Source organism: Helianthus annuus, chromosome 14 (genome assembly GCF_002127325.2).
Source record: "Helianthus annuus cultivar XRQ/B chromosome 14, HanXRQr2.0-SUNRISE, whole genome shotgun sequence".
Lineage (NCBI taxonomy): Eukaryota > Viridiplantae > Streptophyta > Magnoliopsida > Asterales > Asteraceae > Helianthus > Helianthus annuus.
Window position 1 is genome coordinate 99,269,013 of NC_035446.2, and position 72,089 is coordinate 99,341,101.

Here is a 72,089-nt window from a genome sequence, read left to right on the forward strand (position 1 = left end):
AGGGCAAATCCAAGCATGATTCTTCCAAGGAAAAACCAAGGATTCAAACCCAAGGACATAACAAAGCAATAGGAAGAAGAACCAAGTGATTTGGTTAAGAAATAAGCAAGTTACACTCACTTTAGTGAAGTTACATGAATCTGTCCAAAAACTCAGATTTACTGCAGATTGAGAGTGATCTTGTGAAGATTAGGGAGTTGTGAAAGTGTAAGAAGGGTTGGAGAAGGTGGGTATTTATAATGAATGAGTTAGAAGGTGATTGGAGGTGATTAGAGGTGGATTAAAGGTGATTGGGTGGGTTAGATTAATGGGATTTCGTGCATGCAGCTCAAAGAAACACAAGTCTGCCGAAACAGGGGCGTCGCGTGACGCCTAGCCCCCTCGCGTCGCGCGGCGGGTAGGTTTGTGTGACTTTCGTTTTATTACACTTAGGCCCCTGAAGTTTATATTTGGTTCCTTTAGGTGCAAAGTTGAGAGTTTAGGGACTTGTTTTGATACAAAAGCATAGTGTAAGGTGTAGTTAAGCATGATGATCATAACCAAAGTGTGTTTAAGCGTATAAATGTCATAACCAAGTATCGTTCTTGTTCAAAAGACGTTCAATGCATAAGTTTAGATTAATTACAAGTTTCGCACATAGTTTCCAAGAATAACGATTAGACATTGATTGATTCACGAAGTCGAACATACGAGCATACATAGAGTGTGTATAACATAAATGTAACAAAATACAAGCTTCATTAATGACCCAAGTCTCGGTTTGATAATGATTACAATGAAAGGAGCGATTACAAGAATACAAGGTTTCCAAAAATAGAAATACGAACAAAACTTTCTATAAATGGAAAGTACAAAAGAGCCGGGCGTTACAACTCTAAGGTCGAAGCACGCAAGCCCATCTCGTTCAACTTCAAGCACTTTTCATCGTGCAATCCAAAGCCATTCACTGGCAATGATGGGGTGACCGCCATGCTTGAGTGGTTTGACAGCATAGAGGTCACATTCATCAATAGCGAGTGCCCCGATGAGCTCAAGACGCGCAGCGCGACTGGGGTATTCCAAGCCCGAGCTCTCGAGTGGTGGACGAATGAAAGAAACATACGTTCGAACGAGCTGGCTTATGCTTTGACATGGGAAGAGACTAAGGCCCTAATGATGGATGAGTTTTGTCCTCCGCATGAGCAACGAAAGTTGGAGGAAGAATTTTGGGTATTAAAGCAGATTGGTGATGACAACCTAGCCTACACCACCCGTTTCAAACAACTCTGTTTCATTGTCCCTCACCTTGTTTCGACCCCTGATCGCAAGAAAAGCAAGTATATCAATGGTTTACCCCCTAGTATGCGTGACACAATCGAGGCAGCCAAACTCGATAGCATCGAAGACATTTACCGTTTGGCCGCGTCTTTGAACAACAACCGTGTTCGCGATAAGCAAGCCGCAAACCCCGTTCCTTCGAAGCCAGCCAATCAAATCACCCAACAATCGAATAACAATAGGGGAAAGAAGCGAAAGCAATCCAACCCCGTTTGTAACACGATTGTGCCACCTGTTAACCCAAACCCTGTTGCTCCTGATAACGCCCAAAGGTCGTACACTGGGATTCACCCCAAGTGTGCCACTTGTAACTATCATCATCCCGTCAATGCTAGGTGTCGCCGTTGTGGCATTTGTAACCGTTATGGACACGACACCGCCTTTTGTCGATACCAACAACAACAAGCACCACAAGCTCAGCAAGCACCACAAGCTCAGCAAGCGCCACAAGCTCCACCTGCCCCTCAGAACGCAAGACCACCTAGGGCATGCTTCAAATGTGGGGATGTTAATCATCTTCGTCCCCAATGCCCTCAATGGATCCAAGAGCAGTAGCAACCTCCTCGTGGACGCGCCTTCAACCTAAATGCGAATCAAGCACGCAACGACAATGATGTCGTTAATGGTACGTTTCTTGTTAACCATCTTTATGCTTCGATACTATTTGATACTGGTGCGGACAAAAGCTTTGTGTCCCTAGAATTCGAATCATTGTTAAATTGCACACGCTCTAAGCTACCTAAGTCGTTTTCCGTTGAAGTCGCCAATGGCAAGTCCATCTTAGTCGATTCCATTCTCCTCGATTGTCGTCTTACTCTTAACGAGCATGCTTTCTCTATTGATCTCATACCCATGCAATTGGGTAGTTTCGACGTCATCATAGGCATGGATTGGCTTCAAAAGAATCATGCTGAAATCGCTTGTCACGAGAAATTCGTTCGCTTACCTCTTCCATCCGGAGACGTTTTGCATGTTTATGGAGACCGACCTTCAAAGGGACTAAAGTTGATGTCCTGCACACAAGCGAACAAGTACTTACGCAAACAGTACTTTGCCTTTTTAGCCCACGTTGTGGAAGAAAAGGGCAAGGGAAAAAGTTTAAGTGATGTTCCAGTGGTGCGCGATTTCCCTGACGTCTTTCCTGAAGATCTACCCGGTCCTCCTCCTCCTCGATCTGTTGATTTTCGTATTGACCTCGTACCTGGTGCGACTCCTGTTGCCAAGGCTCCTTATCGTCTTGCACCTTCCGAGATGCAAGAATTGTCTTCTCAGCTTCAAGAACTCCTCGATAAGGGTTTCATTCGTCCAAGTACCTCTCCTTGGGGTGCTCCTGTGCTCTTCGTTAAAAAGAAAGATGGTTCTTTCCGCATGTGTATCGACTATCATGAGCTCAACAAACTCACCGTTAAGAATCGCTATCCTCTCCCGCGTATCGACGACCTCTTTGATCAACTTCAAGGCGCTACCTGTTTCTCCAAAATCGATCTTCGTTCTGGTTATCACCAACTTCGAGTCCTCGAAGAGGACGTTCCCAAAACCGCTTTTCGCACTCGCTATGGACATTACGAGTTCGTGGTTATGCCCTTTGGCTTAACCAACACACCCGCTGTGTTCATGGATCTCATGAATCGTATTTGTAAACCATACTTGGATCGCTTTGTGATCGTCTTCATTGATGATATTCTCATTTATTCTAAATCTCGAGCCGATCACGAGCGTCATCTTCGTCTTATACTTGAACTTTTGCGTGTTGAACGTTTATATGCTAAGTTTTCTAAATGCGAGTTTTGGATCAAAGAAGTTCAATTCCTTGGGCACGTTGTTAGTGAAAAAGGAATCCATGTCGACCCTTCAAAAATCGAAGCCGTGAAGAACTGGACCGCGCCTAAATCTCCTTCTGAAATCCGTTCTTTCTTAGGATTGGCGGGTTATTACCGTCGATTCATCTCGAATTTTTCAAAAATCGCCGTTCCTCTCACTTCGTTGACTCAAAAAGAGAAACCTTTTGCTTGGGGTCCTGAGCAAGAGGAATCCTTTCAAACTCTCAAGGACTTGCTTTGCAACGCTCCTATTCTCGCTCTTCCTGATGGGAATGACGATTTCGTGGTGTATTGCGATGCCTCAAATCGTGGTCTTGGTTGTGTGCTCATGCAACGAGACAAAGTCATCGCTTACGCCTCTCGTCAACTCAAAATACATGAGAAGAATTATACTACCCACGACCTCGAGCTTGGCGCAGTTGTTTTTGCGTTAAAGATTTGGCGACACTACCTATATGGTACTAAGTGTGTGGTTTTCACTGACCATAAGAGCCTACAACACATCTTTGACCAAAAAGAACTCAACATGCGACAGCGACGTTGGGTGGAATTACTCAACGACTACGACTACGAGATTCGCTACCATCCTGGTAAGGCGAATGTCGTGGCCGATGCACTTAGTCGTAAGGCTCATGTAGATGTCATTCGTTGTTTTCATATCTCGAGCGATCTTCACAATCGCATTCGTGAAGCGCAGTACTCCTCTATCAATGAAGGTTCCATGGCTGTAGAAATACGTGGAGCATCTGAAAGTCAACTCGTTTCAAAACCTGATGGTCTCCTCTATTGTTGCGATCGCGTTTGGATACCAGATCGTGACAATCTTCGTGACCTTATCATGAACGAAGCACACAAATCTAGGTACTCAATTCACCCTGGCGCTGACAAGATGTACCATAATCTACGTGCATCCTATTGGTGGCCTGGTATGAAGAGAGGCATTGCTGTGTACGTTTCCAAGTGTCTTACCTGTTCGAAAGTCAAAGCCGAGCATCAACGACCTTCTGGCCTACTCGAACAACCCGAAATTCCCGTTTGGAAATGGGATAGCATTGCGATGGACTTCATAACTAAACTCCCACGTACGCCTTCTGGTTACGATAGCATTTGGGTAGTCATTGATCGTTTGACTAAGTCCACACAATTCATTCCCATTCGCGAGGATTTCAAGGTTGAACGACTTGCTCGTGTCTATACCAATGAAGTCATACGCCATCATGGTGTTCCTCTCGACATCATTTCTGATCGTGATGGTCGATTCACTTCGCGTCTCTGGCAAACTTTTCAGTCCGCTATGGGTACTCATTTGAATCTTAGTACGGCCTTTCATCCCCAAACGGATGGACAGACTGAACGTACTATCCAAACCCTAGAGGACATGCTCCGTTCTTGTGTCATCGACTTTGGTGGTAGTTGGGATGTGCATTTACCTTTGATCGAGTTCTCGTATAACAATAGCTACCACTCCAGTATTCAAATGGCTCCTTTCGAGGCATTGTATGGTCGCAAATGCCGATCTCCTTTAAGCTGGCACGAGATTGGTGACAAACATTTTACTGGCCCTGAGATCATACAAGAAGCAACGGATAAGATTCTCCAAATCCGTGACAATCTACTCAAGGCTCGAAATCGTCAAAAGAGCTACGCAGACAAGGGACGCAAACCTATGGAATTCAACGTTGGGGACCATGTCCTACTCAAGGTGTCTCCTTGGAAAGGAGTAGTTCGTTTTGGTAAAAAGGGAAAACTTGCCCCTCGCTATGTTGGTCCTTTCAAGATACTCGAAAGGATTGGTAAGGTGGCTTATCGACTCGATTTACCTCAAGAGCTCAGCAAAGTTCATCCAACGTTCCACGTCTCGAACCTAAAGAAATGTCTCGCTGATGAAGGACTTCAAGTTCCTCTCGAAGATCTTCAAATCAACGAAACTATGCATTTCGTGGAAAAACCTGTGGAAATCGTGGATCAACAAGTCATGTTACTAAGGCGCAGTAAAATTCCTATCGTTAAGGTTAGATGGGAAGGAAAACGTGGCACTGAATTTACTTGGGAACTCAAAAAGGATATGAAGTCGAAGTATCCTCATCTTTTCCCTACGTCTTCCTAAATTTCGGGACGAAATTTCCTAAAGGAGGGGAGACTGTAACGCTCCGCATTTTCGAACCTTTCTTATTTTAGCAAGTCGTGTTGTACCTTCCATATTTAGACTCTTGTACTCTCTTTGTAATCTACTTTCGTTTCGTTTGTAATTCGAGATTATTGATCATAATGAGAACGAAACTATTTTGTGTAATCATCTTATGTGTAATTGATAAACAATTCTTGTTTGAACGAAATAATATTCAAGGATTCTCGATTCTATATTTATCGACACTTGACACTCATTAAACTAATTGAAATTATTAACATGACGAGATTCGGATCCTAAATCTCGAAACACGAAAGCTTTATGAAACGAATAATCGTTTAAAGATTTTTTTTATATATAAATATGGTTATTTATCGCTCCTATTTTAATTAGTTAATTAAGTTAATTAATATTAGTATATAAAAAAATTATTTTATAATATCTAGTTAGTCCCGTTAAAAAATTAAATTTAGTAAACTAACTTAGTTAGTTTAAAACTATAAAGGTAGTCTTCTTTCTTTTTATAATATAACATTGTTATTTAAAGTCAAGGGTGGTTTGTGCAATTACTAAAAGTGTAAGGTTATGTTTAAATAAAAAAAAAAGGAAACAAAATGCTGAAGACCCCAGGATTCGAACCTGGGTCTCCAGCCAAACCAACACACAAACTAACCGCTGGGCTGCAGCCTTCTGATGGTTGTAAATCCGGCCCAAATATGATTTAAACACTCCTTAAAAGGCCTGATCAGCGCGACCAGGCCCTTTAGCTCGCTGTTTGAGCGGGATTTTGGGTTTGTTTTGAGTTTTAAACATGTTATAACATTAAATACTCAACCACAACCTAACCTAAACCCTCTCCTATAAATACACATCCCTTCCAAGCTCAAAACACTTTACAAACACTCTTTAATCTCTCCAAAATCACTCTCAAAACTCTTGCAAATCAGAAATTCGGGCAGATTCATACCTCTTTACAAAAGTAGGCATAACTTGCTCAAAACTCAACCAAATTACTTGATTCTTCTTCCTATTTGCTTGGTTAATCATGGAGTTTGATTCCTTAACTTCTCCTTGGAGAAATCAGACCTGGAATTGCCCCGGAATTGACCAAAAACTTTCTGTTTTGTTACAAACTTATGCAAACTTCATCCAACTTGTGTTTAACACATCTCATACCAATGTCCTAATGCTTACAACCTCTCTTATGGTTGGTTAAGCTTAAAAATATGGTTGAGACACTTAAATCAGAGGTTAAAACCTCACAAACTTTCTGTTTTAATTAGGGTTTTACCCACAAGTAGTGTTCAAGTGTGAAACTTGATGTATGTGTGATGGTTGGTTTAGCCTAGGCTATCCTTCATAAGAATCCACTCATTACTTGATGTTTTTCTATAGATTAGTTGTTGTTATTACCTTAATACTTGTATGTTCATGACCCTCCTTGTTGTTTATAACAACAAGTGTAGTGGTGAACAATAGAGGTGCCTAAATGGAAGCTTGTTCTTCCTACCTCATGTATGAACTCTATGTCACAAAGAGGTACCTAAATGGAGACATTAATCTCCTACCTCATGCTTGAATCTTAAGACTTGTAATCTATACTATCTAAGTTAACCTATATGTATATACCTAAGTAACTAAACTTGATGATAACTTAATAGTTACTTGTTAAGAATATGTTACATCATCTATGACCATGCCCTTGTTACGACTCTAATGGATCCTTGAATCCATGAAATCATACCAACTCTTTTGAGTTTAATAGTGTTAAGAACAAGAGTTATGTGTACAAGATGATTATTTTCACTTATGTTATTTTTATACATTTTAAACTTCGAATCTATAATCTTCCGATTTCCCCAAACTCACACACCTTTGCTTTCCCGTGTAGAAGGACAAGGTGCTCCAAACTAATCCATCCACCAACTTGCTCTCGGAACTTCAAGTCACGACTTGTAAACCGTGAGTATACTCGATCCCTTTTTCCCCTTTACACTTTGGGATGCAACATGTATACCTATTCAAAACAACTTTTATGCTTAAACAAAACATACTCTATCTATGAACGTGACATGAAACTATTATGAATATTTGCTATGCTTGTATGCTCTATGAACGATTTGGAACGTTATATGCTCATTAACTTTGCTAGCCCACCTTAAAAATTATAGCGCTATAGGATTAACGCCCCGCCCGCTATTCTAATTGGGTATTGTTAAGTTAAACATTACCACCCCGCTGAACGATTGGGATTAGGCTATTTTTATGCGTTGTATTCATGGGTTTGATCATATTGTACGCCAAAAATTGCATTGCTAGTAAATTTATTCACTTAGTAACATGTTGGATATGAGTTTTATTCTATTATGCTATGTAGTCAAACTTGTATACTCGCCTTTGCTTTTGCATTGAACTCTATTTTAATACATGTTGCAGGTTAATTATTGAGACGATACTCAAGACGAAACAAGATTTAGGGTGGACTAGATACACACCTAGATTAATCTATCTTTGTTGTTATGTTACAATTTGAAACTATGTTGTTATTTCTATTTGAATCTTGTATGACAATTTAGTATTGAAATGAAATTTGAATTTAATTAAATATTGTCACATAGTGTTATGACGTCTCTAGCAATCTATACACACTTCGTCTCATCCCGATGTTTCCGCCATCGGTTGGGGTGTGACAAAGCAGGTCATCGACTTTGTTTGGGAGAACATTATTTGCCATTATGGATTGCCGGGAGTACTTGTCACTGACAATGGAAAGCAATTTGCTGAGAAGCCTTTCAGCGTTTGGTGCAAAGAATACAGGATCAACCAGGTCTTCAGCTCAGTGGCTTACCCGCAATCAAACGGTTAGGTTGAAAGGACGAATCAAAGCATAGTGGAAGGTATCAAAACAAGATGGGGAAGGTATGAAAGCAACTGGCTCGAAGAATTGCCAAGTGTTTTATGGGCAATCCGGACAACCGAAAAAACAAGCCATAAAAGAACACCTTATAGCCTAGTATTTGGGTCTGAGGCTGTAATTCCTGCTGAAATAGGAGTTGTAACACAACGAACCGTCAACATAGATCCCGAAACAAACCAAAAAGAGACTATGTTAAACTTACAACTCCTAGAGGAAGCACGGGACCAAGCTGCAATTCAAGAAGCCAAATACAAGCAACAAATGGAAGCCTACTACAACAAGAGAGTTAAGAACGAACACTTCAAGCCAGGAGATCTGGTACTTAGAAACAACGAAGCTAGCAAAAAAGAGAATCTAGGAAAACTTGGCCCAAAATGGGAAGGCCCGTATACCATCCTTGAAGCACATAAGGGTGGATCTTACAAGCTACCAGACTCAGAAGGTAAAAGGCTTCCAAGGCATTGGAATGGAAAGACCTTGAAAAGGTTCCATGTCTAAACAGTAAAGATTGGCTTGTATTGCACAAGTTGTATTTCGAGAATGACACTACGAAAACCTTTTGTAAGAACAAGTATCTATTGAATGAATGAAGTTGTTTTATCAAACTTGTCTTTCTATACTAAAATCAGGTTGAGAACCTAGCAAAAAACTCCATGGCAAGGGCCATGTAAGGGGATGAGCTCCCAGGCCATATCGCTCAATAGGTTCAAGGGTTGAATTAACCTATATAAGGGGTGAGTTCCTAAATCAATACAACTCCATGAGACTTATTATCAAAAGCAAAATTGTCTCATAGACGGGTTTGAACAGCCTACACTAAATGTTCCTTAAGCCTTAGAAGAATAATCAACGAACAGGCTTACGAAATCAAATGAAAACAAGAAAATAAATAGGATAGGTGCTATGTCTTCTTGTTAAAACCACCAAGGCTAAGTGACTGCAGCACTGAACCCTTTAAGGTATAAAAAACATAAAGGCAACACAAACTCGACAAAGGCAAAGTTACAAGAAAAAGATATAACTCGAAGAGTAGTAAAACAACTTGAACAAAGAGTTATAAAAACTTAAAATACAAACCAAGTCAAGTTACAAAACTAAGAAGCCTTCGAGGCTTCAAGCCACATATATGACAACTCGAAACCTTAAAGGCTTCAACCTACCTACAGATAGCCAAAAAGCTTAAAAGCTTAAAACCAACCAAGCTGCCTTAACAAAATAGGCACAAGTATAAAAACACAACACAAAGAAAATAGCTAAACATAATGTCATAACAAAGAAAGCCCCGAAAGACTTTCAACCCTTCAAACACAAGTTAAAACAAGTCCTAGTGACTTGCAAGCTTAGACATTGTTCAAACGGCCATACAGGCCTAAAAGCACAACCACATAACAGGAACCTTAAGGGTTCCTGCAAACCTAATATTGTTCAAAGTTAAGATTACAAACCACAAATTGTTTTAAAGCGCTAAGAAAGTTACGAATATCATGCATCAGTAGAAGGCTTAGATGCACCAGAACTGTTACCTTTGGCCTTCTTAGTCTTCTTAGCCTTCGAGCCTTCACCACCAACAGCCGAACCATCCAGGCTTGCATCCTTGGGAGCATCAAGTTTTCCAGAAAAGGTATCTTCACTATCCCCCGAATAGGAACATTTCCTTGAAAGGGAGTTGAGTACTTCAACACACACCTTTTCATTGAGACCATCAGGCTTTAATCCCTTCAAGACAGAAAGGGGCTTACCATAGCAAGAAGCAACCTGGCTTACATATGGGTATGTTAGCCTTTCCATCTGCTCTACGGAACCCTTGAAGACATCAGAAGCCTCGGGACGGTACAAAAGAGATTTTTCCAAAGGATGGCCAGATTCATGAAGCTTATAACCTGCAATAAGACCCTGATGTTTACCCAAATTGAGCAGCTTAGTGTAAACCTCACCTAGAGCAGAATTGAACTCTTTGGAGTGAAGAAGATAGGTCACAACTTGGTGAAAGCCTTGCTCAATAAGCCACTGATTGTCTCCAGTAGCTTGGGCAACCAAAGCCTTGCTCATCAAAGGCCTTTTGTTGAACAACTAAGGCCTCCCTGTCAGATTTCAGTCGGCTTCAAAACTCTTTCTCAGATCACTCATCTCAGTTTCATGTCTTCTTATCAGCTCACCCACCTTCTTAACCCAAGCAAGCTCTTTTTCAGAAAAGCTATCAATCTCCTTCTTCATGGTAGCTATCGAAGCTTTCATCCTTTCCTTCTTCTTGGAGGCTTCCTCATATTCCTGCATACCTTTGGCAAAACGAGTAACACCTTCAGCCAACAGGGCTGAAAGGTTGTAGGAACTCAACATCATCCTAGAAATAAGATGATCAGCCTCCATCTCAGATATGGCGCTTCGAACACCGGGAGGAGCAAAATGAGCTAAGGCCTCAGCACAAACAACCGGGTCTTTGAAAGTATCACCAACCTTAACCCCCCAGTTAGGAATATAAACCTCTTCACCCTCCGAACCTTCGAAGCTCTCAACACTCTTGACCGATGAACCTTGAATAACAGGAGTATTACCTTTCTTAATTAACTTTTTCTTCTTTCTTGAAACAATTAACTCTTTCTCCTTACCCTTGCTGACATCCATAGCTTGATCTGCTGATACTTCAATATCATCACTAACATCAATACGCTCCAAACCAGAGGGCTGATCAACACCCTTCAGATGGCGTTGTGAACGACGAGTGGAACCCTTGGAAGCAATGCCATCTCTCATGAGCACCGGTCTTTTGCATATCTTTTGGTCAAGTTCATCCGCTTGGAATGGCTAGGGTTTTGCATTTTGAAATTTTGTGTCGGGCTTCCATGTATGATCCGACTCTGTTGTCGTTTCGTCGTTTCTTCCGGCTTGCCAAGAATGGTGATTGGTTTACTTTCGAGACCACTCAAGTTGATACCTGTTTGATTTCGTCCATGGTTTCTACACTTGGGGTCTGGAAAGACCGGTTTTTCTGGGTGTCTGAGGAGATTGTTCCCTTCAAACTTGTTTGGAGACCGGTTTTTATACTTGTGCCTATTTTGTTAAGGCAGCTTGGTTGGTTTTAAGCTTTTAAGCTTTTTGGCTATCTGTAGGTAGGTTGAAGCCTTTAAGGTTTCGAGTTGTCATATATGTGGCTTGAAGCCTCGAAGGCTTCTTAGTTTTGTAACCTGACTTGGTTTGTATTTTAAGTTTTTATAACTCTTTGTTCAAGTTGTTTTACTACTCTTCGAGTTATATCTTTTTCTTGTAACTTTGCCTTTGTCGAGTTTGTGTTGCCTTTATGCTTTTTATACCTTAAAGGGTTCAGTGCTGCAGTCACTTAGCCTTGGTGTTTTTAACAAGAAGACATAGCACCTATCCTATTTATTTTCTTGTTTTCATTTGATTTCGTAAGCCTGTTCGTTGATTATTCTTCTAAGGCTTAAGGAACATTTAGTGTAGGTTGTTCAAACCCGTCTATGAGACAATTTTGCTTTTGATAATAAGTCTCATGGAGTTGTATTGATTTAGGAACTCACCCCTTATATAGGTTAATTCAACCCTTGAACCTATTGAGCGATATGGCCTGAGAGCTCATCCCCTTACATGGCCCTTGCCATGGAGTTTTTTGCTAGGTTCTCAACCTGATTTTAGGATAGAAAGACAAGTTTGATAAAGCAACTTCATTCATTCAATATATACTTGTTCTTACAAAAGGTTTTCATAGTGTCATTCTCGAAATACAACTTGTGCAATACAAACCAATCTTTCCTGTTTAGACATGGAACCTTTTCAAGGTCTTTCCATTCCAATGCCTTGGAAGCCTTTTACCAACTGAGTCTGCTAGCTTGTAAGATCCACCCTTATGTGCTTCAAGGATGGTATACGGGCCTTCCCATTTTGGGCCAAGTTTTCCTAGATTCTCTTTTTTGCTAGCTTCGTTGTTTCTAAGGACCAGATCTCCTGGCTTGAAGTGTTCGTTCTTAACTCTCTTGTTGTAGTAGGCTTCCATTTGTTGCTTGTATTTGGCTTCTTGAATTGCAGCTTAGTCTCATGCTTCCTCTAGGAGTTGTAAGTTCAACATAGTCTCTTTTTGGTTTGTTTCGGGATCTATGTTGACGGTTCATTGTGTTACAACTCCTATTTCAGCAGGAATTACAGCCTCAGACCCAAATACTAGGCTATAAGGTGTTCTTTTATGGCTTGTTTTTTCGGTTGTCCGGATTGCCCATAAAACACTTGGCAATTCTTCGAGCCATTTGCTTTCATACCTTCCCAATCTTGTTTTGATACCTTCCACTATGCTTTGATTCGTCCTTTCAACCTGACCGTTTGATTGCAGGTAAGCCACTGAGCTGAAGACCTGGTTGATCCTGTATTCTTTGCACCAAACGCTGAAAGGCTTCTCAGCAAATTGCTTTCCATTGTCAGTGACAAGTACTCCCAGCAATCCATAACGACAAATAATGTTCTCCCAAACAAAGTCGATGACCTGCTTGCTCGTGATCTTTGCAAGTGGTTTAACCTTCGGCCACTTGGTGAAATAATCTATGGCCACCAGTAAGAATTTTACTCCGCCTTTGCTTAGAGGAAATGGACCAACAATGTCCATCCCCCATTTATAGAATGGCCATGCTGAGGTTATTGGGACGAGGTCATGCTTGGGAATTTTTGGGATTGGTGCATGAATCTGGCAGGCGTAACATTTTTTCAACTGCTCACTGGTATCCCGATGTATCGAGGGCCAAAAATATCCAAGGTTCATGAGTTTTGCAACCACCGGCCTGGCACCAAAATGGGCTCCGCATATACCTTCATGAATTTCTTTGATCAAATACTGACTTTGCTCAGGACCAACACATCTTAGCAGAGGTGCAAGATAACCCTTTTTGTAAAGGGTTTCTCCTTGTAGCACATATTGCCTTGCTTTGATCTTGACCCTTTCGGCTTCTATTTGATCTCTTGGCAATTCACCATTTTTAAGGAATTTCTTGATTGGAGTCATCCAATTTGGTTCTTCCTCGGTGACTACGTCTTAAACTTCCAATTCATCGATTGACAGGGCCCTTAGCACTTCTACCAACACCTTCTTGGTAAGGTGGGCAAAGGTGAGAGATGCAAGCTTACTCAAGGCATCCGCCTTTTTGTTTTGAGACCTGGGAATTTGCTTGATGTTGCATTCTTGGAAGGTTTTCATCAGCTCTTTGGATTTCTCCCTGTATTTTTTCATGTTAGGCTCTTTTGCAACATAGCTATCGTTTACTTGGCTTGAGACCAGCAATGAATCTGTTAACACTTCAAGCTTTTGGACCTTCATTTCTTTGGCTAGTCTTAAGCCGGCGATCAGTGCCTCGTATTCAGCTTCATTTCTTTGGCTAGTCTTAAGCATACGTGAATTCCATCCCTTCTGGGTTGATCAAAATGAGCCCAGCCCCTGACCCTTCAACGCTTGAAGCCCCATCGGTGAAAAGCTTCCAGGCTTCAAGGTTTGAAGGTTCAGTGGCAGCGGTGTTCACTTCAGTGATTGTTGGCTTTTGGACTTCTACAATGAAATCGGCCAAGACTTGGGCTTTTATAGCTTTTCTTGGGACGTAGGTGATGTTATGTTCACCTATTTCCACTGCCCATTTGGCTAGTCGTCCCGAGTTTTCTGTTTTTTCAAGCACACTCCTAATGCTTGGAAATACCTCCGAAGCCTTCTAGCTGTTTGAACTAGGGCTAGGGCAAGTTTTTCAAGGGGAGGATATTTGGTTTCAGCCAATTTTAGAGTTTTGATGAAGAAATAAACGGGTACCTGAACCTTGTCTCGCTCAATGGTGAGGACCGCGCTTATGGCCTCTTCAGCAACTGAAAGGTATACCGAGATTAACTCTCCCCTTTCGGGGGCTGCAATATCTGGCAAGGAAGCCAGATGTCGTTTCATCTGGTTGATGGCTTCTTCAGCCTCCTCAGTCCATTTGAAGTCCTTCTTATCAGAGCAGCCCTTGAGCGTTTTGAAAAAGGGTAAAGACCTTTCAGCCAACTTGGAGGTAAAACGCTTCAAGGCTGCAAGCTTCCCATTTAAGCTTTCAACCTCTTTCTTGCTTCTTGGTGGTTTGGTTTCTAGAACAGCTTTCACCTTGCTCGGATTGGCTTTAATGCTTCGTTTCCCCACAATGTGCCCGAGGAATTTACCTTCCTCAAACCCAAATGAACATTTTTCAGGGTTGAGCTTCATGTTGACCTTTCGGAGGTTTTTGAAAGTTTCTTGAATGTCATCGAGCATCTGATACTCCGTCTTGCTTTTGATCACTAAGTCATCGGCATATGCCTCCATGTTTTTACCAATTTGACTTGAAAAGGCTTTGTCAACTAGTCGTTGGTAGGTTGCTCCAGCGTTTTTGAGGCCAAAAGGCATCTTCCGATAACAAAAGATCCCTTTATCAGTGTGGAACGCTGTCTTTTCCTCATCTTCTTCTTTCATGAGTATTTGATGGTACCCTTTGTAAGCATCAAGAAAACACTTGAAAGGGTAACCGGTGAGGGAGTCAACTTTGAGATCGATTTCTGGTAATGGGTAGCAATCTTTTGGACAAGCCTTGTTAAGATCCTTGAAGTCTATGCACATCCTCCAGGAGTTGTCTGGCTTTCAGACCATAACTGGGTTTGCAACCCATGATTGGTACTTGAGTTCTCGGAGAATGCCGGCTGACACAAGCTTTTCAACCTCTTGGCAAGCAGCCAGGCTTCTCTCAGGCGCTAGACTTCTTTTCTTTTGGACCACAGGCTTAATGTTTGGTGGTATCCTTAACTCATGTTCAGCAATGTTCCGAGGGATCCCTGTCATATCTTCTGGGCACCAAGCGAAGACATCGCTATAGTGTGTTAGCAACTTTTCAAGATACGAGAGGGTTTCTTGTGAAAGACTTGGGTTGACCCTTATTCTTTGTTCAGGGTACTTGGGATTTATGATTAGCCTTTGCTTATCTTCTTCACTTTTGGAACTTTCACCTTCAACCAGGTAGGCCTCCTGAGAAGGTTGAAGGGTTGCTATCCCCCTCTCGGTGGGAAATTTGACTGTGCCATGGCCAACAGACACGACCATATAGAATGCACACTGACCTGGCCTTCCAATGATCACATCATAGTTTGAAGGTATGTTGATAACCACAAAGGTGAGTGGTTGGATTCTTTCCTTCTGACCATCGCTGAAACGAACATCAAGTGTCAGTTGCCCTAAAGGCTTAAGGGGTATATCGGCAATACCTTTTATGGAGGTTCCAGAGGGTTGAAGCCTTGAACGTTCTTCATTGCTTAACTGGTCGAAGAACTTCTCAAACATGATTTCGGTGGCAACACCAGTGTCTATGTAAGCTTTACTTGTTTGCAATGTTCCTACAGTAGCTTCAACCATAAGAGGACTTGAGAGGGGGTCTTTCTCTGTTGGAGGAAAGCAAACACATTGAAGCTCCCAAGCCTCCAACCGTTGCCTCTTGTGCGGAACCCTCTCATCAAAATCCACCATATTGACTTCCTTTCCCTTTCCTTCAGCCATTTTTTCCTTTACCCCTTTCACCAAATGAGCAAGTTCTCCGGACTTAACGGCTTCCTCAATTCTTTTCTTGAGCTGGAAGCAATCATTGGTGTGGTGACCCTTTTCTTCATGAAATTCACAATATTGTGTGGAGTTCTCATTTTTTCTGCTTTTGGGGAGAGGCCTAGGAGGCCGAAAGTTCTGCTTGACTTCTTTCGTTGCAAGGATTTCTTGAGGAGTCTTTGTGAGGGGTGTGAAACTTATGCCTTTCTCCCTGGTGGAAGGGTTTCGACCTTCAGGCCTTCGATGGTCTGAACCCTTTTGACGTCTGTCATAGGAGTTGAAGTTCCCTCTTTTCCTAGCTGGGCTGTTGCTTCGCTAACTGGAACCTCTTTTCCTTTGCTCTTTAATATCTACTGCCGCCTCTCCCCGAATATGGGCTTCTGCTCTTTCGAGAGCTTCTTCCAAGGTCTTGGGTATGAATTTGTTGAAATCTCTTGTGAGATACTTTGAGGTGATAGCATTCATAAAACCAGCTACCCTCATTTTCTCGTCTGCCCCTACATATGTGAGACCTTCCTTCTTGTATCATTCGATAAACTCTCTAAGACTTTCATCATCACGTTGTTTTATCTGAAATATCACCGTTGCATCTTTGACATATCGCCTTTGTTGGGAGAAGTTGGCCAGAAAACCCTTGCTGGGGTCGTCGAAGCTTCAAACGCTTCGAGCAGGGAAATCATTGAACCAAATCCTGGTTGATCCAACAAGAGTTTGCATGAACATTAGACAGCATTCAGCGTTTGACCATTTCTCAATCCTTGCTGCACAGGTGAAGATCTGAAGATGGTCCTCAGGATCTTCGGTTCCATCATATGTCTTGATGTGGGACGGCATCTTGATCTTTGTTTGAAAATCATAATCAGCTATTTGCTGTGAAAAGCATGAAAGGTTACTTGGCTTGTAAGGTTTGGCCAAATCTTCTTCAGCCCTTGCACCCATGTTGTTGTTGTTTCCTTGGGTGGCCAGCACCTGATTGATGAAGTGCTGCCACGGGAAACTGGCCATCATCAGGGTCATCATCTGGGGCATAAAGTTGAAGCCTTGAAGGCTTCCGGGTGCAACAGAGCAGTTAACTCCCAAGGGGGTGCTCATAACGGCACTTCGTGCCAAGGGGAGTACCGACAAGGCTTGCTCCCATGAAGTTGTTGTTGAGGGCGGAATACTCGTCGCCGGGGACTGTAGGAGCTGGTCAAGGGTCAGCTCATGGCCCAATGGAGCACCACTTGCAGTTGGTTGGGATGAGAAGATGGGGTATACTGTGGGATTCGGCCTTGCGGACAGATACGGGTTAGGATTTGGAGGATTACTGGGACCAGCCTCATCCCTAGATATAAAAGGAGGGATGGGAGGTCCGGGAGATAGCGTTGGTTCTGGCTCATCATAGTCTAGACGAATCCTCACTCCCTTGTCCCTTTCCCTACTAACATATTGGTTGAGGAGAGACCTCAACTCAAGGAAATTGTTGGCAACCCCTTCAGGGGTAAGTTCAACATGTGCTGGGGTGTCAGAGACACCAACGTTGGGGGAAGGGACTCCGGATCTGGACGGAGTTGGGGTGTTGAAAGTGAGAAACTCGGGAGTGCTCCTCGGAGTTGAGAAAGAAGTTGTTATAGCCACATGAGTTTGGCTAGTACCCGGGGTAGAGGTGTTTAGAACCTGATTTACTTCTCCCGGGGATTCACTTTCTGACATGGTAGTTTCAAGAGAAAAGAGCTACACTACTAGGTCTTTTGGAGGAGAAATAGTGGCGTGGCCCCACGGTGGGCGCCAACTTGTTGATGCAACAAATAATAGACCAAGGGTAGTAGCTTAGCTGGTTAGGCAAAAGGGTTGAAGGGTTCAACTTTGCCTAACGCAGGTCGTGGGGTCCCCCCACGTGTGCAAGACGTGGAGAGAGGTTCACTAGTTTATTTTTGTTGTTTGCTAAAGATCCTCCTCTGAAGTATGTTCCGATTCAGATGAACTAGCAAAAGGAATGTATGTGTTGGACGTGAAAGGGAGTGACTTGCATGAAGCAAGAACTCAATGCGAATGACCAGAGATCTTAGTAATCAGGGTTGGTCAGGAATTTCTGCTTAGTAAATGAAGTGCTGAATTTATAGGAGAAGGCATCTCCCAAAGAGGAATGCATTTGACTAGTGACCATGCTTGCAGTGAGGGACTTACCCTTTCGGGGGCTGAAGCCTTGATGTTTATTTGGCATCTCCCAACTAGGTGTTTACCCTCTCGGGCGTTGCGGCGGAAATATTTGGTATTCCTATGAGCATGTTGATGTTTATTTTGGGTTTGCGTACGAACACACGAACTCGCATTCGGATGATAAATATACATAACACCATGTATTGTAATCTACTATACACTTATAGATGTCACTCTTTTGATAAAAATATGTTACATTGTTCTGTCATTCTTTCACTAATTTGATTATTACATCAAATATATACATGGCAATGATATTACTACTCACTTGTATATGTGTACCCAGAGATGAAATGGATTGCATACATAAATATTAATATCTTCAAACATGAATCCTATCAAGAGTAACATAAGAGGAATGTAGCAAACAACGCAAGAGACAACATAAGAGGAAAAAAGAAATCCATAGTAATAAGAGAATGTAAAAAAAAGAACCTGAAAATGGAGCAACACTGGTAGATGTAGCAAACAAATGCAAGACACAATATAAGAGGTAAAAACTTGAAACATCTTGAACCTATTTGAGGCGGTGTTGGACCTAGGTTCAAGATAGTATTAAAAATTAAAAGGTCAAGTTGGACGACCAATGCGTCAAAGTCAACCTGAGCCATAACAGCCGGTATGGAGCAGAACTGAATGGCTCCTTTGTGCCATAGAAAGAGTACCGTACAATCTAATGAAAATGAATCTTAAGAAAATGCGTAACTCGTCCTAATGAATTACTAATCAAGAAACAGTAGTTACAACCACCCAAGACTTTCCTCAGTTAGACTCTAACTGATCACTAAAGAGCTAATAAGAGGATGTTTTTGAACCTGTATTTAGAATCGAAACGATAAATAAATAGAAGGTAGATTAATAACCTCAGGATAACTATACAGAATCCCCACACCACATACCATCTTGAACCCATGCGAGGCTGTGTCGCTGAAATATTAATATCTTGATTTTTTTGCTACGCTATTGTCAAAGACACCATTGATGATGCACCATATTCTACCTATGCTGCATAGAATCCAACGGAAAAGATTAATACAAATTTTATTATCCCCACAAACAACTATGTTAGTTTGGTTTTATAATGATTTTTTAAAACAATCAATTTCTTTAGGGGCGAACCAAGTGCTTTAGTGGCCGCTGCCCTGCGCACAAACTGATGGCAGAAAGCCGCTGCAGCTGTGCCCAAAAACGCCCAAACCCAGGAAATCCACTGCAAAATATTTAATTCTCATATGAACTAAGTGGGTATGTGTTAGCTATTATAAGAATGATATATGATATATAATCATTTTCATGATGGTTGATAAAAATACACAAATGCGTACATGATCACCAAGGCCTTGTCGTCGTTGTAAATCACAGCAGCGCCAAAGCTTCTGGCTGGGTTGAATCTAGTGTCGGTGATCGGAATGGTTGCCAAGTGCACCATGAAGACTGATAATCCTATTGGTAGTGGTGCCAACACCTTCATTTACATAAATTATTAATCATACTATTAGTATTTCTTTATTTTCCATTATATAAAAGAAAAAATGATAGGTGTTGGTTAAAAATATTAATTAAATCGTGTAAAGATAACGTCAAATAGTCATTTTCTCAACTGCCACATATATTTATATAAAAGAACAGGTGGACCATTTTTTTGCGACAGGAATATCGGTTTGGTTCGGTACCGATAGGATATGTATATGTATAATTGGTTCGGGTCCGTTATGCCCGTTTTGTCCCATACGTGTCACACAAAATAATCTAAAACAATATGTAACTAATTAACTATGATGATGGTTTCGGATGGGTTGATACCTCTGGGAAAAAAAATAAGAAAAGCAAAGAAAAGGGTCTGTTGAAATAAAAATGCCCCTCCAAGAATCCAAGAGTCCAAAGTGGAAGCATGGCCTGATCCTGAACTTACAATAAATTAATGGATTTGTTCCTTCAGAAATGAATGGGGTTATCAATACATTGTACATTGTGACTATAACTAATTTTTGCTTGTTGTAATGCTGTTGGTGTTTTTCATCTGCAATCTAGATGTTTGCTAGTTTGCTGTACTAAATTTTAACAAAATTGACTTTGCCGTATCAAATGTCAGTTACCTAACAACTATAGGTGTGAATATGTCATCAACACTTATTTGATCATCCGAAGTTCTTTTTTTGTTTAGGCATAATTTAGCACAATATTTTTCAATTATCACAATAGAATTGAAAAAAAAAATGGATGCATGTTCTCTGTGGCATGACATCAAACAGTTGGTATGCATAAACAACCACACTAATGCTCAACAAAGAGCCTGTATCCATAAAGCCCCAAACTTTAAAACCCTTGAATTTTTTTAGACAGAACCAGCAAAGAACACACATTTTCAAAGAATAACATTTGTAAGAACAAAAGAAGGAAATAAGCTTGTAACTTGTTAAAACACTCACCCATAACTAACGCTGAAGATTAACGGTGGAACCTAGCCGACTTCGTCGGAGCACCGATTCATGTCACTGAGGTTGTGGTTGTTCAAGATCACCTTCAAGTCTCTCATTCTATCTGTAGATTGTCCGATGAGAGTCATGGGCACACTCGCCGGAACCCTAGAACCCGCAATCGTCACTGTCGCCTTCATCGAGACCGATAACATTATCTCCGGCAAACTATGACTGTGGAATGCGCATCCACCACTACCTTCTGCAATCGTTACCCACGTCAAAACCACCACAACATCACCGCCAACCTCGTCTACCACCGTCTTCTACCATCGATTCACGCGTCTTAACCACCACAACCCACCACCGGTCTGACCGAAGGCCAAGAGGGTGGCCGACGGGAGACGATGGCTGGTTCCTCTATCTCCGCCGCTCCTCTCTCTCTGTCTCTGCCGTGGTATAGGTGCGTTCTCTCTGTATCCATCTCTCTAATCTGGATTCATTTGAAGTGATTAAGATGTAAAATCCCTATAATACCCTTAATAACTGTTCATTCAGTTTTTTTATTATCATATAGTAATACTTAAAAACTTAGAAAGCCATAAACTGTAATACGCTAAAATATACAAGCGATAACGACTACTTGCGTCTCAATGGTTAACACCAGATTGGGCTCAAACCAGTTTCAAGGAACGAGATATCATATTCGTATATAAGCTGGTGGTAGTTTGTGGCAAATCGGTTTCGAATGTGATGTTGGGTCAGGTTACGAACTGGTTTGAATTCCCAACCGATTTTATTGTACACCTCTAGGCTCTAGCCTTCAAGCTTTGTATATATCATCAAGTTTAAAAACTGCTCATAAATTAATACCCTTTGGCTATAATATAAGTAACTTTTTCAGATTCCATTTTTTTATTTCTTTTAGTCATTTCACCTTCCAATGCATGAGTGGGCTTGCTTAGATTATGAGTAAAAATTATACCCATAATCGATATTTGGCTTTTAGATTTTTATAACCGAACGGTCAGATAAATGAAATGGTTTGATAATTCAGATGCGTAAGTCGGATCTATTAGATTATGTTTAAAAAATTAAACCTACAATCAATGTTTCTTTTTAGATTTCTTTAACAAAACAATTTATAATTATAATTGGAATGGTTCGAAAATCCAGTTACGTGAGCAATGGTTTGGCTAGTTCACTCAATTGGTGATTAACCACCAACTTTAAAAAGTAAATGGACTTAACCTAATTTTAATTAATTAATCCTGTTATATTTTGCATAAAAAATACTAATGGAGTAGTAAAGTGGTAAGCTACTTGATTCCTCTCATGGATACGGTCCTAGGTTCAATTTTTTTTCCTCCTCACGATAGTGATTCAGTGGTAAGAAGGTGAGAATCCGTTGTGGAGGTTTGTGATTAAATCTCGACACCACCCAATTTACTCTAGAACACGTGATTTACCTCCCTCATGTTGGTTATATAACCGGTTGGTAGGGAATAGGTTCAAAATTTGTTTCCATTGTTTCCTTACCATAACCTTAAAATACCACCTACCCAGTGCAAACTATAATTTATTTGAGTTCGGTTGTTAGGAGATCGTTGACAAAACTGCATTGAGTTTTCCAGTAATAGTTACGGCTCTCATGGTTAAGAATGGAAAAAATATATAGTAACGATGACTTTAATTTATAAAGTCTTAGAACTAGAGGTGCACAAAAAACCCAAACTCGAAAAAAAAACCCCAGACCCAGGTATTACAAAAACAGGGTATTGACAACTCAAACCCGACCTTACCCTATGGGTATGGACCAGGTACGGTGTCCCAGCTAAGAACCCGAAGGCGAATTCAGGTTTTTTAGACCTGCTTTATACACACGTTTTTTCAATACCCATAACCGGGTTTAGTAATACCCGTACCCGGGTTTTAGGAATACATGCACCGTGTTTTAGGAATACCTGATACCAAGTTTTAGGAATGTATGCACTTTGATTATTCTAGTTCCTACTTACAACGGGTTTTGGGAATATCCATCCGAGTTTTTTTAATATCCGCCCAGGTTTTTCATACCCGGACCCAGAAATAAGGTATTCTAATACCCGTGTATAAAAAACCTGAACTCTACTTGAACCCAGATACACAAGGTATGGATTTCCTTACCAATATCCGAACCCGACCAACAGGTATTGACAATATCCGGAAATTTGAAACCCAATCATACCCAAACCCAAGTATTAGAAAAACCCGGTTTTGTGTACCTCTACTTAGAACCAATTCGTATATGGGCCAGGGCCCAGTCCGCAGAAACTGTCCGAAACCCTAATTCCAAATACGATCCGCTCGGTGTGTGTGTGAGTGTGTGAAATTGCAGGTCTGTGATGGGGACTCGAGAGGTGTACGAAGAGAAGCTACGAACAGGAAACCTGTACCACGAGCCCACCATCAAACCCGGTCTCGGTACTCCTCGATGCCCTCGTTGTCTCTCTCTATTAGACTCCGATTCGGTACGTTATCCGATCACATATCTGTTATGTATTTAATTTCATGATCTAGGTTTATAACAATCCGTTGAATTTATTGTTGTTGATGCAGGATAAAGGAGAATGGACAATCACTCCAGTGTTACATGACGCCACTGCTGTGGTAATTTCGATTTCATTTTTTCCAAAACTTATCTGTATATCATGATCGTCTTAATATACGTATGATCACCAAGTGTAGATGTGTTTACTGATTGTCAACTATGAGCTAGTGAGTGCTTTTAGTTGTTTAAGAAGAGCTCAATTTAGATAGTTAGTTGATATCATATCATATACCAGATTCATCTCCAATTCTCAATTCCTAACCCGTAGTTGTCAATAGCGATTGTAGCGATCGCTATAGCGTGCTACGTAGCATATAGGTCCAGTGTCGCTATTTGGGTTGTAGCGATGGATAGTGAGAATGGCGACACTTTATTTATTTATTTTTTTAAATATAAATAGCAATTAAATATAGCTATAAAATAGTTAGATTTTAGGTTTTTGTTAAATATACATGTAAAGTAGCACATATACCAGGGTATTTTGATATAACATACATATAAAATTAATTTTTTTTTCTAGTGTATCGCTATTTATAAAATAGCCGTCCGCTATTTATCGCTATTCGCTATGTATCATATAGGTACCTTATCACTATTTGTCGCTATTCGCCATTAATGACTATGCCCTAACCTCTTTTGATGGATTCAGCGTAGGTTCCTAGACTATGCAGTTAAAGCGGTCCAAAATCGAATAGCGGTCAAGCCGTCAAGGTCCGCTATATGATATATGGGTTATAGCGGTGGTATAGCGGTGATATAGCGGTAATTTTTATACCATGCATAATTTATGTATTTTTATATATATATAAATATATCTTTGAAAAATATTAATAGTAATATCAAAATTCATAGTAATATCATTCCATTATCAAAAACCTGTTGCAAATCAAATACTAACAGTAACTTTGAAGTATTTAATTTAAGAATTAACACAATCAAACACCGTTACTGCTATAAACGCTATAGGCCACCGCTATAGCACCGCTAATAGCGGAACCGCTATAGGCCACCGCTATTTGGACCGCTACACACCCTGAGGTCCGCTAACCGCTATAGCACCGCTATTGACTGCTTAGTTCCTAGATCAAACAGAATTTGGTTTTGGAGGTTGAGATTTGCAGTGTGCAATGCCCTAAAAAATTTATGCTTAGAATAGGATTGTTGGAACTTGCCTAGACAATCGAAAAAGTTTTTAATTTATATTAATATGAATTAATTGTAAATGACAGATAATACAAGATTACATGAAAATGTGAACTAAGTAGGGGAGTTTGTGAGTTGTTTTGTTTCCAAAATCTTGAATCCTGATTTGATATGGAGACATGGAGGTATTCTGTAAAATAGTACAAGAAAGGTGTGATTGTATCCCGTAATTTTGATTATTCAACTGCATGATAATAAAGATTTATAAGTTGCAGTCTGCCCTACTTCATTTTCGTAATGCAATTTTGAAGTTACTATCACTATCGTTTAAAAAGGCTTTTTGAGGCTCGCCTCGGCTGAGGCTATGAAAAATAGCATAAAAGGCTTAGCCTCATGGGGGTCAATCGAAACCTAGGCCTCAGCCATCCAAGGCTTTCTGAGGCTGTAAGAGGAGGCAGTGAGGTTGAAGCTTCACCGGACCTTGTGAAAATTGAAAAATTTTTAGTTATCTGGATATTTTGTAGACCCATTTAGTGTTTATTGGGCTTAATTGGTGGACCAACCCAATTGTGGGCTTAAAAAAACATCGATTACGTCTGAAAACATTGAGGATGATGATGCGGAGGAAAACGGGTTCTATGATATTTAAATGTCATAACATTACTAAATTTGGTTGCTGAACTATTTTATGATGTTTGTTTTATGTTAAACCTTGCTTGTTGAACTATTTATGATGTTTGTTTTATTACTAAATTATTTTTTATAATATTCATGATGTTTATTTTATATGAATTTGTAATTTTTATGAGATATATATATATATATATATATATATATTTTTTTTAATTTTTTCTAATAATGTTTCGAGGCTTACGCCTCGTGAGGCTAAGGGAAGACGCCTCGAGGCCCGTTTCCGCCTTTTTAAACCTTGACTATCACAGTTATATTATTATAGCTCTGAGGAAGTTAATGTCTAGTCCTTTTTGTATTTGTTTTATTTTCGACTGATTAATGCTGGGAGAGTGCCACATGTTAGGAACAAATGAGTAACACATGGACACGAATAAAGGGAAAGCCAGTAAACGACACGAGAATTTTTACGTGGTTTGGTCGCCGTGTGCAACCTACGTCCATGGGGGCACCTAGGGTTTTCGTATTATTGAGTGATAAAGATTACAAGTACAAGAGATATATTTACAGGCCAGAATTAGGGTTAATCCCTTTGCTAATTCTTGCCAAACAAGAAACTAACAAAGTGGGCTCGATTGGCCGATTGGGTTAGGGCCGGGCGAACCCTTTCCCTTTCTTCTCCTAATTCACAGCCGTAGTTGTCAATAGCGAGCGTAGCGATCGCTATAGCGCGCTATGTACTGTATAGGTCTAGGCTCGCTATTAGGTTTGTAGTAATAGATAACGATAACAGCGACAATTTTTTTTAATATAAATAGTAATTAAATATATAAATATACATGTAAAATAGCATATATATACCAAGGTATTTTGTGCAACTAATTTATTTTATTTATCTTTTCAATAGGCTGGATGTGGTTTAGGTGGAATGCTTAGTGCCTTTTATGGCCTGAATACAGGTATACTTTTACATTTAATTAAGTCTATACAGACAGATTATAACATGAGTTTGTTTATTCCAGGAATGCCATATCTTCAGAAACACATCAAAGGACCAAAATGGCTTCCATTTGTTATAGGGGTACTTCCACAACTACTATCTACAATAACTGTTTATTTTTTCTATAAATGCGTCTTACGGGTCAACTTTATCTTATCACTTTTATAAATCTCTTGTTTTGGCAGATCCCTCCATTGCTAATGTTTTCCGCTGCCAGTGCTGCAGTGGGAGGTATAGTCAGTTATTGAGTAATATGTTTGTGATTTTAGTTTTCAGTAAATATTTTTCAAGCAATATGATGGGCAGCCGCAGTATGCATGTTTTATCAACCCCGACTGTCCGTTTTCACCAAAAGTTATAAAACATATATAAAGTTCATAGCATTTTCAGTGTAAGATGGATGTATGATGAATATTTAAAATTACAGGATATGGGCTTCCAAACTTTACTCAACTCAGCGTGACATCATATTATGCTGCATCAAGTGCCTCGCATTATGGTATTTCATTGGTTACAAGATACATCGAAGAGACATATATGACTCGTTCTAAACAACAAAGGCTTCCATGATTATTATCTGCAGAGGCACGTGATATTCGTCGGCTTTGATTCTTCTAGTGTAGATATCTAGGTTGGTTTTGTTTATCATCCCTTACATATAGTTCTTCTGGTGCATGAAATTATGTATGACACTCTTTTGTTCTTACTATATAATTTTGTTTTCTATAATATTTTTTCTAGGTAATCATGGTTGGTTATGATGTTTATGTCTCCTAACCTAACTGTCTTAACACTGTTGGATAGTTCTCGTTAACTTTCTAGTTTTTTGTACTCTACTTGAGATTGAAACAACTCTTTGCCAATAAGAGTTGAAAAGGGCTAGTTGATTGCTCATGGGTTGTAGCCTAGTGGTATCAAGGTTTAAGACAAAGGTGTCACTCCTCTAGAGGTTTAAAAGCTCAAGCCTCATGATGGATAAAAGTGTAGATTTAGGAGTAAAATTGTTGTTTGTTGTTGTCTTACGTAACATCTAAAAATACGGGTGGTCTTTAGAAATTTTACATACAAAATTTTATTAAAAACACAAACGACTATAAATTGTTCTTTACGAATTGCAGGAGTATTCATACATTTATAAATAGTCGTTTACAATAATACACATGATACACCAATATAACATTTAATAAAAACATTACACATAGTAAATTTAAAGCATGCATACTAATATGATAAGTATCATAGTTTTATAAAGCATTATAATGCTTCTTACATATTTTTCCATCTAAAAAACATCATCCAAAATTTATAATAAATATAAGTGGAAGATACAATTAGGTGTTCGAAAGTCAGCAACCATCACATAACAACATGTCATCATAGATTTTGTAGAACTTCTTTTACCGTATTACTGTGGCGAATACATTCGTGTAAACTGTGGTCGTTTTGGTGAATACATTCAAGCCTGTGTTGACTCGTCTCGACTAATAGACCACCAAAGGGTCTATTAAAATATTCGACTAACAAACCACCAAAGGATTTGTTAAAAAACAGTTTCTGTCGTTCCCCAAACTTCCCCACAAACCCCGGGAAATCTGGTAACGGGATTGCCAGTCCTATGGTGCCATAACATACTACTGTTCGGCTTGGCCAAAGTTAATGAATATCATTCGTGTTATGGATAATGCACCAACAAGTTTCCCACATTATTGAAAATGTATTGTTATATATAAAGCATAAACTTGTTTTGAAAACTTGAAAATGATTTAGCACATATGAGTTACCCCAAAACATTTAGAAAACGTAAAAGAGGTGATGTGCTCTAAAATATACATATTTTATATAACTATTCCTACACTTTTGAGTGGCTTTATGGTTGTTTTTTGATTAAAATCCACTCGTAGTTGGTTCGTGGTTAAAGTTTGATGATTTTTAGTGAAAACAAGCAAAATAATGAATTTATTTATATAAAGTTAATTATCATCAAAATATTGAATGTGCATTAATAAATGGTTAAATGCATTAATGATGATTAAAAAAATAAATCATGTCCAAGTGTCGTAAGACACCAAAAGAAAGAATGCCTTAACTATAATTAAATAGATTTTTGATGCTTAATAAGTTCTTATGATAAATGTAGGCACTATTATTAGTTATGGGATATGGATACAAAAGGAATCTTTGGATGCAATTTGAGGACTTGGGTGCATACATATTTTTGACGATGGCAATTCTTAAAGGAAAAAAAAAAGAAGTGTTTTGACACAATACAATTGAGATTTGAGAAGCTGCCATTCGACCACATCATGAATTTCTGAGTCTACCCTTGATGAATATCAATATTTACATGTGTATACCACCGTTCTTTTAGTTATTTTGTTGGGCCTTGGTGACATGATACACAAAAGAAGCACAGATGCAATTGAGAGAAGCTTGTGTTGGGCCGTTCGGAGCATAAGGCCAGCCCACTTGTTTTGTTTAGTGAATCGTATGGGCCAGGTCCCTTTTGACTTTAATGAATTGGTTGAAACCTACTGGTGGGACAGCAATTGACGTCAAATATATAAACAACAAATAAAAAAAGGGCATTAAGAGGACAAATCAAAGAAACAAAAGAGAGTTGGCGGCTAGAAAAAAAAGAAAGGGGCTCGACGGCTGCTACGAACAGAAAAAGAAAAACAAAACAAAAAAAGAGATCAAGAAGGGAAAAGAGTTGGTTCAAGATTCAAAGCCACGATTCAAGATTCGGGTTTGGTTTGCAATTTATTATTTTTTTGGTTTTGTTAGACTTTGTGTTTTACAAACTATTAAATATGATTTGTTTATCGTATGAAACTTGTTTCTTTTTAGTGGTTATGTTTCTTGGCTAGTTCGTTATGCTACCTAGGCCTAGATGAACTATGATTTAACGTTTTGATTATTTGGTTTTGACTAATGATTAAATTGAGATGATTTACATATTCCTGTTTTGTGATTGTTTATGAATTTGTGTGCTTGTCTTGGTTGTGATTGGTTGTTTGGTTAGGTGATCATGTTAGTCTGGTCTGGAACTATTTAGATCATTCTAGCTTCGTTAATCTATTAGGTTCTCGATCTAGAGCTTGAGATTAGAGATAATTCAAGTTTAACTAAATTAATTAAAATCAACTGAGTATAGTGTGTGTTAAAATAGGTATATAACTCTTATTATTCCCAGTTTAATACTGTTTGTAGCTTATATTTTTTTTTGTTTCATGTTCATAACAAAACATTGGTCGCTGATGGGCTGAACTCGCTAATGGGCTTGACAAGCATAGTCACCTAATTCGCTAGAAAAGTGGCGAATTTCGTATTGGTACGTTTCGTACCATACGGAATTCGTTTTCGTATAATACGGTTCGAATTCGTGAATTCACTCCATGAATTCAGCGTTTCATTCCATTCAATTCTGCGAATTACCTGCACCAATTCACTGAATTCCGTTTGCAATAATAGCGAATTTTAAGGGTCAATACGTATTAGGGTTAGATACGACGCCAGTACCATAGTCACCTAATTCGCTCAATTCAGCGCATCATGTTCATCAATTCAGCGAATGGTGATGAAGATGAAAAAATTAAACCTTACCTGTGATAATGATGAACCCTAGTGAAAATGGAAGAGAAGATGGAGTTGGAGGCTGCGTTTCTTTCATCTCTTTTAACCTAAAACCTCTTTTATTTACATATTTCATCCTTTATGTTTATGTTATTATAAATATTAACCTAAAGCTTTTTTATTAAGTTACATATTTCATCCTCAAATCTCTATATTTTTACCTTTTCAAATTTAACCTAAAACTTTTCAAGATGTTTACTTATTTGGATTTATAAAATTAGTAATTTTTGTTTTAATTTGTGTATACCGAACGGAACGGAATGGTACACCGAACCGAACCGTACCGGACCGTACCGAAATGAACCTACCCCCTTTCGAACCGAATTCGTCCCAACTAGCGAATTGCGAACCCGAACCGCGTACCCGAACCGGAGCGAACCGCGAATTAGGTGACTATGTTGACAAGTAAAAGACAAAGGGCAGCTGGGCTTGATAAAAGAGATTGTTGGGCTTTGGTCAGTTATAACAACTTCGGACATCAGTGTTTTATGGCTGCAGTGTATAAGCGAAGACTTAGGGTTTCATTTAGTGAATGCAGTCATATTTTCTTTCTCAGTTATCATTCAATTCTCTGTTTTCTCTCTCTAAAATACCTAGGGTTTCATATCTTAGATTCATCTTGAATCTGAGATTTCCGTGTGAGATTCGGTGTTCTGTAAGGATTGTCGTGTTGATAATCCTAGTGTGTGAGAGTTGAGAGTTTGTGAGTGAGTTTTTGTTCTATTCTTTCTCAGTATTTGTTGTAATCATCAAACTTTCAGGATAATAAAAATGGTTGGTTTGGGTAAAATTGTTCTTGATACATGTTTTTAACATGGTATCAGAGCCCCAAGGCTCTGGTCTGTGATAGAGAATGATTCTCCTGTTCTTCCGTTGTGTTAATTTATTACCTTGTGATCTAGGGTTTACAGATTTGAAACCCTTGCTAGCAGATCTTTTATTCTCACCACACAAGTTTGAAACCCCCATAGCAACACCTATAGGGATGGCAAAAATACCCGAGCCCGACGAGTATACCCGAAACCCGACACAAATTGGACTGGTATACCCGATACCCGACGGGTATTGGGCCGGGCATGGGATTAGTTTCAAAAATTTCGCGGGTATGGGTCGGGTATGGGATTAGGTGATACCCGACCCGATTACCCGAAACCACATACCCATTTACCCGAACTATATACTCGATTATATACCCGAATTTTTTATTTATATTTTTATTTTTCATTAACATTTATCTGTTAGTGATTTATTTTAGTATATGAAAAAAAAAATTTTCTTTTTGTATATGTATTTGATAATAGTATTTATATTTTATATGTTGTGAAGTATATACATGTAAGTGTATAAGTATTATAAAGTTATTATTAATTTATGATATAACTTATGTGTATGTAATGTACAGTTTTTTGTTTATAATAGTTGTATAAATAAAACTATCTAATAATTATAATAGTAAATAAATGTATTTGGAAATCCCAACGTATATCTTTTAACAAACTAATGGGTATACCCGATACCCGACGGGTAATTACCCGACAAATACCCGATGGGTATTGGGCCGGGTATGGGGCACGATTTTACAACTGGGTATGGGTATGGGATTACCAATACCCGACCCGAACCCGCCCCATTGCCATCCCTAAGCACCTAGTGCTCTGTTCTTGTTCGGTTACTACCCCTGCGATCGGAGTCATCTTTTCACCGGAAACCTTCGGATCAAATTCCGCAAAGATCATAACCTTCGTCAAACTCGCACACCTCTTATGTTTCTCCGTCGCTTGGGGTGTAACCCTCTGGGTCACCTTCATCGGTGGCATCATCATGTTCAAGAATCTGCCGAGACATCAGTTTGAGAATCTTCAAAACAAAATGTTTCCGGCATACTTTATGATGGTCGGCATATGTTGTGCGGTGTCGGTAGGGTGTTTTGGGTATACACATCCGTGGAAGTCTTCATCAACTGTTGAGAAGTATCAGTTAGGGTTTTTTGGTGGCTGCTTTTGTGTTTAATCTCACCAATATTTTTGTCTTCAACCCCATGACCATTGGAGTCCGTGCCTGTGTGAGGAACAGAAACCCTAATATTAGGGTTTGTTGCTGTTGAAGTTTTTCAAAGGGATTCTCGTTGGTCTATGTAATCCACGAAGATTACAGGGCAAATCAACAGATTCTTTGGTGTTGTTTCTTCTATCAGAAACTTGTAGCCCTAAGTGAAGGCTACAAGACTGATTGCTTGGATTATACGCATCAGGTCGTGTTATTCTTTTCTTTAACTTTTTAATTTTGTTCTTGCATTAGGCATTATTGTTTCCGGAGTAGTTGGGCTGGTTTGTTGATTGGGACACAGAGAGGGTACACTCTGTTGCATATTTAATGATTTGTTGCCTTGATTGTGGGTATTCTTGTGTTGTATCTGTCTATTGTCTTTTCTGGTTGTGTTTGGCTCCTGTGTTAATACTTGGGTAGGCACCATTACAGTGGCGATCCTACTATCTGACCCCTTGTGTATTTTTTGTTGGGTGTTTTAAATGGTCTTTTTAGGTCTGATTTGATCTTGTAAACTGATTTGTTTTGTTTTAATTTTTTGGTGGATGATCACTAAAGAAAAGTTGTGTTTTTAAAATGTAGAAAGTCTAGCTTTATGATATAAAGAAATTGTAAGAATTTCATGAATAAGTTCAATTGAACACTTGTTTTCTTTTGAGTGGCTTTCTCTCGAGAGTTCTACACATCTACATAGTTGTTGTACTTAGATCTTGTGAATCAGATTTGTGTTGAATCTGTTTGAAATCTGGATTACTAGCATGGATTGTTGTGTTAATAATCGGTGATTGTAGAGTGTGTATGGATTCTTAGTTCTGAGAGGTGTTATTGTTTCTCTTCAGATCGTTATGATCTCTGTTGTTCTCGAGCGTATTCACTATTCTAAATCTAGGTTATCGATTCATGTTGAATCTGTGGTAATCGTTAGGTTAGAAGTTTTGTTATCTTAATGATAATTAGTGTTTGTTCATGAGGATGATTGTTCATGTTTTTTTTATCTCACTAGTCTTGGATTCTTCATGCTTTTAGTTCGACCGTGGTGAGATTTGTGTAGGATCATTGTGTTGGTGGTCTTATTTGGTTCTTATTCGTCTCTTTGAGACTTCATCGCCGGTCATAGTGAGGTTAGTTCACTGGTCTAGGTGATGCTTGTTTTTTTTCACACTGGTCTAGGGTCGTTTGTAGATTCTTCGTGTTGTTGAGTCTAGTCCTGTTAGATCGTAGTGTTGTTTCTTGAATGATGTTATAGCCTTGTGTTGTCTCTTGTGTAAGAGATATTTTCTGGTCTTAAAATCTGTAGGATCGAACCGAGTCGTTCAGAAGAGTTCTTAGACTATACGAAAGGCGGAAATAGACGTATAGACTCGAAACAGCTTGAATATCACTTTAACCTTCTTGTATATTGAATTGACAGAGATTACAGTTACAAGAAATACCAGCAACACTTCGGTACAATATCCTGATTCCCCACCAAATGACATGATCACTAGCCTATTTATAGAGTTTCTAATTCCCCACGAAAGTGCAATGTTCATTTCGTGGGAAATCAACATTTCGTGGGAAATCAACTCTAAAACTCTATTTTCCTGAACTACGTGACTCGATCTAACATATCTAGTGTAAGACTCGATACAAGACGAAGTCGACAGATGTATGCACTAACAAAATCATGTAATTTTGTGGATTATCAGAATTTGCTTAGGCTGTAACTGTTGTCTGATTTAGAGTTGTGTAATTATTGTTTTTCAGACTTGGTTTTGAATCTTATGATTCGTATTATGTGGTTCAGAAGTTGTGAAGTTGTAAAAGGTTTTGATTGATTAAAATTAATCTTTAAGTTCTTTACAAGTATTTTATGGATATGCATTTTGTAAAGTTGTAAAAGTTTTTTTATCAAGTAAAATTTGTTTTAAGTTCTTCACAAGTATTGTTTTTTAGACTTGGTTCTGAATTTTATAGTCATTTGAATTTATATGTTATCAGATGGTTATCTGATTCTGTTATGCAATCATATGATATTTTATTATTCTAATATGTTGTATAATTGTACTTGTCAGTGATGCATTCAAAGTTTTTTGGTGTGTCATGTGGAATTTTTTGTGCATTCTTTGTCAACAGGGAATCTAAAGTTCATTGGTTGATTAAAGATATATTTGAAATAAACATTGTTTAAGAAGATTGTTTTTGATCATATCTAGAATTGTGTGATTCCTTATTTGATCTGTTGGTTTCAATCAGATATATCCAAAATCTTGTGATTTTGTGTTAGTCAGATTGTGTTTTCTGACTTGTTGTTCTTTAAATTTGTTTTTTGACATGTTTTTCTATAATTGATGATTGTTTTAAAGGACATGTCTTGAATAAAAGTTAGTTTGAAATCGAGAGATCTGGGTTGAAACTCTAGGTTTTTGACAAGATGAAAAAACTTGTTGGTTACGGGAAGAAAGTTGTTAGTTGTGGGAAGAAACCTGCCGTGGAAGATGACGATGATACTGTTAGAGGTCAAAAGTGGTGTCCCGCTGCGCGTGTCGAGGGATTGTGGTGGACTAGAGACGAGGGTGTGTTTTCGATCGCTATGATTCAGGCAAATGCTGTGTCGGAGGATCAGTGTCATCTAGAATCTGGGAGTTTGAACATGGATAGGAATGGCCCTCGAGGAATGTTCGTTGGAATGTATGATGGTCATGCTGGTCCTGAAACTGCATGGTTTATCAAAGATCGTTTGTTTGAGAATCTGAAAACATGCGCATAAGAAAATGGAGGAATGCCAGAGGAGGTTATACGCCAAGTGTTTTTTAATACCGCTGAAGAATTTCTGGTGTCAGTTGAAAGAGAATGGCAAACAAATCCAAAAATAGCCTCTGTTGGCTCTTGTTGTTTGGCTGGAATTTTATGCAACTGAATGTTGCACGTTGCAAATGCTGGAGACTCAAAGGCAGTACTAGGGAAACAAGTTGATAAAACTGAAAAAGCATTTATGCCTGTCTGACTTTCACAGGATCACAATGCAAACGATGGATCCGTTAGGGAGGATCTAATAGCATTGTTTTCAAATGATCTCAACATCGTTGGTTTTAAGCAAAATATATGGCGCATGAGGGGTCTTATCCAGATTTCTAGGTCTATTGGTGATGCATATCCGAAGCGGTTCGATTTCAATAGATCCCCGTTACCGGCGAAGTTTATACAATCTGAACCGTTCACTAAACCGATATTGAAAGCGGAACCAATAACTTTTAGACTTTTTCACAATAATTTGATGATCACTAACTCAAATTAACATTAGTGGATGATGAATTCAATATCAGATTGGATTCTTTGAGGGTTTGCAATAAGTGTTTGCTTGCTGTTCTCTGTTGGATTCGTTTGATTTTCTGCAGAGATAGCAGAAGTAGCAAAGGACTTAACTGCAGGAACAATAGGAGGGGCCGCACAGTTGATCGTCGGACACCCTTTCACTATCAAAGTCGAACTCCAAAGTCAACTGACCCCACTAACAGGTCAACTCCCTAGATATTCTGGCGCAATAGATGCGGTTAAACAAACGCTAGCAGCTGAAGGGCCCCACTTGCCACTGTGGCAGCCTTGAACGCTGTTCTATTCACAGTTAGAAGTCAAATGGAAGCGCTTTTGCGGTCTGAACCTGATGCACTCCTCACCGTGAACCAGCAGGTGGCTGCTGGAGCCGGTGCTGGATTTGCGATAGCCATCTTGGCCACCCCAACTGAGTTAATCAAGTGCAGAATGCAGGCCCAAAGTGCACTAGCCGATGGAGCAGTAACCGCCGAAGTGAAGTACAACAGTCTATTAGACGTCACCAAGCAAGTCTGGAGGTCAGAAGGAGGTGCGAGAGGCCTGTTCAAGGGACTATTTCCCACAATGACCTGTGAAGTCCCGGGAAATGCAGCCATGTTCGGTGTCTACGAAGCCCTGAAACAGCATTTTGCCGGTGGGACCGACACATCTGGTCTAGGCCATGGTTCATTGATCATAGCCGAAGGTTTAGCTGGAGGTGCGTCTTGGGCTTCAGTTTACCCTACGGATGTTATCAAGAGTGTGATCCAAATTGATGATTATAAGAACCCGAATATTCGGGTTCGATCGATGTTTTTAAAAAAAGATTGTTAAGACTTGAGGGATTTGGCGGTTTATACAAAGGTTTTGGACCCGCGATGAGAAGATGCATTCATGACGATATCATAGTCATTCTGTTTCTTAACTGTGATTCAGCATCCCACACCTCTTCTGCTGGGCAAAGTTCCTCGGGTGGGCTCATGACGCTATCTGTCATGAGTCCGATTTCCTTTTAGTTCCTGAATGGTTGTAGTTAAAACACCCATAATGATTATGCCAAGAAGATTCTGTGTAGATATTCTAATGATTGGCATATGAAGCTAACTTGTAGTTTTGTTAAAACTTTACTTGTAAGTAAAGAGGCCATATCATCACTTTTACTATAAAATACAAAAATGAAAAAAGGTTTTTTGAAAAAAAAAATTAAGCAGCAGTTCACGCCAGCATAATTTTTTTGAAAATATGCGCTAAGGCAATGGACTCATATAAACTGGAGTGGACTGGACTGATATCTACATGGCTAGACTAGGCTGCTGTCTACATGGGCTTGTATAAAAAAAGGGTGTTAATACAACAAAATAATCATCAGTCAGGTATATGTTTGACCCGTTTAAATATTAAACTGGGGGGGGGGGTGTTAAAATATGTATATAACTCTTATTATTCCCAGTTTAATACTGTTTGCAGCTTATATTTTTTTTGTTTCATGTTCATAACAAACATTGGTCGCTGATGGGCTGAACTCGCTAATGGGCTTGACAAGTAAAAGACAAAGGGCAGTTGGGCTTGATAAAAGAGATTGTTGGGCTTTCGTCAGTTATAACAGCTTTGGACATCAGTGTTTTATGGCTACAGTGTATAAGCGAAGACTTAAGGTTTCATTTGGTGATTGCAGTCATATTTTCTTTCTCAGTTATAATTCAATTCTCTGTTTTCTCTCTCTAAAATACCTAGGGTTTCATATCTTAGATTCATCTTGAATATGAGATTTCCATGTGAGATTCGGTGTTCTGTAAGGATTGTCGTGTTAATAATCCTAGTGTGTGAGAGTTGAGAGTTTGTGAGTGAGTTTTTGTTCTATTCTTTCTCAGTATTTGTTGTAATCATCAAACTTCCAGGATAATAAAAATGGTTGGTTTGGGTAAAATTGTTCTTGATACATGTTTTTGACAGTGTGCATCCTTTTCTGGCAACTCTAGCGACGAGTCAGAATTGCTAGGTTATTAGCTAGACGTTGTTTGGTAGTTTGGGTGGCCGATAGCTCAGATCCGGCTACTTATTCGCGTTTAGGGTTTCCTAGGTTTTCAATTATTTAGCAGGTTTAGCTTCATGACCGGATGATTTTAGCACCATAGTTGTTATTAATCTGACATTCGTGGGATTCGGTGTCGATAGCTCGAGTCGTTTCCAATTTAGCACTTCATCACTCTGTTCCATCTTCTATTTTGGTTGATCATCCTTAGCGGGAGGTTTTCTGGGTAGATTCGGAGCTTTAGCGATTGGTCAGGACTAGAGGTCATGGGTTGGTCATAGGGATTCGACGCCTAGGTTGTTCTTTCTCATCATTGTCTACTTCTCGTCACTTCACCATCTTTCTTGCTTGCTCTGTTCTCTTGTTTACTCGCTTTAGTAGAATTAGAAAAATCCCAAAAACACAAATTAAATAAATTAAGTAATTAGTTGAGTCAGAGTCTAATTAGCGTCGCTAGTGTCTTGTGGGTTCGATACTCGGACTTCATTAGGCTTTACTACGTACAATAGGTACACTTGCCTGTCAGTGGTCTAGCATTAGAGAGTCTTAGTTTATAAATTTAAAACTAGGGTGTCTAGATTAGGTTAGTTTTTATTAGACCATATTTTGAACATCAAGAGGGGAGCTATGTACTCACTTGGATTGTGTATATGTCTTGTGTAAACAAAGCTCAAGTGGTTCCTAATGTATCGGATAACTATATGTTAGTGTATCGAGACTTTAAACGGGAGATCGGATAGAATGAGGTTTATAAACCAAACAAGTGAAGGATCTCGTATAATATGGTTTATAATACCTTATGTCACACCCCAACTGATGGCGGAAACATCGGGGTGCGGCACTGAGCGAAACAGATTGTCCAGAAGTTTCCATAACAACTATATTTACCAAATATTTAAAGCAACACGTCCCATACCATGTCATATAAGATAATACAATTATTACATAAAAGATCTAGGCAAATTGTTCTGTTCTGACAACTTAGATTTTTATTACAGACAATTGTTTATTGTTTCTAGACCTTCCCTATCCTCGATTTCATCACCATGCACCTAAGCGTCCTAGCAACTTAAGCACCTGTCACATACATTAAAGTAAAGTCAATACACATAGTGTAAAGGCGAGCATACAAGTTTGATAATAACATATAGAGTTCGAAAGCGTTACACATAACCAGCACGTACACAGAGTGAAATGAGGCATGTTAGTTATCGACATGAACCTATCGATACCAATGACTGCGGGTTGACTGCCCAAGGCAGTTCGCGATACACTCACCACAGTGAGCCATGTAGGTAATTGTCCTTAACAACCCTCAAGTGAACGGGTGCTGAGTCCAAACTAATAGTACTACCGTTGCTAAGGCAGGTAGACAACATTCCATGTGTAAACATAACAAACAAGCATTCATTTAGTCACGTATACATGCGTTATCGGTTAGCGATAAAAGTATTGCGTAGTGTGTTCGATGTGATTTTGTATAAGTAACGTATGTAACACCCAAAAGTGCGTAAAGCAAAAAGGGATCCAGTATACTCACAACGGTTGATGGATTGAAGGGAGCGCTATAGAGTTGGGTTAGCCTGAACAGATCGATAGCATAACGATAAGTGACGCGTAAAACGATGCAAAGTACAAGTGGGTCGGACAGCAGTTCGATCGGATGGTAATCCGATCGGACAGCCAGTCGTGCGGTTGGTAGTCTGCTCAGACGGACAGTCGTGCGAGTGATAGTCCGTTCGGACAAACAATCGTGCGAGTGGTAATCCTGTTCGGACAGTCGTCCGGTCGGATGACCGTTCGAGTGGATTGTTTCTTCCTTTGGGAAAGATGTGTTTGTGTATGATGGCTTGTCTTTTGAAGTTTTTGTTGTAGCATTGTGAAAACATAGAAGCATCTCTACCCTTCAGGTCGTTCGATCGGACGTCAACCCGATTGGTTGAACACTTTAGTGAGAATAAGTTCACAACAGGTTGTCACTCGAGCGGACGGTGGTTCGTTCGGGTGGCATCCTTTGTGCATTGAACATGTTGAAATTTTTTTAAGTGTGGAAGTTCAAATGTCTCATGATTCGAATGGCATTTCGATCGGATGGTAGTCCGATATGACAAAAATTCGTTCAACACTCAGACTTCAAATGTTGGCAAAAATGGTTAAGTGTGGGGCCCACGATGCAAGTCGTTTGGATTGCCCAGTCGTGCGGATTGGCTGTCCGTTCGGACAGCAGCCTGATCGGACGGCACCCCGTCCTAGTCGTCCTGTTCGTCTTACACTTGGTTGTTTCGATGTTTGTCGTTTTATCGAGACGTTTTGATAACGTGCTAACCAACAGAACCCCATCCTAAGCGTTAGTGACCCGACTGAACAGGAACCACCCGAGTTCAGTCAGTCCATTGGTTCAAGACGATGGTTCTTGGTTAACCCGGAATCGATAATCTCGTGGATAGAATACTGATCTTGAACCAACACAACCACAAGAATGAGTAGTAAGTCGCCACGAGCTCCGATTCTATCGGTCTTTAGTGCATTAAGTGTAAAAGAGTTAAAAGAAAGTTTGAAAACCATCTTTCAATCCTTTTTCTTGTGAATATGTTTAGATCTATGAAAGATCTTTATTTGTTTATGTGGAAATCGGTTAGATCTAAGTTGTTCTTGGTGGATTGAAGCCAAAACATGAAGTTCTTCAAGAACACATGATGACGTCATGCTAGAACACCTTGAATCTTGATGATTTCACGGTTAAAAGTTAAGATTCAAAAGATAGAAAGGTGTAGGAGTTCGTGTAGATTAAGGAAGTACAAGATTTAGGACAAGATCTTACCGAAATTATGAGAAATCTGAAGAAAAGTGGGGAGAACGAGCTGGTCGGACGTCAGTTTCCAAAAGTAGAAAGTTTGAAAGTGACATGGGGTATTTATAGGGTTACCCAAAGAGGAAAGAGGCTGGTCGTTCGGCCAGGCAGCTTGATCGGACAGCCTGTCCGATCAGACGACAGTCCGAGCGAACAGCTGGTCGATCGGCTGGTTGCCTGATCGATCAGTTGCTTGGTTCGAGTGTTCGGTGCGACGAGTTTTGCTGTTTCGATTTTGATTTGCGAGTGTTGCGATGCGAGAGAGTTTCCTAGTCAAATTACTTTTAATCCCAACTACTCATATCTCGTACTATCTCTTCTCCACCAATTATCATACCGTTTCGATTGCGATTGAGTTCGATTGCATTTCGATTGATTACCACACATAACATAAGTAAACATGCACAAGTAACGCATAAAGCACACACACACGTATAACAATGACCAAAATACGTAATTGGAGTTGCGAGTGCGATTGCGATAGCGATTAAACATGCGATAAATAGCGATTACTATGCGATTATTAATAGATACTCCACATAATACAACTAAAGCAAAAATAAATTAGACTAATCTACGAGTCAAAGAAGTCAAAACAGGAATTGAGCGAGGAGAGACAGGTCGCAATTAGCAATCTTTTCTTCCTTTGACTTTAATCTTGATTTTGACTTTGACTCCGAAACACGGGGTGTTACAGCCTCCCCTAGTTGAGGGAATTTCGTCCCGAAATTAGGCCAAAGCCGTAACAAACAACTGCGGGTACTTCGCCTTCATGTCGCTTTCGAGTTCCCAAGTGAACTCTGCGCCTCGTTTGCCTTCCCATCGGACCTTCACAATAGGAATGCACGAGCGTCTGAGCTGCTTGGTTTGGCGTTCCATGATCTTGACAGGCTTCTCCACGAAGTGTAGTGTTTCGTTTATTTGAAGGTCATCAAGAGGTACAATTAAATCATGCTCAGCCAGGCACTTTCGGAGGTTCGACACATGGAAAGTCGGGTGAACATTACTAAGTTCCTCCGGTAGTTCGAGTCTGTAGGCGACTTTTCCGATCCTTTCCAGAATCTTAAAAGGTCCAACATATCGAGGCGCCAGTTTTCCTTTCTTGCCGAATCTGACCACACCCTTCCAAGGTGATACCTTTAGGAGTACGTAGTCGCCAACGTCAAATTCAAGGGGCTTGCGTCGTCTATCGGCGTAACTTACTGTCGACTTCGAGCTTTCAACAAGTTGTCTCACATTTGGAGGACTTTGTCAGTCGTTTCTTGCAATAGCTCAGGACCGGTTAATTACGAGTGACCGATCTCATGCCATACAATAGGCGATCGACATCTTCTTCTGTATAAAGCCTCCAATGGTGCCATTTGAATGCTGGAATGATAACTGTTATTATACGAGAATTCGACTAACGGCAGGTAAGTGTCCCAATTACCACCGAAATTGATGTACACAAAATGCAACATATAAATTACATCAATTGTGGCATAAAACTAACCCTTTTTTAGTACTAATGTTGGAAAAGTGTGCTTTTGTCTTCGTTTTGTATTTTCAGGATTAAATGAACTCAAATAAACAAAAGAAGCAAAAAGGCAGCTAAATCTAACATAAATACAAGAAAAGGAGCAAGCGTGGCATGCCCGACCTACCGACAGCATCTCCCCAAGCAAAACAAGAAGACAGAAGACTGAACACGCCCCGTGCTCAGTGAGCACGGGGGCGTGCCCAAGTGTCAGCAGAAAAGACAAAGTTGTAGAAGCTTCCATCGCCCACCACGGGGCCGTGCTCAGCGGACACGGGGCCGTGGTCAACTATAAGATTCCCGAAATCCAGGCAAATCTTGATAGTACAGATATGCTTCTGCACACGGGGTCGTGCTCAGCGGACACGGGGGCGTGGTCAACTAATGCAGACAAACTGCATTTAATGAAGAAAGAGAGGAGGATGGACACGGGGCCGTGCCCAATGGACACGGGGCCGTGCCCGAGCTTCTGTTCAGCCTATAAATAGGAGTGCTTAGAGCTCTTGCAACTTATCCCTTGGCACACCACCTCTCTCACACTTCACCCACCACCCACCACCATCACAACACCATCATCCACCACCATCATCCATTGTCCATCATAGAGTGTGTGAGTCGTTTCGGGATCCAAGATTGATCGTAAGAGTTCTTGACAATCAAAGGCCATGTTTGCCTAAGTCTCTTACATCACTTGGTGAAGACAAGTGTTTAGTGTAATACTTTTTATTTTTAATCTTTTGCACTTTTTAATTGGTTTTGTATTAATGGCTTTAATTACTAGTTTCTTATGTTGAAGGTTATTCTTCCTTATCGTTTGTCCGTGGTGTCTTGGAATTATTTTACTGTCTAAATAAAATAAAAGATTTTCACCATTCATATCTCCACGGTCTATATGGAGGTATGTTGGCTACCTGGTCGGGGGTTAAGGGAACGGTTTGGTAAGAGTCTTGCCATTGTTCAGTGTATAGATCCTACAAAGGAACTGAGTCAAATTTAGTAGGACCTCCTTCAATGCCCAACGGTATTGGATGGCGGGGGTCCAAACTCTTTAACCCCCTCATAAGTTAAACTACTATTAAAATTTTAACCCGGCTACTTAGGACTGTATCCTTGCTGATTCAGACTACTTAGCCGAGGGTAACGTCGCCTTCAAAAGAGGGGCCTACCACATTATGCATTAATAACTTAATTAATTATCTTTCAATAATCCGACCCTATAGGATTGTATCCTTGCTGACTCAAACTACTGGGTTGAGAGTAACGTCGCCTTCAAAATAGGGGCCTACTACAATAACTAAGATAATCTCTTATACAAGTGCAAAAGTGTGAAAATAATCAAAGGTTACACTACACACGAGTCGGATCCAAGTGATTCATCTTGTCTATCTGTTTTTACTTTTATTTTACTTTTCAGCATTTTAGTTAGTTTAAATTTTCTAGTTTAAAAACCTTTTTCTAACATTTTGATTTGATTAGACGTTGAGGATAAACCGGTACTAAATGCTCTTGTGTCCTTGGACGACCTCGGTATCTTACCAACACTATACTACGTCCACGATGGGTGCACTTGCCCATATGTGTGTTTAGTGTTAGTGAATATCGTGTTTATAAATTTAAAACTTGGCTAAAAAGTGTAAAAAAGGCTTAACATATATACCTAAAAATATAACACACTTCACGCACATCAAGTTTTTGGCGCCGCTGCCGGGGACACAAGGATTTTAAGAAAGTTAGGAATCAGCGGCCTAATCATTTTTTTATCTTAACTTTTTAAGGATTTTCTTAAATTTTCCAGCTTCTGCAGAGCTCAGCACGGGCCGTGCCTGGTCGGACACGGGCCGTGCCCAGCAGTGTCACTGGCAGTTTTTATTTTCCGAGTTACAAAGAGCTGAGCATGGGGCTGTGTCGGTGCAACACGGGGCCGTGTCCAACTTCCCAGTAACAGGGATCCGGAAAACAATCACTGTATCTCCGACCACGGGCCGTGTTCACTGAGCATGGGGCCGTGGTGAACTTTCTGACCAACATTCTTTTCTGTTTTTATTGCAGGACTTGGAACCCAGACATCACATCTGAACTTTCTACGTAGTGTATGAGCTCCAGTTCTAGTAGAGACATAAAAGAACCTCTAGAAGAACCCGAACACTTACTCAGAAAAAGACTTAAAGCTAAAAACCAAGAGAAAGTTTCGGGGGACCCACTTCTAATGGCAGACCAACGTGCCCTCATGGATTACCTACGACCCACCGTGGGTAATCTCGGTGCCGCTATCAATGCCCAGAATGTCGAAGCTAACAACTTCGAACTTCGGCCACATTTGATACAGATGCTTCAAAACTCCGCAACCTTCCATGGGCTTGCGGACGAGGATCCCCATCTACATATTACTAATTTCTTAGAAATATGTGATACCTTCCAGAGCATCAAACTACGCCATCCGCCTTCGGATGTTTCCATTTTCATTAAAGGACTGAGCAAAGGCTTGGCTCAACGCCCTCCCAGTTGGCTCGGTAAATACCTGGGATGAACTAGCCCAAAAGTTTCTTTATAAGTATTTCCCTCCCGCTAAAACGGCTAAATTAATGACTGAAATTAATACATATTCACAAGAGGATGGGGAATCCTTATATGAAACTTGGGAAAGGTTCAAGGAGCTATTGCGAAAGTGTCCTCATCACGGTCTTGCGGTATGGCAACAAGTATCCACTTTCTACAATGGGTTGTTGCCACACACAAGACAAACACTTGACTCTAGCTCCGGGGGACTTTTAGGTAATCGCCGCCCACATGAAATATACAATCAAATTGAGGAAATTGCTCAAACCAATTTTCAGTGGCACACTCCCCGAGGCAATAAATCTATTGCCCCAGGCACCCATAAGGTTGATGAAAGCACTTTTTTACAAGCCCAAATCGAGGCCCTTTCTTCAAAAATCAAAAAGTTAGAAATGACAAAAACGGTCTCGGTTATGGCTTGTGAAGGGTGTGGTGGGCCACATGAAAGTTGGAGTTGTATGAAAGAAACAAATGATCAACCAGAGTCGGTAAACTACATTGATAACAGACCTAGGCCGTCGGGTCCTCCAACGGGTACCTACAACCAAGGATGGCGTAACCACCCTAACCTTGGTTGGAGAGAACCCGACAATAGTAGTAACCAACAAAACCTAAACCAACGAACAAACTTTCAACAACCAAGAAACGAGTCACAAAATTTCTCTCAACAACAAGGTGGACGAGAAAGGCTTGAAGATAGTGTATCTCGCCTCATCTCCGATACTGAAAAGAAAAACTCGGATCGATTTCAACAGTTGGAATCGAATTTTAGAAATCAACAAGCTAGTATACAAAACATTGAAAAACAAATAAATCAATTAGCTCAAAATTTCTCCGAGAGACCACAAGGCGCGTTACCAAGTAATACCGAAACAAACCCAAAAGCACAAGTCCATCTCATAACATTGAGAAATCGTACCGTGGGTTCCGAAGAGGCTCCACCACCGCCAACTGAGGGAAGCACAACACCGCCCCAACAAGAGAAGGCTTCTCCTCCAATTCAAGAGCCTACCAAGGCTCCTCCGGTTCCATACCCCGGTAGGCTAATTCGCCAAAAGACCAATGAGCAATTCGCAAAATTCAAAAATTTACTAAAACAATTGCATGTTAATATTCCATTGATCGAAGTCCTAACTCAAATGCCTAAACACTCAAAATTCATGAGGGACTTCCTCACTCATAAAAGGAAAATTGAATCATTGCAATTAGTTAACTTAGGCGAAGAATGCTCCGCCCTTCTACTCAACAAACTCCCACAAAAGAAGATTGATCCTGGAAGCTTCACGATTCCTTGCTCAATCGGGGAATCCCCCGTTCGTAATGCACTAGCCGACCTTGGGGCTAGCATTAACCTCATGCCTGCATCAATGTTCAAACGACTCGGCCTGGGAAAAACAAGCCCTACCAAGATGAGTATACAACTTGCCGACAGATCCGTCAAATACCCGCAAGGTGTCGCTGAAAATCTATTGGTCAAAGTCGACAATTTCGTCTACCCGGCCGACTTTCTCATACTAGATATGGAAGAAGACACTGAAGTCCCCCTCATACAAGGGAGGCCATTTCTAGCCACTGCACAAGCAGTGGTAGACATGAATGACGGGACACTTACTTTGAAGTTTGGGGATAAGGAATTGAAGTTTGGGGTTGGGAAGAGAGTAGAGGACGATGACCCGGTTAATTACATGAAGGTCATTGATTCGAGTTTGGATGATGCTCTCCGACGGTGCAACATGGGATGCAAAACATCCCGCTCGGATAACATATGACCAGGCTTTGGGTCTAGCCAAGGACCCTTATAAACGTGGCGCACCATGGAGGCATTCCGCGGAACTATCCTTAGTTTAGCTTAGATTAATTTTTAGTTTAATTTTAACTTTCAGGAATAAAACACACTCGGGATGGTAAAGGATGACAAGGGAAACAAGAAACATCACCCCATGCACAAAAACAGGGCCATCCGACAAAATTTCTTCATTACAGCAAGTTCGGCACGGCCCGTGTCCACCCGACACGGCCCCGTGCTGCACAATCTACAGAAAACGCCCAGTTCAGGTAACTGGACACGGGCCGTGTTCACTGAACACGCCCCTGTATCCAGGCTTCTGTTTCTTTTTACAAACTTCTATTACTGGCACTTGAACACGGGGCCGTGCCCGGTCACCACGGGGTCGTGTCCAGGCGCCCAATAACATAAAATTTTGCTTTTAACACCCTTTTACACATTCAATCAACCTAAAAACTTATTTTTGGGACACATTGAGGACAATGTGTAATTTAAGTGTGGGGGGGGGGGATGCTAAAACCTTGAATCTTACAAGTCCTATTTAACAAGCCTTACACAAAACTCTATTGGAACCGCTAATCACCCCATTTTTTTTTTCAAAAAATTTTATTTTCTTTTTTACTTGCTAGGTTTAAGTTGGGAATTTCAAGTTCTAACAAGGTTATATTTTTACAAATTTACAACCGATAGCGTCGTGATAAAAAGAACCAACATAAGAAAATTATGAAACGGCATGACAAGCTTAGTTAAAATTTGATTATATATACTTGATCACATAGAAACCCATTCCCACAAAAGTGAGTTTTGAGCCTTTATTGAGCATACAAATACATATCTTTACACTAAATGCTCATTTTTCGTTTCTTGTGTGAATAGTCGCTTGGTTCATACGACTCTAGAACTTGCCACAACAATGCATTCCCGGTCCTTACCAACTTAAACTCGAGTAAGTAAATGATGGAGGCATTAGGACTAACCTTTTTTCTTTCTACACCATTATTTTTCACTTTTTTACCACCTACCCAAAATCTCCCTAGTTAACCCCTTTGAGACTAAACCTTTTCATTTCTTAACCCAAAAACAAACACCCTTTTTACCCACCAAAACCCTTTTTTATTTTAACTCTTTCTTTTAGTAATAAAGCTCGGTTTTTCTTATGACAAAAAAAATGATGATGAAACCAAATAAACAAACAAGTTCATCAAAAATAACTTTGTTTGAAAGAAATGGTTCATCAAAATAAAATAAATTGTCAAAAATAAAAAGTCTTTCAAAAACCGATGCTTTTTTCGCTTTTCGCCCTTTTATTAACCACTAACCCAACCACCCACCTTTAGCCCAAGCCTAACCCTTCACCCAAAAAGTCCTCTTGATATTTACAAAGGTATATAGTTAAAAAGGAGGAGGATTGATTGCTTGGCAAGCTTATGGTAGGAGTAAGTTCCATGCCGCTCTCGAGTGATTCACTAAAAATACACATTCGGCCGAGTGTTGAGTGATCCCCCGTGAGGTATGTGAACTTGTATATAAATGGAATTCTAAAAAGGCATGTTATGCGCTAATAAGTAATTTATCTTATGAAACGTTTTTAATAAATCATGACGAATAAGATTGTAAATAAATGAAAATAAAACTTAATAAAGAATCTTGGAAATCCCGACACTCTAGGACAAACCCAAAAACCTTCTCTTCTACCCATTCCATTTGGGAGTGAAAAAGCTACATTATAAAGAGTTTTGCTTGAGGACAAGCAAAGATTCAAGTGTGGGGGTATTTGATGTGCACAAAATGCAACATATAAATTACATCAATTATGGCATAAAACTAACCTTTTTTTAGTACTAATGTTGGAAAAAGTGTGCTTTTGTCTTCCTTTTGTATTTTCAGGATTAAATGAGCTCAAATAAACAAAAGAAGCAAAAAGGCAGCTAAATCTAACTTAAATACAAGAAAAGGAGCAAACGTGGCATGGCCAACCTACCGACAGCATCTCCCCAAGCAAAACAAGAAGACAGAAGACTGAACACGCCCCGTGCTCAGTGAGCACGGGGGCATGCCCAAGTGTCAGCAGAAAAGACAAAGTTGTAGAAGCTTCCATCGCCCACCACGGGGCCGTGCTCAGCGGACACGGGGCCGTGGTCAACTATAAGATTCGCGAAATCCAGGCAAATATTGATAGTACAGATATGCTTCTGCACACAGGGTCGTGCTCAGCGGACACGTGGGCGTGGCCAACTAATGCAGACACAATGCATTTAATGAAGAAAGAGAGGAGGATGGACACGGGGCCGTGCCCGAGCTTCTGTTCAGCCTATAAATAGGAGTGCTTGGAGCTCTTGCAACTCATCCCTTGGCACACCACCTCTTTCACACTTCATCCACCACCCACCACCATCACAACACCATCATCCACCACCATCATCCATTGTCCATCATAGAGTGTGTGAGTCGTCTCGGGATCCAAGATTGATCGTATGAGTTCTTGACAATCAAAGGCCATGTTTGCCTAAGTCTGTTACATCACTTGGTGAAGACAAGTGTTTAGTGTAATACTTTTTATTTTTAATCTTTTGCACTTTTTAATTGGTTTTGTATTAATGACTTTAATTACTAGTTTCTTATGTTGAAGGTGATTCTTCCTTATCGTTTGTCCGTGGTGTCTTGACATTATTTTACTGTCTATATAAAATAAAAGATTTTCACCATTCATATCTCCACGGTCTATATGGAGGTATGTTGGCTACCTGGTCGGGGGTTAAGGGAACGATTTGGTAAGAGTCTTGCCATTGTTCAGTGTATAGATCCTGCAAAGGACCTGGGTCAAATTTAGTAGGACCTCCTTCAATGCCCAACAGTATTGGATGGTGGGGGTCCAAACTCTTTGATCCCCTCATAAGTTAAACTACTATTATGTCACACCCTGACTTTTGCGGAAGCGTGATTATGGTGTGACTTTCTTAATATCATTGCATTCAATCATAACATCAACTATATGATAAAACCATAGGTTTGTCATCCATAAAATAAGTTCAAAACATAACAACATTGTTTTAAAATGCAGACTTCAAATTCAAGTTTTACAAATCGTACAAATTGCTTATGAGTTCATAAAAGACTCGTCAAAAGATATTGAATAACACCAAGGTTTGGAAGACGTGTCTCGTCCAGGAATAAGACAAACTAACCAAACTCAAAGACCATGAATGACATCTTTATTCTTAACGCAACATAAAAACTTCCAACGCCCGCCAGATCCACATTACAAAATCCCTGAAATACATGTAGTTTGAAAAACATCAACAAAAGTTGAGCAAGTTCATGTGTTTGTTTGTGTGTAAGTATGAACCTTTGAAAATGTTGTAAGTATGTATGTAAGTCCCTGGTATGTAGCAATAAGGAAAAAGAGATCACCAATGGTTTGCAAGGCCATTGATATGTGTGAAGTGATGCAGGAAGACTCAAACCTAGCAGATTTCGCACCGGGCTTCCGGCTGGAAGACATAGTCACCACATGGTCCACTCAGCGGACTCAGGTGTGGGGCTCACTACACCCAAATAGATCTATCACTCATGCCCCTCGGTCCAACAACGAGGATTGATGGCCTTAATCACCCTACTCATTCACATAATCTAGTAGTAAACCCTCCTTAAGCTAACCATACCATATATAAAAATGTCTATAATAGTTGTAACATGTATTCCACCCCCGAAGTATAAAACTGAAAACAGTTAAGAGAAAAGGGGGACATGAACTCACAGTATTGCGTCTTCAGTATATGTGTAACCCAAGTCTCCTCAGCCAACACGATTACCTACAGTGGACTAATGTCTATTAGACGAACGGGTCGTGCCTTTGCTTAGTATGAAGGTTTTGAGTTACGTTTCTTGAGTTCCCAAAATTATTCCAGGTTATAAGTATTAGTTAAAATAATTATTTTAACATTAAATTATAGTTAATGTTTGGAATAATTGTCAAACAATATTTCGTATTCCTACTTCTCAAGTATTTTAACTTCGTATTTCCTTCCCAAGGGTGGGGGTATCTCATACATGTATTTTTCGTATTTGTATTTGTATATCTTGCCAAGTAATGGCGTCGTATTTCGGTGTATTGTTCCAAATAAAAATATGTTAATTCCCAATATATATTTCCAAAACCATATATTTCAAGTCTCACTTAAATATATATAAACTTATTTTGTTCAATCATGTATTGTCCCAGAAAATATATATTTTTCTCAAAAATTATATATCTTCTAAATATACTAGGAAAATATATTTTTAACTCCCAAAAATAATATATTTTCTCATTGTCAAAAATATGATATACTTGGTAATATTTACGAAATCATATTTTCACTTCTTTCATTTCCAAAATAAGATTTACCAAAAATATAGTGTAATGGTATATCCCGAAATATTTCATAAGTTACGCTTTTGTGTTCGGTTTCACAATATTATGTGTGTAACTTAAATATTTATTCCTTGTGATTTTTGGTATTATTTTGGAGTTGTAAAGGTTCATGGTAATTTGTGAGTTATATTATTTACCCTAAAAATAATATAACTAGTTCACAAAATAAACAAATAATCACACAAGAGTTTTAGTATAAATATATATTTATCAAATTTTATTTACGAAAATCAACCTCCGATACCTTGTATTTTTGTAACAACAACTATGGCGAAGTTTATTTTGAAAACAAGGTTAAAATATATTTGTAACACTTGTTAGAAAAATATTTTCTAAGTGTTGAATTTTTGAAAAATTTCGCCAGAGTTTCCTTTGTAAATGGAGGTGTCCATGCTTACTAGCATATCATTTTCTTTTTCAAAAATTCATTCAAACAATTCTTAATCAACAATATACAACCTCTACTTACCAAACTTGTCAAAAACAAGCATAAACTATAAACTCATGAACTTGAAAATTTATAAAAATATGTAGTAACTTACTAGTGTCCTTAGTAAGTCTTGTTACCTTTTAAAATGTGATTAGTTCTTTAAAAACTTGATTTTTAAAGAGTTTGTGTGTTTACAACTTCCAACCTTATTTTCTAAAAATATTTCTTCATGAAATTTTCTTGTCATACAAGTGTTTCTACACTTGTTTATCCACCAAAAATGTGATTAGTTTATGTAAGATGCAAGTTTTAATGAAACTTATATTTTTCACTTGGTTCTTTTGAAAAACCACTCATGGATCTTTAGATCTACATGATTATCACCTACTTTGATCTTTATTTTTCAAGAAAACATTCATTCATTAAGGTTAATGGTTTATGTGTGGATGATTTCATCATCCTACAACATTCTTACTTTTTCATCTTGCTAGATCATGTTTTTAATCATGATCTAGCAAGACCACATGATGATCCATATCAACTACATGAGTAAACAATAACCAACAAGCATCACACACATGAATATCATGATTTCTTCATCATTTCAACAATACTTTATCACCAAGTTAGTTTATGTTCAAGACTTTGTCTTTATGATTCTTAGTGTTCTTAAGTTTTCATCATACTTTAACTATTAACCATCAAAAAAATGTAGTAGATGAAGATTCAAGAGACTTACCACTAGCTCAAGGCTAGGGGAGTTCAAGAGTAGAAATTTGGTGGTTAATAGCAAATAGAGGTGGTCCTTGAGCTTCCGAGAACACCAAGCTTCGTTGTTTGCACTTTTGCACCTTTGGATCACTAGAGATTGGTTGGAGATGAGCAAATGATGGTGGTGGTGATGGGGGTGGCTCACGGCCGAGATAGAGGAGGAGGGAGAGAGTTTGGGGTGTTGTTGATGGTAGAAGATGATGAGAGTGGAGGACTTGTGGATTATATAAATAAACTCCCAACATTCTTTAACCCATTAGTCCATATGTCTCTCTAGTACATAACAAATCAAATAAACAAATGAAGAAAAATCAAGTGGGTGAGGCCCCACTTCACAATCAGTTATGGGGGGGGGGTTGGTTTAGTTGAGTTTCAATGGTAGTTAGCTTAACTAGTTAGGAGATTAAGTGGTTTAGTTAGTGGTTTAAGTGTGTTATATAATATATAGTGTGTTAGGGTGTTCGGGGACCCTAACTAGCTTAGAAAAATAAAAACAATGCTTCTAGCATTATTTTGGTGTCCCGGGTAACGTCCGGTTGTTCGGTTGGGTATCATTCCGTTAAAGTGCTTAATTGTTCCGTAATGTGTCTTTTATGATACTTTTTGTGTCACAATTAATTCCCGACACTTTGGAAAGTGTACAGGACCATTTTGTTAAGTTTTTGCACATTACTAGCATAGTTAAATGCTGAATTTTGTTATTAAGTGCAGAATTCTGCATTTAGAGTGTGTTTTAGGCACTTCCCGGCACTATAACTATCACCTAGTGACGCAGTTTTATGGTCCTCACTTCCCTACACTCCCTACTAGTGTAGTACCTTGTCTCTGGCTCATACTGGCCTCAAAAATATTGTCTGTCTAGGTGCTGGCATTGTCAGCATGTTTCCGAGTTATCCGCTCACTGTGCTAACTGTGCTTTGTGCATCAAATTTGTCACTAAAGGTTGTATGTAATATATGGAGTGACAGTATGAATGTGATGCATATGTATGTATGATGCAAAAATCATAAAGCAGTTTAATTCGTCAGTTGTAATTAAGCACAATCATTAAGCATAAATCAATATTAATTAAACATACGGATGCATGCAAATTTGACAGTTGTCACATATTAAAACTTTAACCCGGCTACTTAGGACTGTATCCTTGCTGACTCGGACTACTTAGCCGAGGGTAACGTCGCCTTCAAAAGAGGGGCCCACCACATTATGCATTAATAACTTAATTAATTATCTTTCAATAATCCGACCCTTTAGGATTGTATCCTTGCTGACTCAAACTACTGGGTTGAGGGTAACGTCGCCTTCAAAAGAGGGGCCTACTACAATAACTAAGATAATCTCTTAAACAAGTGCAAAAGTGCGAAGATAATCAAAGGTTACACTACACACGAGTCTGATCCAAGTGATTCATCTTGTCTATCTGTTTTTACTTTTATTTTACTTTTCAGCATTTTAGTTAGTTTTATTTTTCTAGTTTAAAAACCTTTTTCTAACATTTTGATTTGATTAGACGTTGAGGATAAACCGGTACTAAAAGCTCTTGTGTCCTTGGACGACCTCGGTATCTTACCAACACTATACTATGTCCACGATGGGTGCACTTGCCCATATGTGTGTTTAGTGTTAGTGAATATCGTGTTTCTAAATTTAAAACTTGGCTAAAAAGTGTAAAAAGGGCTTAACATACATACCTAAAAATATAACACACTTCACGCACATTAGAAATCTATGACACACGAACGGAGCATGTCTTCAAGAGTACGGATCGTTCTTTCAGTCTGACCGTCGGTTTGAGGATGAAATGCGGTACTCAGATTAAGCGTAGTACCGAAAGCAGCTTGAAACGTTTCCCACAATCGCGAGGTAAACCGAGCGTCGCGGTCAGAGATGATGTTGCGAGGCGTCCCGTGATTACAAATGATCTCATTGGTGTAGATTCGGGCTAATTGTTCTACGTTGTAGTCTTCTCGTATTGGTAGGAAGTGAGCTAATTTGGTTAAACGGTCAACAACAACCCAGATGCTGTCGTGACCTGATGACGTGTGCGGAAGCTTCGTTATGAAGTCCATAGCTATACTCTCCCACTTCCACACAGGGATTGGGGGTTGTTCGAGTAAGCCAGAGGGTCTTTGGTGCTCAGCCTTGACCTTTGCACAAGTCAGACACTTCCCAACGTAGAGAGCAATATCCCTTTTCATGCCTGGCCACCAGTACTTGTAGCGAAGGTCATAGTACATTTTATCGGCACCGGGATGAATAGAATACCAGGATTTGTGGGCTTCGTCCATCAATATCTATCACAAATTGGTCCGTTTAGGGATCCAAATTCGGTCCAGATAATGGAATATCCCATTTGACTTATTCACAAGTTGGGCTCCATCGTGATAGATTCGTTCCTTCTTCAAGGTGTGTTCATTAAAACAGGCATGCTGGGCTTCGCGGATGAGGGTTTCGAGATCGTATTGGGCTTGGGTATTACGAATGCTGCGTAAATAACTCCGTCTGCTGAGAGCGTCGGCAACGACATTTGCTTTGCCTGGGTGATAACGAATCTCACAGTCGTAATCGTTGAGAAGTTCTACCCATCGGCGTTGACGCATATTAAGTTCTTTCTGATCAAAGATATGTTGTAGGCTCCTATGATCGGTGAAGATCGTACACTTGGTACCATATAGGTAGTGTCGCCAAATCATTAACGCAAAAACAACCGCGCCTAGCTCGAGATCGTGGGTTGTATAGTTCTTCTCGTGGATTTTGAGCTGACGAGATGCGTAAGCTATAACCTTGTCCCGCTGCATAAGAACACAACCAAGACCAAGGTTGGAAGCATCACAATAGACAATGAAGTCGTCGTTTTCGTCGGGCAATGTGAGAACAAGAGCATTGCAAAGCATGTGCTTGAGAGTTTGAAAGGCAGACTCTTGTGCAGTTCCCCAAACAAAAGACTTGTCTTTATGCGTAACAGCGATAAGCGGCACTGTAACGCCCTGCTTCTACGTACTTTCTATAATTAGAAAGCTCGCCTTGTAATGTTATTTTTGGAAATCTTGTATTATTATAGTCGTCTTCTCGTTGTAAAATCCGAGACTTGGATCATAAATGAAATTCGTATTTCTTTAAATTCACCATCTACATATTCATACATGTTCATACGTTCGAATTCATTGTACATCGAATCCTTATTTGTAATTCATACTTATACGATACTTATTCACGATGCATGTCCATGCTTGTCCTTAAATTGTTGATACCTAAAAACCCCTAATAATATGCTTATTTATACAACGGTTAATCATCTAATATGTGACATATACTTGTCACTTACAAACATGTTACATACTTGTACATTACACTTTTTACCTAGTTAAATCATGTTTTATTTCATATTTCACCTTGTTACAAGTTAGGGGAAACATTGTTGCATATTATTACACAACTTAACTAACAAAATTACTCATTATAATGTTTTAAAAAAATAAAAAAATAAAGAGATATGGCAGCCCCAATTCAGCAAAATTCAGCCCCATATAGTTGGGTTTTGTGGGCTAGTTTCAAGGTGTAACCCCTTCTAAACACTTCCAAAGCCCAACCCATTGAAACCCTAATCCTTCCCCCTATAAATACCACTTATAACCAGCCTCTCTACCACTTTTGCAACACTAAAAACTCTCAAAACATCCTCCAAACCGTAGCTGAAAGCAAAGGTTCGAGCAGATTGACACCCCTTCACGAAAATGAGCATAACTCACTCATTTCTTAACGAAATCACTTGATTCTTTTTCCTACTTACTTGGATAATCATGGGGTTCGATTCCTAGACTTCTCCTTGGAGAAATCAGACCTGAAAATGCCCCGAAATCATCCATAAACTTTCTGTTTGTTTTTATGTTCATCAAAAACTTGTTTATACCTATGTAACTTGTGTTTAACACATCTCATACCTATGTCCTAATGTTTACAACTTATCCCATGGTTGGTTAAGCTTAAAAACAAGGTTGAGACATTTAAAATCAGAGGATTAAACCTCATAAACTTGGTGTTTTGTCTAGGGTTTCAACCACAAATCATGTCAAACATAGCCTTTGATACATGAGTGATTAGGGAACAACTTGGGTTGTCCTACATACAATCCTCACGTGATTTGATGATTTCTCTATAGTTAGGTTGTTTATGTTATTGTGCAAATCCTAGTTCGTGACCCTTCTTGGTTGTTGTTACACCAAGTGAAGTGGTGAACATTCAAGGGGTTCCTAAATGGAAGCATGTCCTTCCTACCCTATACATGACATCTATGATAACACGAGGTGCCTAAATGAAGATTCTAATATTCTACCTCCTACTTGAATTATTGGACTAAATAATATGTAGTACTTAACCTAGATATATATATATATATACACTCATTCGAACCTTTGATGTTGAACTCATGTTTATATGTTAAAGTAGTAGAACATCACCTAAGACCTAAACCTTGTTGTGATTCTTATGGGTGTTCAACTCATGAAAACATTATCATAACCCTTGTGGTTACTAAGTGTCATACAAGTGTTAAGTGTTGAAGATGATTATTTTCACATGCTATTCACATATCTTACTTTTTATGTTGTTTTGAATACCGAATCTCGACTCTAAGCATACTTGAACTTTAACCCTACACATTCAATCTTCCAACCACATCAACTCGTCAATAATTGGATACTTGGAAAGCATATGCAAACTTTGTGAGTATACTCGTATTCCCCCTTTTTACTTTACCACTTTTGGGGTGTAACATGTTTATCTATCAACAAACTTACACGTGAACATTTTGCTTAAACACATGAACATTCCTATAACATGCTTGTATACGTGATGGCTCGATGCTTTAAACTTGGATTTATCTTATGTGTTGAATTTATCATTAACTTCGTACGAGCCAAACCGTGACATATGTAGCGCTATAGGATTAACGACCCGCCCCTTTATCTCGGTTATGTCATGAGCATATTGCGTTTCCTTGGTTTGATATGTTAGACACATACCATATTTAAAGGCTTATCTTGAATCACATGCTTGCTATGAGGAATTGTTCAAAACTTATCTTTTGCTATGTACGTATCAAACTTGTATACTCGCCTTTGCTTTTGCATTGAACTTTATTTTAACATGTTACAGGTGGATGTTGATGATGCATGGAATCTAGTAGGATGCTTAGATACCCACTTAGAAAGAATTGTATTGTATCATTTTATTATTCATGTTGTTGTACTTTGTTTCAAAACCTTGTACTTGATTCTTTAGAAATGAAATGAAATGATTATTTAAATACTTGTCACAATTATTAGCGTTATGATGTCTCGAGCAATCTTCACACTTCGTCTCATCCCGATGTTTCCGCCAATGGTTGGGGTGTGACAGATTGGTATCAGAGCCATAACTATAGGGAATTAGGAAAAGTAGGAATGCTTTAACCTAGTCTATAGTTCTAGAGCCTTATTCGTACCTTTTACTTAAAACTACTTGCATGCTATCTTATTTGCTTTTATTTATTCTCTTGATCTTGTAAGCATATGTGTCACTTATGCGTTAACACTTAACATGCTATACTTATTTTTATTATGTGTTAATACCTGTTTCATCGTCTTATCCTTTATGTGTGTTCTTGACATACTTTTTATGCATTAATATTCGTTTCATCATTTCACTTTTATTGTGATATTCTTGACATGTTATACTTGTTTGTTTAATCTTTGATATACACTTTTCCTCACGCGTTTTACTTGACTATTCTAAATCCGACAACACACATATTACACAAACGAGACGAGTTCACCCAAAATAGGCGTGAAACCCACAATTTGGTGAATGACTCTCAATCCTTCTACTTTTCTTTTTACATGGAATTCACCACCAAGTTAGGAGTGAAATCCTCACCTTGATGGAGAAATTCGAATTTCAAACTCTAGTGGACCCTCGTCAAAGTGTTGAAATTAAATTTTGACCCGACGAGTACCAACCACACTTAGGATACGAAATCGTCAAGTTAGGGGTGAAACCCGCACCTTGGCGACTAGTTCCACTCCTTGATATTTTTGTTAAATCCCGCCAAGTCTCGAAATTTCGATTGATTTGGGACATGTAGTAACCGGAAGGGTAAATACCGTTAACCGACTTGTCGGCGAGAGTATTTTACCTATTAGGCCAAAGCATGCTCCTCAAATTCAAAAGACTTTTCGACCACTTTGGTTAGTCAAAGTTCCGTTTGGAACACTCCAAACTTTGGTCAAACATGTGTTTCTATTGTTCATTTTATACGATGCAATCTTTCAACCTCGAGTTTACCTTGATTTCTCTTTTCACACGCACAACATATCGAACCTTTTCGATACATTTATATATGCATGATTTTCATATAATTTAAATTCATATTCCTTGTAACAACTAGTGGAGAGGTATCATCGAGATTGGAGTGATTTCCTTACCTTGACGATTAACTCCACTCCCATTTTCTTAAAAACGACCTCACCAACGAGTTAGGGGTGATTCCCTTACCTAGGTGATCGTTACCAAAACGTCTCTTCAAAATATCTTATTATGCAAACTCGATCATATTTTATACCCAAATTGTTTATCATTATTCAAAATACCCACTCATACCGATTTCAAAATACATTGATTTGTCAAAACGTACTCAACTCATATACACGAGATTCTTAATCATGTCTTAAAACATTTTATTACGCAAACTTCAAAACCTTACGAAATGCTACCTATCAATTTAATCGGCCCAATGAAACTCTTGCCCATGAACTTCGTATTCGACTTAATCACTAAAACTTGCTCACATTATATCGTCATACTAGAGACTTCCATTCTTAATTGAAACCAAACCAACCTTTCTCAATTACCTATAGGATCTTATAGATATTATGAGATCGTTTTACCAAAGAATATTTCCAACATCAACGAACCATTTGTCAAAACCCTTTAAAATGAACACTAAGACCTTTGATAAATCCCTTTTCCAAGGATCAACGTATTCACAAAAACTCCAAAATTTCTTGTTTTGATGAAACGAACTTACCTTTTCCTACACCTATTTTTCAAGACACGTGGGCAAGAAGACTCCATGGGGACCGACCATCTTCGGATTTCGTAAACTCTTTTAAAACAAAGGTAGCATTTCCATTCATTACAAAATACGATATGCATGACCAATAAGTACTTTATATCCTCTTACATATGCAAACTATATTCTACCTTTTTAAACCAAGCCCAATCTAAATTTGATTCAATAAACTCAACGTTTCGTTTAAACAACTATACATGCATGTCATCATACACATTTTGTCGCTTCATCGCAACAATTTCACTTATATCGTTCGTATCTACATACTCAACCTTTTGAGCACTCTTACATACGTAACTTTGTTATGTTTCAATTAATACTATATACGTAATCAATAGTATTTGTACTCACCCTCTCACTCATATTCATAACAACGCATTTTATGCTTATGCTTGTAATCCTATTCATACTTGTACTCATGCGTTTTATGATTTTAATTATATTTATACGTTTCATGCTTACACGTATACTCATACTACGCGTATGTTTGATACCCATACTTACGTGTATATTCATACTTAAACTTATACTTATGCTCATAATTTTGCTTATACTCATGATTCATACATTCGTACCTATACGCGAGCGTAACCTGAGGGATTCGCTTGCGTGGGTCCCACACATACTTAAACATGGACTTGCTTATATACCATATTCTTGTACGTACACATTCTAAACTTTTTATGTATACCCCGATTCATACACAACTAGTACAAGCTATGCGGATCATGCGACGATCAAAATAATCGCGGGTGCACACGGGATTATAGTGATTGGCTCATGAAAAACCATAGAGTGTACTACTGTGTATGGTAAGACACGGAACGTAACGTGACACCGAACACGAAACGGACGTAATGTGGTCAAAACATGGTGGATACGCCGCTGGTACTTCCTATACATAAGTGTTTTCATCATGTTACCAAACTTTCGTAAGAGTGCCATGAGAAAATCAGTGTTTTGCAGACCTTTTAGACCTAATTCAAACTTTAAACAACTCACAAACGCGCTATATCCGATTATCCATGACGAGACTTCATTCTTAGCACGGTACTTTGTCTATCCAATACATATGCCATTCTTATACTTGCATTCGTTTATTAAGAGTCAATCGTTCAATTCCATATACGCAACTATACTTTTCCAATTATGTTTGGTACCTCAAATCATTTTAGACAAACGAACTCCTTTGCAAACCTATCTTGTCATCCTTCAAAATTTCATACTTTTTACGTTTCAAATTTTTCAAGTCTCAATTCTTAATAGTCACCTTTTGCCAAAACTCTTTCAAGTCTTCCTCTTGAATAAATTTCGGGACGAAATTTCCTAAAGGATGGGAGACTGTAACGCCCTGCTTCTACGTACTTTCCATAATTAGAAAGCTCGCATTGTAATGTTATTTTTGGAAATCTTGTATTATTATAGTCGTCTTCTCGTTGTAAAATCCGAGACTTGGATCATAAATGAAATTCGTATTTCTTTAAATTCACCATCTACATATTCATACATGTTCATACGTTCGAATTCATTGTACATCGAATCCTTATTTGTAATTCATACTTATACGATACTTATTCACGATGCATGTCCATGCTTGTCCTTAAATTGTTGATACCTAAAAACCCCTAATAATATGCTTATTTATACAACGGTTAATCATCTAATATGTGACATATACTTGTCACTTACAAACATGTTACATACTTGTACATTACACTTTTTACCTAGTTAAATCATGTTTTATTTCATATTTCACCTTGTTACAAGTTAGGGGAAACATTTTTGCATATTATTACACAACTTAACTAACAAAATTACTCATTATAATGTTTTAAAAAAATAAAAAAAATAAAGAGATATGGCAGCCCCAATTCAGCAAAATTCAGCCCCATATAGTTGGGTTTTGTGGGCTAGTTTCAAGGTGTAACCCCTTCTAAACACTTCCAAAGCCCAACCCATTGAAACCCTAATCCTTCCCTCTATAAATACCACTTATAACCAGCCTCTCTACCACTTTTGCAACACTAAAAACTCTCAAAACATCCTCCAAACCGTAGCTGAAAGCAAAGGTTCGAGCAGATTGACACCCCTTCACGAAAATGAGCATAACTCACTCATTTCTTAACGAAATCACTTGATTCTTTTTCCTACTTACTTGGATAATCATGGGGTTCGATTCCTAGACTTCTCCTTGGAGAAATCAGACCTGGAAATGCCCCGAAATCATCCATAAACTTTCTGTTTGTTTTTATGTTCATCAAAAACTTGTTTATACCTATGTAACTTGTGTTCAACACATCACATACCTATGTCCTAATGTTTACAACTTATCCCATGGTTGGTTAAGCTTAAAAACAAGGTTGAGACATTTAAAATCAGATGATTAAACCTCATAAACTTGGTGTTTTGTCTAGGGTTTCAACCCGCAAATCATGTCAAACATAACCTTTGATACATGAGTGATTACACTACACACGAGTCTGATCCAAGTGATTCATCTTGTCTATCTGTTTTTACTTTTATTTTACTTTTCAGCATTTTAGTTAGTTTTATTTTTCTAGTTTAAAAACCTTTTTCTAACATTTTGATTTGATTAGACGTTGAGGATAAACCGGTACTAAAAGCTCTTGTGTCCTTATACGACCTCGGTATCTTACCAACACTACTATGTCCACGATGGGTGCACTTGCCCATATGTGTGTTTAGTGTTAGTGAATATCGTGTTTCTAAATTTAAAACTTGGCTAAAAAGTGTAAAAAGGGCTTAACATACATACCTAAAAATATAACACACTTCACGCACATCAGAAATCTATGACACACGAACAGAGCAAGTCTTCAAGAGTACGGATCGTTCTTTCAGTCTGACCGTCGGTTTGAGGATGGAATGCGGTACTCAGATTAAGCGTAGTACCGAAAGCAGCTTGAAACGTTTCCCACAATCGCGAGGTAAACCGAGCGTCGCGGTCAGAGATGATGTCGCGAGGCGTCCCGTGATTACAAATGATCTCATTGGTGTAGATTCGGGCTAATTGTTCTACGTTGTAGTCTTCTCGTATTGGTAGGAAGTGAGCTGATTTGGTTAAACGGTCAACAACAACCCAGATGCTGTCGTGACCTGATGACGTGTCCGGAAGCTTTGTTATGAAGTCCATAGCTATACTCTCCCACTTCCACACAGGGATTGGGGGTTGTTCAAGTAAGCCAGAGGGTCTTTGGTGCTCAGCCTTGACCTTTGCACAAGTCAGGCACTTCCCAACGTAGAGAGCAATATCCCTTTTCATGCCCGGCCACCAGTACTTGTAGCGAAGGTCATAGTACATTTTATCGGCACCGGGATGAATAGAATACCAGGATTTGTGGGCTTCGTCCATCAATATCTATCACAAATTGGTCCGTTTAGGGATCCAAATTCGGTCCAGATAATGGAATATCCCATTTGACTTATTCACAAGTTGGGCTCCATCGTGATAGATTCGTTCCTTCTTCAAGGTGTGTTCATTAAAACAGGCATGCTGGGCTTCGCGGATGAGGGTTTCGAGATCGTATTGGGCTTGGGTATTACGAATGCTGCGTAAATAACTCCGTCTGCTGAGAGCGTCGGCAACGACATTTGCTTTGCCTGGGTGATAACGAATCTCACAGTCGTAATCGTTGAGAAGTTCTACCCATCGGCGTTGACGCATATTAAGTTCTTTCTGATCAAAGATATGTTGTAGGCTCCTATGATTGGTGAAGATCGTACACTTGGTACCATACAGGTAGTGTCGCCAAATCTTTAACGCAAAAACAACCGTGCCTAGCTCGAGATCGTGGGTTGTATAGTTCTTCTCGTGGATTTTGAGCTGACGAGATGCGTAAGCTATAACCTTGTCCCGCTGCATAAGAACACAACCAAGACCAAGGTTGGAAGCATCACAATAGACAATGAAGTCGTCGTTTTCGTCGGGCAATGTGAGAACAAGAGCATTGCAAAGCATGTGCTTGAGAGTTTGGAAGGCAGACTCTTGTGCAGTTCCCCAAACAAAAGACTTGTCTTTATACATAACAGCGGTAAGCGGCACTGTAACGCCCTGCTTCTACGTACTTTCCATAATTAGAAAGCTCGCCTTGTAATGTTATTTTTGGAAATCTTGTATTATTATAGTCGTCTTCTCGTTGTAAAATCCGAGACTTGGATCATAAATGAAATTCGTATTTCTTTAAATTCACCATCTAAATATTCATACATGTTCATACGTTCGAATTCATTGTACATCGAATCCTTATTTGTAATTCATACTTATACGATACTTATTCACGATGCATGTCCATGCTTGTCCTTAAATTGTTGATACCTAAAAACCCCTAATAATATGCTTATTTATACAACGGTTAATCATCTAATATGTGACATATACTTGTCACTTACAAACATGTTACATACTTGTACATTACACTTTTTACCTAGTTAAATCATGTTTTATTTCATATTTCACCTTGTTACAAGTTAGGGGAAACATTGTTGCATATTATTACACAACTTAACTAACAAAATTACTCATTATAATGTTTTAAAAAAATAAAAAAATAAAGAGATATGGCAGCCCCAATTCAGCAAAATTCAGCCCCATATAGTTGGGTTTTGTGGGCTAGTTTCAAGGTGTAACCCCTTCTAAACACTTCCAAAGCCCAACCCATTGAAACCCTAATCCTTCCCCCTATAAATACCACTTATAACCAGCCTCTCTACCACTTTTGCAACACTAAAAACTCTCAAAACATCCTCCAAACCGTAGCTGAAAGCAAAGGTTCGAGCAGATTGACACCCCTTCACGAAAATGAGCATAACTCACTCATTTCTTAACGAAATCACTTGATTCTTTTTCCTACTTACTTGGATAATCATGGGGTTCGATTCCTAGACTTCTCCTTGGAGAAATCAGACCTGGAAATGCCCCGAAATCATCCATAAACTTTATGTTTGTTTTTATGTTCATCAAAAACTTGTTTATACCTATGTAACTTGTGTTCAGCACATCTCATACCTATGTCCTAATGTTTAGAACTTATCCCATGGTTGGTTAAGCTTAAAAACAAGGTTGAGACATTTAATATCAGAGGATTAATGTGACACTCGAGGTTTTTCCGAACGAACACCTTGTAATATTTTGTGCATATATGATTATTATTAAATGAAAACGTGACTTTAGTACATGATATGTGTTGTGTATGTGTATTATATATAAATATATAAGAGCCGAGACTACGACCCGAGACCATGACTCGCAACCACTCGGTTGCGAGTGGGCCACTCGGTCTCGAGTGGGCCTTTGAGCCGAAACCATTTGGGCCGAAATCCCTAGCCCAACTCGTGACCCCTTGGTATATAATCCCCAACTTTCCCCATTTCTCTCATTTGTTACCAAACAATCCACACATAGACTCTTCTATTCTCTCCCACTAGAAAACCCCAACAACACCACTTTCCTTCTCCTTGATCTCGGTTCAAGCTTGGAGCATATCGGACAAGACACTCGGTCAAGACCATCACTCGGACACTTCATCTTCTCTCATTTTCTTCCTTTCTTTCGGCTCATCCTCCTTCTTCACAACCGGTTAGTGTTGTTACTATGTGCATGAGATTTATGTATGTTGTATGAACTAGAAATGCTTGGTTAGAATGGTTATGCATGATTCTTAGGTTGATTTGTAAAGTTTGACAATATTTGGTAACATGTTTAGAAAATGGTAGTCTAAGAGAGTTCATGGCCAACCAAACTATACTTCTTTGTTTCTTGCAAAATGTTGATGTTGAACTTAAGATTTCGGCTATGTAATGCATGTTTCTTTGTTCTTGCCATGATAATCTTGTTATAAACATATGATTTTTGTTCATAAAATATGGTTATATGTGACATGAAAACCCTAGAAAACTATGAATGTAAGATGAACTTGTTTGAATGTGGTTTGAAGATTTTAAAAAGGGTAATGTTTGATCTATTGTTGTATATGGGCAGATTAGGAAAAGTGTTAGTGAAATATTATTGGTTGTTTCCTAATCTGGGTCTGAATACATGGTACAATTTCGGACTGTTGCTTCTGCATCATCACGTGTACGTGAAAGGGACAGCTTACGACTCGCAACCGCGTCGTTGCGACTCGCAACCAAGGCAAGACAACTCGAGACCACATAGTTGCGACTCGCAATCATAGCATGACAACTCGAAACCTCATGATTGCGACTCGAGACTACGACGGTTGCGACTCGCAACCACAGCATGATGACTCGAGACCGCACGGTTGCGACTCGCAACCATAACGTGACAAACCGAGATCTCCTGGTTACGACTCGAGACCATCTGGTTGCGAGTGGGCTGCTCACTTTGGTTATTGGGCCATTATGTGTATCATGGGCTATCTGTTAAATGGACTATGTGTCACTGTGTTATGTTTGAATGTGTGAATGTTAGGGCCGGCCCAATAACCCCATGACTGTTTGTATTGTTTTGCATGTTACGTGCCAGTATGTGTTTTACGTGAATACTTGTATCTGACCTATACCGGTAACCATGTTAGGACGTGGTGACCAGCGTGTTTGACCAAGTAACCTAAACCTACCGAGCAACCCAAGGTGAGTTCACAACTTAAAAGCATGCGTCCCGGTGGTTTGGGACACGAGACTAACAACCCTATCCCCTGGTAAAAGGGGATACCATTTACATACTTTCCCTGGTTATTGGGAACAAAACTTACTTTTCCTTCCCTGGTATTGGGAAACCTTTTGGACAATCCTATCCCCTGGTAAAAGGGGATACCATTTACATACCTTCCCTAGTTATTGGGAACAAAACTTACTTTTCCTTCCCGGGTATTGGGAAACCTTTTGGTTAATTACTGTTTATACGGATTGCAACTAACGGCACTAAACGAAACTCTATCACTCAAGTCCCTACTACAAATACCGATTAGTCGCCGGGTTAGGCGAGCGGGTTATTAGTTGATAGCGCTATTTAGGTGTTTACCAGCCTCACACCGTGCCCTGGTTTGGGACGGTCGTGAACTAATGTACTCAGAAATCCGTCAATGATGATAGAACATTGACATCGGGGCATCCTGCGGATACGCAACGGTTACCTAGTGTTCGGTATTGGAAAAACAGTTTAGTCGCTAACTTTTTGGGGTAGCTCCCCAGGGCATGTATAAACGGGTAAATTAACCGGCGAAACAAGTTTTTGGTAATTAAAACTGGACAACTAGTGAACTCACTCAGCATTATTGTTGACTCCTTACTGCATGCTTTGCAGGTAACCATGATACAGGAGCTGCTGCTTGGGGATGTGTAGTGTTCGTCAAACCCGTGTGTTGGGATAACTGTTTTGAACAATGAACTGCCTTTAAAACTATTCTGGTTTATGCTTCCGCTGTTTTGATTAAACTAATTACCGAACCTAAACTCTAATGTTGCTAATTACTTCGGATATTAAATATTTCTACTATTAATTAAATGCTCAGTATAATTGGTGGCTGGATCCTGGTCAGTCACGCCCTCGAAGCGGGTGTTATCCGCAGGTGGAATTTGGGGGTGTGACAGATTGGTATCAGAGCCATTGGTTATAGTGAACTTGGTTTTAAAAAGGGGAAAATCTTTTTGGAGAAAACCAGACTATAACCCGTGACTCGTGACGACACTACACTCCAAGTACAAGGCTCAACACTTTTGACCTCATAGCTCGGACCAGTGTTTACTTGTTTGCTTACTTTATGTTTCCTGTTTCGCTATACGTACTAGTATGCCTAACTAGTGAACGCCCACATACGATATTGCATGTGATTGCACGTTAGCACACCAATATGAATTCATGAACACTTTCTCGTATCATGTGATTGATAGGGTGGTAATTCCCTAAACCTCCGTGACTTACACTACTTAATACTCTTTGAAATCTACTCGAGTGTGGGGAACCATTTGACATGAGTTAAGAGGAGCTGAGATGAACATGCAAATCACAATATTATTGTGGGTGCACACATAATAATATAGTGGGGTGGATGTAAGTCCCAGTGAGGCTTAACAAGTGAAAAAGGGGTTCCGTTTCGTTATCTGTATGATGAGAAACACAACAGTCCATAGGAGCCGTAGCAGTGATTGTCTCCTACTCGAACACGATCTTTTCACTTCTCACTGCACCCCTTTCGAACCTCGATGCTATCGAGTATTACCTGAACACCCATATGAACGCCTAGCGAACTGTGTAGAACATTAGGTGCTTGTACGAGCATCCCCGGGATGGGTGTTGAAACGACAATGATTGGTCTATATCCTTCTCACCTTTCTTCGCTTGCTGGAACGTAACGTGTTGACGTCTTAAATCCCGAAGTGCGATCACTTCTGCAACACTATCTCAACATACCGTGTAGTACTCAGTCAAGAGGGTAGACGTAGTACCTTACTGGCTTCAGCATTTGAACGACCCTAGTCACCGACAACGAGCATCAGCGAATTGACTCCGATCGAACCCTTAACCCTAGTCAGCGGCTCATAGGAGCCAGCTCTTACGAATCAGTCGGGCCATAAGCGATGACAATCGACAATGGTGCGGAAATGCGTAACGGCCAGCTCAATAAGTACACCTTGGGACGCGGCACGGAAACGCGACAAGATGGACTTGTCAGTGAAGGATCGTAGCGCACCATTTCAAGCAACGACATCAGAAACAACAGTCGCGACAACATCAAGGTCAACAACCAGGGGAATGATAATAGGGAATCCTCGCAACCGTAACAACAACATTGGAAATGATGCTCGTGGAAGGGCATTTAGGATTGGCGCAGGCGACGCCAGGCATAGTAGCAACATGGTAGCTTGTATGGGTAGTTGTTTGCTTCATCTCTATTCTGCTTGACCCTGATACTTCTTAAAACCGAACCAGATGTGGAATCGACTGATGGCAAGTCATATAGAATCTCAAAAGTTCGTTAGGGTGTAAACACGACCTTGTGGGACGAGTGTCCGATGTCGACCTTCCTTCTACCACCCTCGATGGTTACAACGCAGTAGTTAGTGTGAATTGGTTACCCAGGAATCACGCGAATATACCCAGTGAGGAGAAAACTTTGTGTGGAGAATCGGCATTTGTTCTAAAGCATCAGAGTAGTTCAATAGTTAGCGCCATTTCAGCTGTGAAGGCCAGAAGCGTCTACAGAGGGATTACTCCGCTGTGTTAGCAACCGCTACGGATGTTAAGGCTAAGGAAAAGTGGATCGAGGATCCACCAGTTGTTCGTTGTTTCTCTCGGCGTGCTATCCGAGGAACATTCAGTTTTTCTTCCGAAAATTTGTTAGGCGGAATCTCAGTTTGATCTCACGTCTGAGGCAGCCCTGATTACTTGTACTTTTTACCATTTTGCGCCAGGAAGGTCGCAAGGCCTATCAAAGCAACTACAGGAACCGTTGGACAGGAGTTTTGTAGGGTCTAGTTCTTCGCTTTGGGGGAGCCCCACTTATCCTAGGGAAGATGGGCCTTTTCGTGTGTATACTGACTATTAAGAACTCATCAAGGTGACAGCCCATAACCGTTTGTCTCGATCCTGTATTGACAACCTGTTGACCAGTTACATGGGTCATGCTCCTATGTGAAGATTGAGTAGCGAACGAACTAACATCAGATGGAAGTCCAAAGGGAGGATGTTCCTAAAACGGCATAGTGAACGCAATAAGGCCATTTCCAGGAGACACCGGATGAATTATTCCATGACCTTTTGGGGTGAACAACCCACCAGCTGCTTTATGGATCACACTGCAACTGTGTTTATCTAGTACGTTTTGAATCGCTTCTAGGAGAAAGGGGCACCTTGAACAACACTGGTATTCCATTGTAGAGCTTCTAGGGGAGGAGCGTCTACGTGCGAAGTCTACCTAGGTATGACTTCAGGATTCGGGAAGTACACATTTTCTTTTTATCAAACAACGAAGTGGGAATACACATGGATCTCGCTAAGATCCATTTTGTTAGGAACTGATCAACATCAAAGATCCCTTCGAGGATACAGGAGTTTCTTGGTCCCACTAGATACTATCGCAGCTTAATCACAAGATTTTCGAAGGTCGCACAACTTAAGTCTCGTTGGCACATCAGGGTGTTGTGTTCGTGAAAGACCAAAACAGGAGGACGTCTTTTCAGCTTTCGAATCCCAACTTTGTAATGCACTGAGCATCGTCTTCACCCTAGGGTACGGGTGATCTAGCGGTATACCATGATGCTTCGAATCAGGATCCCAGTTACACACGGATGCAACGCGAGAAGGTTATTGCTTACGCCTCTCGACAACTTAGGACGCACGAAAGGAACTACACAACGCTTGATTTGGCACTGGGAGCAGTGATCTTCGCACTTAAGTTATGACGGCATTACCTATACGGAACCAAGTGCGCCATCTACACCGACCACAGAAGTTTAGAACACATATTCAAGCAGAAGGAACTAAATATGCGACAGCGACGATGGGTCGGACTGCTGAATGATTACGAATGCCAGGTATCACCCGGGCAAGGCCAATGTAGTGGCAGACGCCCTCAGTCGGAAGGACACTACGCCTAAGCGCGTAAGAGCTTTACAACTCACGATCCATTCTAGTCTACCTTCGCAAATACGAGCTGCTCAGATAGAAGCACTGAAACCAGAGAACGTTAGAGCTGAAGCCCTACGCGGGTCAACGCTTAGAAGGAAGACGGTGCTTATTATGTAACAGGACGCATTTGGGTCCCACTCTATGGCGACTTACGAGAACTTGCGATGGATGAAGCGCACAAATCTCGCTACTCAGTACACCCTGGTTCGGATAAGATGTACCACGATATTAAGACTACGTATTGGTGGCCTAGCATGAAGGCCCACATAGCAACTTACGTCAGCAAGTGTTTGACTTGTGCGCGAGTCAAGACGGAATATCAGAAACCCTCAGGCCTACTCCAACAACCAGAGATACCACAATGGAAATGGGAGCAAATTTCCATGGATTTCGTTACTGGCCTACCTAGATCACAGCGCGGAAACGATACTATCTGGGTGATCGTGGATCGACTCACGAAATCCGCACACTTCTTGGCGATCAAAGACAACAGATAAATTCTCCACTCTGGCGAAGATATACCTCAAGGAAGTTGTTTCGAGGCACGGGGTGCCCACCTCTATCATCTCTGATCGAGATGCACGTTTTACTTCGGAACTGTGGCAAGCAATGCACAGGTCTTTTGGCTCACGTTTAGATATGAGCACAGCATATCACCCACAGACGGACGGGCAGTCCGAACGCACTATTCAAACATTAAAAGACATGCTTCGCGCTTGTGTAAACGACTTTGGCAACAGCTGGGAAAGGCATCTGCCACTCGTGGAATTCTCGTATAATAACAGCTACCACACCAACATTAAAGCTGCTCCGTTTGAGGCATTGTACGGACGTAAATGCCGGTCACCTCTTTGTTGGGCAGAGGTGGGGGATAGTCAAATCACTGGTCCAGAACATGTGGTAGACACTACTGAGCGGATTGCTCAAATACGACAACGCATGGCGGCCGCTCGTGACCGTCAGAAGGCTTACGCCGATAAGGGCAGGAAACCACTTGAGCTCCAGGTTGGGGAGCGGGTATCACTCAAAGTTTCACCCTGGAAGGGTGTGGTTCGTTTTGGTAAACGAGGAAAACTCAACCCACGGTACGTTGGACCTTTCGAAATCCTCGAGAAAATAGGCAAGGTGGCCTACAGACTGAACTTACCAGCAGAACTCGGTGCAGTTCACAACGTTTTCCATGTGTCGAATCTGAAGAAGTGTCTGTCAGATGAGACGCACGTAGTCCCTCTGAAGGAACTCACGATCGACGAACAGTTGAAATTCGCCGAAGAACCTGTCGAAATCACGGACCGGGATGTTAAGGTCCTCAAGAGCACCAGAATACCCCTTGTGCGAGTTCGTTGGAACTCACGGCGCGGCCCAGAGTTTACCTGGGAGCGGGAGGACCAGATGAAGTCCAAGTATCCCCAGTTATTCCCAAACGAAAACCCCAGCACTGAAGCTACAACCGAATTTCGGGACGAAATTCCAAACTAACGGGGGGATGAGATGTGACACCCCGTTAAAACACGTTAGCTTGTCCCGCTGCATAAGAACACAACCAAGACCAAGGTTGGAAGCATCACAATAGACAATGAAGTCGTCGTTTTCGTCGGGCAATGTGAGAACAAGAGCATTGCAAAGCATGTGCTTGAGAGTTTGGAAGGCAGACTCTTGTGCAGTTCCCCAAACAAAAGACTTGTCTTTATACATAACAGCGGTAAGCGGCACTGTAACGCCCTGCTTCTACGTACTTTCCATAATTAGAAAGCTCGCCTTGTAATGTTATTTTTGGAAATCTTGTATTATTATAGTCGTCTTCTCGTTGTAAAATCCGAGACTTGGATCATAAATGAAATTCGTATTTCTTTAAATTCACCATCTAAATATTCATACATGTTCATACGTTCGAATTCATTGTACATCGAATCCTTATTTGTAATTCATACTTATACGATACTTATTCACGATGCATGTCCATGCTTGTCCTTAAATTGTTGATACCTAAAAACCCCTAATAATATGCTTATTTATACAACGGTTAATCATCTAATATGTGACATATACTTGTCACTTACAAACATGTTACATACTTGTACATTACACTTTTTACCTAGTTAAATCATGTTTTATTTCATATTTCACCTTGTTACAAGTTAGGGGAAACATTGTTGCATATTATTACACAACTTAACTAACAAAATTACTCATTATAATGTTTTAAAAAAATAAAAAAATAAAGAGATATGGCAGCCCCAATTCAGCAAAATTCAGCCCCATATAGTTGGGTTTTGTGGGCTAGTTTCAAGGTGTAACCCCTTCTAAACACTTCCAAAGCCCAACCCATTGAAACCCTAATCCTTCCCCCTATAAATACCACTTATAACCAGCCTCTCTACCACTTTTGCAACACTAAAAACTCTCAAAACATCCTCCAAACCGTAGCTGAAAGCAAAGGTTCGAGCAGATTGACACCCCTTCACGAAAATGAGCATAACTCACTCATTTCTTAACGAAATCACTTGATTCTTTTTCCTACTTACTTGGATAATCATGGGGTTCGATTCCTAGACTTCTCCTTGGAGAAATCAGACCTGGAAATGCCCCGAAATCATCCATAAACTTTATGTTTGTTTTTATGTTCATCAAAAACTTGTTTATACCTATGTAACTTGTGTTCAGCACATCTCATACCTATGTCCTAATGTTTAGAACTTATCCCATGGTTGGTTAAGCTTAAAAACAAGGTTGAGACATTTAATATCAGAGGATTAATGTGACACTCGAGGTTTTTCCGAACGAACACCTTGTAATATTTTGTGCATATATGATTATTATTAAATGAAAACGTGACTTTAGTACATGATATGTGTTGTGTATGTGTATTATATATAAATATATAAGAGCCGAGACTACGACCCGAGACCATGACTCGCAACCACTCGGTTGCGAGTGGGCCACTCGGTCTCGAGTGGGCCTTTGAGCCGAAACCATTTGGGCCGAAATCCCTAGCCCAACTCGTGACCCCTTGGTATATAATCCCCAACTTTCCCCATTTCTCTCATTTGTTACCAAACAATCCACACATAGACTCTTCTATTCTCTCCCACTAGAAAACCCCAACAACACCACTTTCCTTCTCCTTGATCTCGGTTCAAGCTTGGAGCATATCGGACAAGACACTCGGTCAAGACCATCACTCGGACACTTCATCTTCTCTCATTTTCTTCCTTTCTTTCGGCTCATCCTCCTTCTTCACAACCGGTTAGTGTTGTTACTATGTGCATGAGATTTATGTATGTTGTATGAACTAGAAATGCTTGGTTAGAATGG

The 72,089-nt window shown here is 39.7% G+C and overlaps 2 protein-coding genes, 1 non-coding gene and 1 pseudogene across 9 annotated transcripts; 2 read left to right on the forward strand and 2 right to left on the reverse strand.

Annotated features, from left to right (window-relative positions):
• Nucleotides 1-18,445: 18,445 nt before the first annotated feature.
• Nucleotides 18,446-21,111, reverse strand: LOC110908752. Of its 7 annotated transcripts, none has more exons than XR_004878235.1 (5): nt 20,381-21,110; nt 19,755-19,853; nt 19,277-19,416; nt 18,851-18,956; nt 18,446-18,766 (listed from the first exon to the last, which is right to left on the reverse strand). XR_004878235.1 is itself a non-coding variant. In XM_022153726.2 (5 exons), the coding sequence occupies exons 2-5, from the start codon at nt 19,842-19,844 to the stop codon at nt 18,948-18,950; spliced, it is 330 nt and encodes a 109-aa protein (XP_022009418.1). In that variant the 5' UTR covers nt 19,845-19,853; nt 20,381-21,111; the 3' UTR covers nt 18,446-18,947. The 7 variants fall into 7 exon arrangements, 1 of the variants encoding a protein (XP_022009418.1); XM_022153726.2 differs by adding an exon at nt 19,071-19,161 and having other exon boundaries at nt 18,446-18,956; nt 20,381-21,111; XR_004878234.1 differs by having other exon boundaries at nt 18,446-18,956; nt 20,381-21,109.
• Nucleotides 21,112-22,652: 1,541 nt separating this feature from the next.
• LOC110908753 lies at nt 22,653-26,492 on the forward strand. The gene is made up of 6 exons (XM_022153727.2): nt 22,653-22,878; nt 22,967-23,017; nt 25,639-25,690; nt 25,754-25,812; nt 25,917-25,962; nt 26,159-26,492. Exons 1-6 carry the CDS (start codon nt 22,753-22,755, stop codon nt 26,299-26,301), a joined length of 477 nt encoding a protein of 158 aa, XP_022009419.1. The 5' UTR covers nt 22,653-22,752; the 3' UTR covers nt 26,302-26,492.
• A 7,331-nt stretch (nt 26,493-33,823) lies between these two features.
• Nucleotides 33,824-35,717, forward strand: LOC110906979 (annotated as a pseudogene).
• Nucleotides 35,718-43,676: 7,959 nt separating this feature from the next.
• On the reverse strand, nt 43,677-43,783 carry LOC118486889. Its single transcript, XR_004880055.1, has one exon. It is a non-coding gene; the product is annotated as a small nucleolar RNA R71 (small nucleolar RNA).
• Nucleotides 43,784-72,089: the final 28,306 nt, after the last annotated feature.

Coding starts and splice junctions, on each gene's coding strand:
- LOC110908752 (XM_022153726.2), bottom strand. CDS start 19,844: ATGCTTCCACTTTGGACTCTTGGATTCTTGGAGGGGCATTTTTATTTC. Junction 19,417..19,754: donor TCTTATTTTTTTTCCCAGAG/GTATCAACCCAT, acceptor ATGTAAATGAAG/GTGTTGGCACCACTACCAAT. Junction 19,162..19,276: donor GACAAGGCCTTGGTGATCAT/GTACGCATTTGT, acceptor AATATTTTGCAG/TGGATTTCCTGGGTTTGGGC.
- LOC110908753 (XM_022153727.2), top strand. CDS start 22,753: ATGGGGACTCGAGAGGTGTACGAAGAGAAGCTACGAACAGGAAACCTG. Junction 25,813..25,916: donor GGCTTCCATTTGTTATAGGG/GTACTTCCACAA, acceptor TTGTTTTGGCAG/ATCCCTCCATTGCTAATGTT. Junction 25,963..26,158: donor TGCCAGTGCTGCAGTGGGAG/GTATAGTCAGTT, acceptor TTAAAATTACAG/GATATGGGCTTCCAAACTTT.